Genomic DNA, 60,948 nt, shown 5'->3' on the forward strand with positions numbered 1-60,948 from the left:
CTCAGCTTATCGATATATACTTATACACATATTGTAAATGGTATCACTTTATGAATTGCACACAAGTAGCAAAACTTGCTTTCAGTTTCTAGTGAAAGGTTGTCTTCAAAAGTATTTTTTTAACCATTCACATTATTGTAGAAAAAACTAGCCTTTTTAACAGAATTGTAAAAAAGACACGCTGTGAACGACACCAGTCAAATAAAAAACTCAACATTTCTCGGACACGCCCGGATTTATCAATCCACATGAATTAATTTTTTCAATCGCTCCTTTCAATCCTTGATTTCTAATAGCAAACTGAAACGGATTTCAAAAGACACATAAATACTACTAATGTCTAAATTTCAAAGTATTTCTTAACAATGATAAGATAATGCATAATTTTAATTCTCCGATGTTCGTCCCATCAAAAATAAAGAAAAATAAAAGGAATTTTTGTGATTTTTTCCGCAGTGACCACGCAGGTTGATAAAAAGAATCGACGAGTTTGGTGCCATATTTCTTTGTTTCGCGATGAGATGTATAAATATCCAGTGAAATGGAAATCGGCACAGTTTCCCCTATCATATTTATTTCTGGTATTTTTGATTATAAAAGAATTTTGGTCATCTAATGATTCTCATGATCTATTCTTATCCATACTTATCCACGTTGAATTTGAGAGGTAGTTTTGAAGAAAATATTTCATTACCCACAGACACGTCATATATCAAAAAAGCGTTCTACCCTGAAAAATGAAAGGAGGGGGATGGTGGGGGAGATTGTATGAAATTATTAGATTCCTAATGTTGTATATTGCAGTTAAATGCTCCCACTTGGTTTCAAGTGCTGTTTTTTGGTAGTCCTGGTAAATCTCGGAGCAGAAACCTCGGATGGTACACACAACCGGGAGATGTCAGATTTCCATACAAATGTGTATAGAAACCATACCTTACGGATATATATTAATCGAGAAATATGAATGATATATCCTAGTTGTCTTTGAACGGATTAAATTGGCTATTTGAGAATCAATATAACTCGAAATGTCCGGAAATTCGAAGCAAAATTGTCCGGTATTTGAAGCATCCCTTATACTATGTCCGGATTTCGAAGCAAGCGATGTTCAATGTTTTCGATTATATTAGCTATTTCGTGCATACAAAATGAAATTTTCAGTACACTACAGCAAATTTGATAAGTTAATCTTGACAGGATGTGCTATCACTAAGTGCCAAGTACTTAATTCCGTTTGAAATATTCAACTGAAAATTCAGCAGTGCTTAGGTGTCCGGACTTCGAGTCAAAACGGTATTCGAAAATTCCAAAACAATTGTTGGCTCGGTTGTTTTCAATGCATTACAATATTCATCTCTTCCTTTAATGTATGCGAATATAAAATGGTTGAAATTTTTTCTCCAAAGTTTATTTGTTTGAAAATAATCTCAAAATACGCCCGTTACAGGTGACAAAATTGAGTGTACAGCGAATGTTTTTTATAAAAATTCCTTATTATAGAAGCAATTAATGTAATTTAATGTTATTTTTTCATGGTTATATTTATAATAATAAGTATCCGCTACTTTCAAACATTCAATGTTTTGAAATTAAACCATGTTTTAGTCAAAATGGCGTACAAGTAAGATGTATAAACAATTCTATTTAACAATTCAATGCTGCTGGGCAAAATAGATGCTTTAAGATATGGATTTCACCGGCATCGTGTCTTATATATAAATTTGGGATAACTCAGTCGGTAAATGATGAAAACAGATGTAAACGTACAGAGAAAACGACAAATGTTGGGAATGGCATAATTCAAATTTAGTATAACTTTATTTAAAAGTCGATGTGTAGGTAGCTTATAAGCTCAGAACACTCATTATTAATAATATAAATAAAAGAGCAGCACACGGATACATTTTAAGATGTCATTTTATATTTGAAGACTCAGTCACCGTAGGAACAAATTTGGTTGAATCATTTAATTTTACCAAGATATCATTAAATGAGCTGCCGAACTTTTAAAAAGGTTTATTTTTACTCGCCAAATGGAAATCATCCAATTGTATCCCTTAGGGTAACAGATTGTGGAGTTTAATCCAAATTTAATTATGAAATTACGATGTTAAGCTATCTTTTCAATATCAAATCAAAAGTGCTCTAGGAGGTTGTAAAGTTGTATTTACGTTCGGTACCTTAAGATACACCTTGTACTTTTATGATTTGACTTTGGACGATTGGATTCAATAATATTACTCTTAATGAAAGACCTGAGACAATAATCGAGCTTTAAAACAAATGTAAGTTAAAGACATACTAAATTTGAATTATACCATTCCCAACATTTGTCGTTTTCTCCATATGTTTACATCTGTTTTCATCATTTACCGACTGAGTTTTCCTAAGTTAATCGTATGTCTCGCTCGATTTCGATTATCTATCATATATAAGATACGATGCCGGTGAAACATACAAATTACAGCATCTATTTTGCTCAGCAGCATTGAATTGTTAAATAGCATTGTTCTTACCTCTCACTTGGTCGCTATTTTTACCAAAACATGGTTTAATTCAAAAACATTGAATGTTTAAGTAGCGGATGTTTATTATAATAAACATAATCATGAAAAAAGAATATTGAAATACATTAATCGTGTTTATAATAAAAAAAAATTAAAGAAAAATTCGCTGTACGCTCAATTTTGTCACATCTAATAGGCGTATTTTGAGATTATTTTCAAATAAATAAATTTTAGAGAATTTTTTTTTACAATTTTATGTACGCATACATTGAAGGAAGGGATGAATATTGAAATGCATTAAAAACAACCGAGCCAACCATTTAATTTTGTTTGAAATTTTCGAATGTAGTCAGCTAATCCATACTGTACGCTCAATTTTGAGAGTGACTGTACGTTTTTGATTCCGCTACAAAAGACACTCTCCCAGTCAACACAAGATCGTATATGATGCCGTATAAGATGCTAAAGTGGAGGCGATATAGGTACTTCCCCATATAACATGTACGTATATCGCATCTTATGTTGCATCATCTACGATTTTGTGTTGACTGGGTCTCTCACATACATTTGCGCCAATAAATCAAGTCTGTTCTATCAGATCTCTGAAGTGCAGCATCTATACCGTCGCGGCATTTCACCCGGATTTACCTATTTATATCTAATATCAAGTCATATCTAATATCAAGAAGTGCATCTCCATTTCACGTTACATACATTTCCAAGTCTGACTGACTTTGCCCTGTATTAGGGATGTAGCGCAGCGAGCGAGGTAAGCTGACCAGGTACAGAACGACTTGGTGAGCGTAAGGGGCAAGCCAGAGTAAACGCGACGAGCGATGCGACGCGACGCGACAGTGCATTTTGACAGCCTGTTGATAATGATTGTTATTCTTTTACGTGAGTCGCGACGCGTCGCATCGCTCGTCGCGTTTACTCTGGCTTGCCCCTAAAGCGCAATCGAGGATGGAGAGATGCGGCCTCGAACCGTATATTGTGGCGTCAAATCGTTGATACAGTGTTATCTGTTTATATGTAAGCTAAATAAATAAATACCATTGTATTTTAATCAATCCGTCATGAGAACATATCAAGTAAATTACCAAAGACGCCCAACGTTACAGTACGGTACTCGCACTTGATACAAGAACAAGAAAGCCAAAAGCCTAACTAGAATTAGTGGAGCATTCCGGCAAACTATTTCAATTATCTAGCGGAAGGATTATGAAAAGCGTTTCCTAGCAAATGCATATAATCATTCATGCTGCAAAGTAGGGCTAGACAATCACTATACATGTTTAAAAGTTGGAGCTTGAAGCCTTCTATAAACCACGTTGACCTCCGTGTAGAAGGAAGTGGGTCTGCATAATTCTACGTTTATCTGCTTTACATTGATGGAGAAGAGATGTTCTATACGTAGACAAGATTTTTTATTAATTGTAAAGACTAAGACTGAGCAATAACAAATTAATTTTTTTTTTTTATTTTGATTATTTCTTCGATGGCCTTAAAAATTATGATACATGTCTTCTCATGCTACACTGGGGTCGCTATTTACGTGGTTAGTATTTGGCTATTTCTGGCTTTAGGATTTATCAAAACATTAGGTTGAACTCTCGAAAAAATCCATAAAAATCGAAGAAAAATCAGGTGATATTCAGAAAAATGTGGAAATTGAGGTAAACCAAGAAAATTTTAATATCAATTCCCTTGTGTACCACAAATGAATCACAGCGGGGTTAGTATTGTGCCTTGCAACAAAATGACTGCTTTCGTGATTTTTTCCGAAGCTTCCACAGATATGTAAAATTTATCCGCAGTACAAATAGCACGTGCTATCAAAGCATTCACCACCACAATCCACCACGTGGCGGGCAATCTTTTAAAAATATCAGTTGTTTTTCGTTACGATTAAAAATGATCGGAGGAGTAGATTTTTTTTATGCGCCATACAATATGTAGAATGAGGTGCAACCTTGTCTGATGCTGTTAGTCTTTCTCTTCTTTTTCTTCTGCGTTCGTATATCATGAGGCTAACACGATGATACTTTTATGCCCATGGAAGTCGAGAAAATTTCCAATCCGAAAATTGTCTAGACTTAGGGGCGGGAATCGAACTTAGCCACCCTCAGCATGGTCTTGCTTTGTAGCCGTGCATCTTACCGCACGGCTAAGGAGGACCCCTGATACTGTTAGGATAACAAATAAATAGATCCAACTCCCAACATCCAATTCCCCAGTTGATCATTACAGTTGAGTTGATCATTACATTATCATTATTACATTATTACATGATCATTACACAATAAGATCATATGTAGCATTTACTCCAAAAAATTTCGAGTAATTTCGGCTAACGTGCTCAGACACATGGCAACCGGGTTCGGACTATCGTAGTGTAGTGCCCATTTCACCAGGACCCAGTACCCAGGACCAGGACCCAGTACCAGGCCCTACAGGAGTTGATCCGAGCAGTAGCATTTCCCGGTGACATGGATAAGGCCAGTGAGCAAGCGGGTGGCACCGCTCTCTACTAGTCAAATATGTCATTTAAGGAAGCAGATGTTCCCGATGGCTTCTGTGGCGAGCAAGTGGATAGCACCAAGCTTTGCTCCACCATTGAATGCCAATCAGAGGAAGCAGAACGGGCTCCGATAGCGAGAAACTCTCTGGTTATCGGGGCTTTGAAGGTAGGGTCGCGACAGTATCTAATAGAGCAGAGGTGTTAGACATAACCCTTTGCTCCAATAGAATCAGTCACGATTTGACGCATTGGCATGTGTCAGATGAGGAATCGGTACATCGCTACATCTACTTTGATCATTTGAATGATACTTCGCAGACCTTGCGTTTTAGAAATCCTCATTCAACAAACTGGGATCTTTATACAAAGTTGCTCTCTACCAAATTTCATGGATATCTACCTTCTATAGAAACTCCTACCTAAACTAAGGGCCCTCCTTAGCCGTGCGGTAAGACGCGCGGTTACAAAGCAAGACCATGCTGAGGGTGGCTGGGTTCGATTCCCGGTGCCGGTCTAGGCAATTTTCGGATTGGAAGTTGTCTCGACTTCCGTGGGCATAGAAGTATCATCGTGTTAGCCTCATGATATACGAATGCAAAAATGGTAACCTGGCTTAGAAACCTCGCAGTTAATAACTGTGGAAGTGCTTAATGAACACTAAGCTGCGAGGCGGCTCTGTCCCAGTGTGGGGATGCAATGCCAATAAGAAGAAGAAGAAGAAAAAACTCCTACCGACTGCAGTTGATACTACCGATGCATACTACAACGTTGCACATCATGGAAGCTTTCGAAAAAGCTTGCCCTTTGCGTTCTGTAAAAACCTCAAGAGGAACCCCGTGAAATTTTTTACGACTAACATTTTTATCAGCCATTAGCAAAGATCCAAGGTAGACGAATTCTTCGACCACCTCGAAGGTATCCCCGTTTATCGTAACACTGCTTCCCAGGCGGGCCCTGTTGCGCTCAGTTCCGCCCACAAGCATGTATTTTGTCTTTGATGCATTCACCACCAGTCCAACATTTGTTGCTTCACGTTTTAGGTGGGGGTACAGTTCATGTTCATGTCATCCACGAAACAAATAAATTGACTGGATATGTTGAAAACCATACCCCGGCTGTTACGGCTCTGCGCATGACACCTTCTAGCGCAATGTTGAACAGCAAGCACGGAAGTCCATCACCTTGTCTTAGGCCCCGGCGCAATTCGAGCGAACTGGAGTGTTTGCCCGAAATCTTCACACAGTTTTGCACACCATACACCGTTGCTTTGATCAGTCTTGTAAGCTTCCCAGAGATGCTGTTATCGTCCATAATATTCGTGGCTTTAATAAGTATTGTATAATATAGTATCAAACAGAAGAAATAGTTTCTATAGTAGAAAGATCATCAAAACATCCGCAAAACATCTTGTACTCTGACAATAATATTAGGATGATTCTTATCTTCTTTTTCGAAGTCACTCTCAAAGAAACTGCTATTAATCTAAAGCAGTTACTTCGAAAGAAGATCAACGTATGAATAATGCATCTATATATAAGTAAAAGGTGAGACCTGATGCATTATGGACCAAAAAAATAATCAAAAGGAAATAGTTTATAGATCGAAACTTCATTCATTTCACATTTCCTCCATCTTTGTGACTTCGGGCACACAATTGACATTTTTCCAATTCAAAAGTGCTTCCCTACTAGACACCAATGGCTTGTACTATGCAGCAGTCAGCGTCCATAAATATAGAGGACGGAGCAACAGAACATGTTTCGGTGCATAATATTTTGCCTTCTTCCTCCAAACTTGGTCTGTATTGACTTCTATTCAACCGGATTCCCTATACTGCTCATCCCGCCTCTCCCAATCCTTCTTATCGAATCTTTATAAAATAAATTGTTATGACAATGTGAATTCTTATCACTTCATTCCTCTATCACTTTTCTGGTGGTCTCCCAATCCCTCCGGTTAACAGTGCTCGGCACAGTATGTATACCGTTATATTGACAACACAAGCACAGATAAACAGTCATACAACGTATTTTTCAGTTTGAAAAATTCAAACAGCTGAACACTGCCCATTAAAGGATAACTGTCCCATACAAAAGAAAATCAAGCAAAGTTGCGGCAACGGCAGTATAATAGTTAATAATAACTAGTAACGAATAGAACACAATGTTTTAGAATTCGGTATGTCATCATATCTACATTACTGTCAACAGCTCGTTTTTGTAGTGATAAGTCTAGAAAATTCAAACAAGGATTCACATTCTTTAAGTTCAATTCAATATTTCAAAATAAATGTAGAAACCATATTTATGATTATCTTCTGTAAAATGTCCCAATACCCCTATTAATTGAAGATTTGAGGCTTACTGTGACTATGTTCTTGAAAAATTAATTTGAAAAAAGAACTACATCTGATTATCTATGATACTAACGTACTCTAATAGTTTGGTTGGCAATGGAGCACAAGTCAGTACGTCGTACGGGTGCACTGGAAAGCGGAAATTCAGACTAAAATTTGTATGCCAAGAAAGTGACAGTGCATGGCACTGCAGATATACGATGCTTCTACCAGAACCAGACATCATCAACAAATGAATGCATTCCACTACTGCTTGGTAGACTGTCCGTATACGCATATTTGTCTTATTTTATCTTTGATCTCGAATCAATTTGTTCCACAACAGTAAAAAAAATACTAATGTGTTTGAAATCTAACGAACGTATGCAATACTTTGCCAGAACAACTAACTCGAGTTTGAATTCATCCATCAAAGGTAACATGAGACAATTTTGCGTAGAAGGGCGAATAGTTGTGCTTTGTGCTGCACATAAGCAATCTATGAATACTCGGGGAAAGCAAACCTTTGAACTGTACAGATGGCTTCGCATGTCTTTGCAATCCATAATTTCAAATTTACCCCATGCACAAGACCGAAGACGGAGGACACGAACGGACCAAAGTAGGTACTGTCCTGCATAGTTGGTACAGGCTCTCATTTGCCTACAGTTGCGTAGCATTCCTGTACTTCTGATGTTGGTTTACATCCCATGTCTACATACGTTAGAATTACAAAATCAATTACATTGTTAACTCGGTGCCGTATTGATATGACAGATTTACAATTGCAAGAGTGAAAAAATAAGGAATCACGAAAATGGAAAATGACGACGTATGCCATGTTTTAATATCTTTTAGGGGTAGTGAGGGAAAAGTGGGCAACTGCTTGTTTGTCCCATAGCTATGGATCTCTTGATTTTTTTCCCATGATACTACATGATTCAAAAATTTCATGCCTTCCGAGCCATTTTAAATCAGAATAAATTTAAGTTCGATGTAATTTCGGCACTATGGCATTTAAGCTATTTAAACTTGGTGGTCCTTCGTGGTCCTAAACCAAAATTTCATTTGCATCTTTTATGGAGCAAACTCATATAAATTTCAGGAACGGCAAATGCTGAGTAATGCGTACCATTGGTACCGCGCGTACCCGAAGGAATAAAATAAACCCCATCTCGCGGTCCTCAGCCTGTTTCGCAACAACTCCTATCTTTACCTCCACGTGGAGCCGGCAGGGATACGAGCAACCTTAGGAAAGATCGGGTAACCATTTCAGGTGAGAACTATGGTCGTATGCAGACAGGGGTGGGGGATTTGCTCCTCTTTGGGGGTGCACATCTGATCGAGCGTCTTTTCTCCATGTTAGGAGCGGGATCATCGTCCGATTGCCAGCGAGAGACTACAAGCAAAATTGTGCACAGTTTTCCATCGGAAATTTAGATTGAATGGTCATCCGAAAATTTGGCGTCAGGCCCTGCAAGCTTGTAACGGTAATCCCATCCCGTAATCCCTAACCCAGTCCATTTCAAACTGCCCGCAAACGGACAGCGCTGCCTATCTGTGAAAACGAAAACTGCAGTACTCACGAGACGGTAGATTAAATGTGGTTCCGTTCAGAGAATATTCGTTTAATCTCCTTCTGAGTAGAGGTGTGCGCCGCCGCGCCAAGCCGCCGCCGCCGACAGTTTTTGGCACGCCGCCGCCGCCGGCATTTTTGCATCGGCGCGCCGCCGTTTAAAATTTGTCACGCCACTGGTCTATAATTTTCCACGCCGATTCAAATTTTCAGTCGAAACTTCAAAAATTCAGTGCAATTTCCGTATCATTTCCCGATAGATCTTTACAACATCACGTCCCGATAATTTTTCGTAAAGATAGGTACCAACTATTTCCATGAAAATCCCATACAATATCTTGTTAAAGTTTTGAAGAGCTCTCCGTAAATACTAAGCGTGAAAATTGTGAAGGAGTTCCCGTTGAATTCCAAAAAAATCTAATAGGGGAGGAGAAGACCATCAACTGTCATCAAGAGAAAAAGTAGAGTCATTGAAATTTCCCACGGTGTGGTATAGGAAATAAAGTATATTTTTGTTATAAAACAAAAATTAAGGACGATTCTTAAAAAAATCTTGGTTTATGGGGTTAGAATTTTAAAAGCACAAAATAGACATGATATCTCGATTTTTATATTTTTTCGAATAAGCAGTTAATGCTTAAAATTGTTGAATTTTTCTTCTTCGATTTCTTCTTATTGGCATTACATCCCCACACTGGGACAGAGCCGCCTCGCAACTTAGGGTTCATCATTAAGCACTTCCACAGTTATTAACTGCGAGGTTTCTAAGCCAAGTTTACCATTTTTGCATTCGTATATCATGAGGCTAACACGATGATACTTTTATGCCCAGGGAAGTCGAGACAATTTCCAATCCGAAAATTGCCTAGACCGGCACCGGGATTCGAACCCAGCCACCCTTAGCATGGTCTTGCTTTGTAGCCGCGCGTCTTACCCCACGGCTAAGGAGGGCCCCACAAACTAAAAACTGTTTGACAAAAAAATGTCTATAACGTTTCTAATTTCTATAACGTAAAACATTTTAATTCTCATTTTCCATATCATGCCATGTCAAATTTCCATTGTTCTACTTTTTCTCTAAACTTTTCCAGGTGGCAGCACTGATGAAGGAACCTCCCCCATTGAAATTGAATTTTTAAACAGAAAAAAGTCGTTCGGCAGAAAGTCACAAGGCTGAAAGTTGTTAGGCCGAATATGTCGTTCATCCGAAAAGATTTTTAGGTAGAAACCTACCCAAGCAAAACTTAAGAGCAAATCGGTAACTTGTTTTAATGTTGTGAAATCATCGATTATGTTTACTTAACTTGATATCTTTTTGGTCGTTTTAACGGATAAAATAACAAAACGTAATAGCATAAATATCTTACTGTGGCATCCAGTCAAAAACTATTCCAGCTATCGATGAGAGCAAATTGAAAACTAATTTTGCTATTGCTTTCCGATAACAAAATAAGTACACAGTTTGATGTCATATCATTTAATTTAGTAATCTACAGCAAAATGAGATCAAAATATGTAATCAATCATGATGATTTATACAAATTTAAAAGCAAATAATGAATCAATTTGATGTCAAAATCAAAACATGTTTTCTATATGATCTTATTATGTTTTCAGACTTTGCTACGATAGCTAGCCTAAAGTTATTTGGCCGAGAATGTCATTTGGTCGAACAGTTCCTTTGACTGAAAAAATCATGAATATGTCCTTCGGCCGAAATAGTCGTTTGGTCGAAAGGGCCATTTGGCCGAAATGGACATTCGGTCGAAAGTGTCGTTCGGCTGAATTGATTATCTCTTTATATAAAAATAAGTTTACATTTTCTTTGAGGCAATATAACACATGAACGATTTTCGCAGGATTTCCTTACAAATCGATTTGACTTGTGATCAGCTGTGTTTATATAAATGCTGGTGAAGTTAAACAAATGTAAAAATACTACGTTTTCATGAGTTCTGAAGAAAACCATCAAGCTCAAACTGAAATCGATCTAGAGGGCTACGCCATCCACTAAACGATTGACGATTTACCAAGGAAAATTGTTTGGGATTTACATGAGAATCTCTTCAGGGTTTTCACAGGAAGTTGTACCAATTTTCTACAGGAAAATATTCGGAATATCCACGGAAAGTTCCTTTTGAGTTTCTGTTGAGTATTCTTTGAAATTCACACAGAAAATTGTGACTGGTAAAAGAGGTTACTTCAACGTTGACTTACCCAATCTAGATTAATTTAGACGGTTAAGAAGTAGGAGCTTGAGGGTTTGAGTCCCCCTAAGACACGTGGATTCTTTTTCGCAAATTTCATATCAATTTGTCCATTTCGAAACATGTTATAGTCGCACGAACAGAGCTTTTCGTGACCGGACATTAATTCCTGATATAATGCGCTACTGTGGACTGGTAAAATTGTTCTTATAAAAAAAACAGGAAGCATTGTCTATCGGCTCGGCTTGCTTCGCTTAGCACAGCGTGGGAATGGTTATTGTTCGCCGGCGTGGGAAGAACGCGACGATGAATTCACCTACCAGAGCGGGTGAGCCTTTCTCGATAACCGATTTCCGTTTTCTCGAGCGATGGACGGTGAATTCCACCGACGATGAACTGTTAATAGGACGATGCTCCAACGTCCGTTGGGCCCGACAGACACGTGGTGGCGGTACACCAGAAGGAGATTTGCCAGTCGGGTGCGTACTCACGAGGACCTCGATGTAGAACGGGCTGGGGCGCGATGTTGACGACGCGTCCCTTCCGGTTCCGGATGGATATGGACCGGCGGGTTGCCCGTCGACAGTTGTTGGCGGATGCGGTCCGAGTTCTCTAAATCCGAGAGGAAAAGCCGTCGAACGGCTGTGCGACAAATAAAAGGGTTACGAGAGCAACGCCGACTATGAATGCACGACTTTACTACCTTTCTTGCTACCACTTAACACTTAGATAGCACAATATTCTACTCGGGGAAACTGATTGGAATTTCTGCAATGATCAAGAACTATTTAACACTGAACTACTTCCTTTAGATTAACTTTCTCACTCTCAAGATTAAATGGAACGCGGGAAAACTTCCTAATCGTTTCAACTGTCCAGGCAAAGTGAAAAAGAATCTTTGGGCCCTCAGATTAAATAGCCTTGGGAATTGTCTACTTTTGGCAAAGAGTTTAAAGTCGATTTTCATGTTCTTGTTCTGGTTTCTGACTTCTCGCTCCCACCAGTAATCACAAAGCGAACTTCCTTGCCCTTATCCCCAATCCCCCAAGGTCTTCCTCCGAACTTGATCTTCGGCTCATCTCTGATCGCGAGCAACCAATTAATTCTCGCGAGAGGGTTAACAATTATTATGTACCACCTCAGGTGTTGTCAAGCGATTCTGCCCATGATTTCATAGTTGACGTAACAACCATTACACTGTCTGTTTCGAATAATTTAGGGATAAACATCGCAAATTTAAAACATTTCAACTCGTAAGCACTTAAATTAGGCTTAGAACAAACAACGTATCGATGTTGCAGCGGTTGATTTACCCTAGTAAACGCGCAATAAGTTAAATTCGCTGAAATTTCGAATGGTTGATACGTCAACTATGAAATCATGGGCAGGATAGCCTATGCGTAGGCGAATCGTAAAATATGAATCAAGCGCGCAATTCTTAAGACTATTTATGCTTCTCTTCGGTCGTTCCATGTGTATTGATGCAAACAATTATATGTACAAGATATTTATTTAAATAATTTATACAAATTCTCTTCGTGTGACGGGCTACCGTTACAATGTGCTGTGCAAGATATTTAACAAAAAAATGATTTTCGTACGGCCGAGTTCCCGAATAATATGCAATTAATTGTAAGATGGTTAGTTTTCATCCTTTATTAGAGTTTTTTTTTCGCAGGGAGATGTTGCATAGCACAATCGGAAAAATGCTCCGAAATTTTGAGGATTTTTTTTTGATTTTTTCAGAAAATTCTTTCTATTTTCGATTAGAAATTCTTGGTAAGTTCAATTGACCGAAAGCGACAGACGGCAGAGCTGGTAATTTGGCCGAAAAAGCCGTTTGCCCTAACAGGTTGTCCGGCCGAAACGATCGTTGGCCAAAAATGCCATTTAGCAGAAATAGTTTTTTGACAAAATGGCCCATTTGGCCGAAAATGTTATTTGGTCATACGGCCAAATTTCTATGACTGATCCTCGTACTTAACGGGTAATATGGTCAGAAATGGCATTTTGGCGGAAAGAGCCATTGTACTGTACTTTTTGCAACCTTCTTTGAAAAGTGTCGTTCGGCTGAATTGATTATTTTGCAAAAAAAGACGTTTATCCGAATAATTTTGGATAAACATTCAATTCATTCAAGTGAAATCAGCAGTGATTCAAATTGTACGGGGCTGTCAGTTTGAATATGAATCTGAAACATTAATTTTCCCAGCAGCTGTTCTAGATTCAGTTTTTATACCAGTCAACTGTCAAAAAAATAAAACTGGTATAACGCTCCGTTCTATTTTCTGCAGATTTGAACCACGATTGAATCACGAGATTCAAATATTTTTCAATTGTTTTGGTGTATGGATGCGTCATTTTATCTACGGATCAATCCACTTTGCAATTCCGGCGCCTTTCTTGGCAGTAACATGATTTCAATTAATTAAAAAATTGAAAAACATGAATAGAACACTGCTGGGGAAACCAGCGAGTTTGTTCTATTTTGCTCCAGATTCAAACTAGAATAGTGGTCGAAAATTTAGAATGAAACTGAATCACTCCTGATTTCACCCTAATGGGATTTGGTTAGATATTTTTTGGCTTGAAGGCCAGTATCGACTTCAAAAGTAGAGAGGTTACGAAATTTCATTCAACGGTCGTTTCAACGTAAATGTCAACCCAACTAACATTTTATGTCAATGTAAATGTTATTTCAACTCGTCTATGCGGCTTCAAGCTGAATATGTGTGCTATACAAATGATCAAGAACTTCTATTCAATGCTTTTACCAGCAAATCTGGCGAATCTATTCAGCTGTTTTTGACGTGTCTGCACAACTACTTTACAGCATGTTACACAATTTTTTTCTCAATCTTTACTAAACCATTTAGTAATATAATTCGCTGCAATGGCGCTTATTCAGATTTTTTGAATTTGTTAAATAAGTTTTATACAGCCACTGAATTCAATTTGATTAAATATTATTTGAGAAGAGAGTAAATTTCTTCTGTTTATTCAATGTTTTTTTTTTTGTGAAAACTCAAATATCAATTTTGTTGCTACCTAGATTCGAACTCCTGATCTCCTGATGCAATGGCCGCTGCTCTGTCATCACCGTCACTTTGACATATGTAAATAACAAAGAAAATTATGGATGTGCTTCTTCGCGTACCCTATAGGTTGTTTTACTAACGCTATTTTCAGATTCATGCTGTATAAACGTTAGAAAAAGGCCTACATGCTGCTTTTAGCACATAAGCTTAAAAAATATTCTTTCAGCATTATTTCAACCATTATTCAAACATCTATCAGCACGTTCTGTTGGTTAATTTTTATGCATCATCAATCGCTGAAATTGTTTTTAGGCAACATTTTCTCGATCTGTATAGATGCTACTCTACTGCTAATCGTTTAACAGTAGCCGTCAACAGAAATATCGCTTCTAAATAGCTTGTTTTCTTACGCTATCTGCTAGCATTAATGACAGTGCTTTGTCAGTTGCTATAAGAGCAGGTGAATACCTTTGTAGCTGCATTAAGGTACACTGGGGGAAGTGGAAAAAGGGGGTAAGTGTAAAAAGCGACTCGAAAAATTGGAATTGTACATACTTTACTGTTTTTACCACATCATAACATTATGCAAGAGTATACTTTGATGCTCACACTAACACTATGTTGAAATTTGTATAATACATACACTAACACGGTTAACGCTTGAACTGTAATTTTAGGTTTCGCGAAAAGTTGATTTTTGCATTCATAAAATCAATTCTTATTTCAACCAATTGTCCTTTTTTCAAGTGAATTTATATCACAGGTGACCGTTACAACACACTTAAACTAATCCCATTCAATTGGTAGTGGTTTGTACCAAGAAAGCAAATAATTCAAAGATTTTACACTTACCCCAGGTATCAAACACTGTGGGGAAAGTGGATAATGTTCTTCTAACGCAATTTTTTTCTTCCCTCTAGGGTTTATTTCGATAGCTGTGAATCTTAATATGTTCCTTCTTTGTTATCATTGTGACTCCAGTGGTGATTGGACTCATATAAATGAGAAAATGCCTGATTAATCCACTCATCGGTATTGATGCCTTTCACATGTTTTACATATGAAAAAAATGTATAAGAAAGTTAAAAATAGCACTGATAGGTAAATATATTGTATAATTCACATTAATTTTTATTCATAACAAGTTTTGCCGTTGAATGCATTTTTTTTGCGAACAAATTGGTTAAGGACAAGAGCTTAAGAATAGCTGATAATGTTGTACGTGCTTTGCGCACACACATACATACAAATACACACATACAGACATCATCTCAATTCGTTAAAATAAGTTGATTAGTTTATAACCCTGTAAGTCCCATTTTCCCTTTAAAAAGTTCATCTTTGGGGCGAACATATAGATTTTACCTACACTTAGTGTTCGAGAAGGTAAAAGCCCTCCCCTAGCTATTACGAGATTTCCTTGAGGATCTATTCCGTTAAGATGATGAAATTATTCCACAATAGATACTCAGAGCAATTATTGTATTGATTTTAGTTACATGTAACTACTCATCACTATGGAAGGTCAAGGTAACATGGGATTTCCACTTACCCCATCCCACTAGGGTAAGTGGAAAAATAACTCCTAATTTTAAAATCTATTTCCATAAATTTCAAGCGACCAAAATGGTGTGAATTACCGCACAGTTGGTGCAAAATTGACTGTTTTTGATAGCCCATTTTGATGGAATGCATTTAGATCATTTAAACTGGTTTTACACTAATTCAAACATGCACTATCGATTTTTCCTTTTCCACTTCCCCCAGTGTACCTTATAGAAATCAATAGCTCCAGCAACAAAAATCAAATGTAAACATTGCGGTTTTGACGTTCCATACTGATAAGCTATTAAAAAAGCAGTATAAGGTTTACTTAAACGTTGTGTAATCTTCAAAGATACAGAAGTTATCTAAAAGCTTCGTTAGTTCATTTATAGCGCCATTACGCTATATTGTTAGTGCTATAACAACAGCGAAAACGTTTTCATTGTGAATGTTGCTCACCGTAATATGGGAAGTTGCTAACAAGCAACTTAGTTACATACATGAGCTCTTAACCGATAAGCTTTGTTGCTAATTCAGACAGAGCTGTTTTATGACTATATGAAAGCTGCATAAACGATAAAAGATGAAATATATTCGGCACACTGACTAGCTGATAGATATTTGGGTAATAGTCGAGTTGAAGTTTAAGGGATTATTTGCGGAGGCTTTTCTTTTATTCAGCATTAGCTGCTTTTATTCAAATATTATACAGCCAAAGACTAGGAGTTGAAGCTTTTAGCACCAAAATTGTTAGTTGGGAAGCCCAAACGGATGGTTATTTTGAATTAAATTACCCGTTCAGTTATTGACATTTGGCCGTATAACCTGTTGGCCTAAACGATATTTTCCGACAAATTTTCCATTCTATCCAACGACCATTTCGGCAAAACAGCATTTTTGGGTCGATGACCTATTCGGCCAAACGACCTGTTAGGGAAACGACTCTTTCGGCCAAATTACCAGTTCGGCCAATGGAATTTCTCAAGAATTTCTTATGGACAATACACTAGTCGTTCATTAACTACAACATGTTTTCGTTTCAGTTAGCGAATGGCGTTCGATAACTGCGACGCATTCTAGACGGCAAACAATTGTCAGACGACGTCAGAATAGAAGTGCACCTGATTGTTCAGCACTAGGCAGCTATCATCGACTTTGACATCGTTTTGAAGCTCAGCTGTTCGATAACTGAAAAACTTATGTAACTATCGAAATGCAGTTAAATTCTAATAAAGTTTCCGTTAAACTTACGGAGAATTTCTCGTTAAAATTCCAGAGAGTTTTTCTTAACAAAACACATTAGAGTCTCCCGCGAAAATCCTTAAGAATTTACTGCTTTATCGTTGGTTATGCCAATCTAGCCGTCCTTATTATTCTTGACTGAGAAAGCCAACGGTAAAACACTCATTCTACCAGCGGCACTCTCCTACAATTACCAAGGATATTCTGTACAAATTTCGAAGTATACTCAACAGAAACTCAACAGGAACTTTTCGTAAATTTCCGAAGTTTTTCCTGTAGAAGTTAAGAACATTTTTTGTGAAAATTCTGAAGTTTCTCATGTAAATTGTGACGAATTATCTGCTAAAATTCCAAACAATTTTATTTGGGAATTCCAAAACGCTTCTCCTGGTAATTCCAAAGATTTCTCGAAAATATTTCAAATTTTTGGAAAAACATATAGATTTTTCTGGAGAAGTTCATTAGATTTTCATGTGAAATTCAAAAGATTTTTCTTTTAATGTTTTGAAAATATCCCGAAAAAATGCAAAAAAAAATCTTAGAAAAACGTAATCAAAAAATCGCCACGCCGATTCACGCCGCCGGCTAAAATGACTTTCGGCGTGACACCGAAAACGCCGCCGCCGCCGACCAAAATTCTGACGAACGCCGCCGCCGACGAATATCGGACCGGCGCACACCTCTACTTCTGAGCATCCCAGTAGTGGTGATAGATTTCCACGATGGGGATTGGGGAGATAGTTAAAACACACTTACAAGAAAATGCAACTTTTGTACCTAGTTTATCACGCGATAGAATAGATCACAATGCGATCGGAAAGGTATTTGAGTTCTGACTATTGAACCCGACAGATCGTTTTTCAAGGCCCTACATAAGCAGGCATAGTGTATTTTAGTGAATTGAGCCTTTGAAAATAAGTGGATTGAACATTATTATAATAGTTCTCCAGAGTTTCGTGCGACCCCATTTGGCGGTTTTTGGATGAAATCCGGGATTAGAAAACTTAGCTGCAAAGGTGAACTACACGTGGTGTAAATGATTAAGCGGCCATTGTTAAACCTCCATATCTCCATTCTAGAGCATTTTTATTTCCCCGTGCGCAATCCCTGTGTCTACATAATAAAGCGACAACGTGAACGCTATTAGTTGCTTGCACAGCTGTCTTCTATCCGGCCAACCGAGCAGCCACCCTAGCACGTGTTGGGAGGAAAATTGCGCAATAGTGGACAAATCCTGTTCGTACCACCCCCAGCTCAGGGAGAGACTGAGAGATAGTATCGGTCGAACGCGTGGTCAGGACCGGCTAGTTCCACTCATCGAGTTTGGCGAGAGAACGAGAGATCATTCGATTCCGCTAACAAGAGATCATTCGAGGTCACGATCGTTCGAACAAAGTCTCTACGGAGCGCGCGCTGGTTCACGCTAAAAATGAACTACTCAAAATTGAGTCGAATCCGACTCATTTTCATTAAAAACGGGACAACTCAAAATTTGAGTAAAAGATACTACTTCAATAAAATGATGATTTCGTGAAAGTTAAGCTTGGCATTCCATCAATTTTTAATACCACAGATGCGAATCAAGTCTATCTAAGTGCAAGTCTATCTATCTAAGTGCATTTTACGACAAACAGACTCCTAGTTTAGGTGCAATCAGGTGGTTTCGACTCAATTTTGAGTAGTTCATTTTTAGCGTGTAGCGCAACGGCGTCAATCACGCACGGAATCGCGAAACAACTTACTTTACGGTTCCTTTCACTCAAAACCGCCCTTGCGTGGAAGAAGCCAAAAATAAGTAAAATGCGAAAAAATCCGGTGAGTACTTTGCCTTTACTCCCGTGTTGAATTTTCACCCACTATGAAGTTCCACCAACTCAAATTTATGTTATTTTCACTCACCCGGGACTATGGTGAAAACAACTCAAATTTGGCTTCTTCCACGGAACAGCACACGTTGGGTCGATGCAGCTCTCTTTGTTTATAATAACATTCAAAAGAGAGAATGAGAAAACTACCTACTATTGAGTTAAAAATTCGAACTTCGTACTTAAAGTTGAGTTCTTTAAACTTGTTTTTTAGGTTCTTTATTTTTTCTGTGCGGGTTGAAAACGGTGAGGCGTCTAAGAGGAGTGACAGTCGTTATTGGTGTTACTGCCCGGCGTCGACTGAGTCCAAACCGACCACCATTCGTGACACTCAACTATATACAAGAATCCCGAGCGCAGATCGGCCAACTCGCCGGCTGCAGCAGCATCGAGCAATCAACTTCATCCTTTGAATGGTACCAGGTCAGCGTTAGTCTTAAGCCAACAATTGTAAACGAAGGGTATAGGGAAACCCAGTTTATCGTCCCGGGACTAGGAAGCTAGGAAGATGAGGCGAAGTAAAACAGGCATCGCTAGAAAATGTACATAAGCCTTGTTTTTGCGTTTTGTTCGAAGAAGTGATCTTTACTCAAATAACCCAGGTGTGTTTAGTTTTTTTATAGCCATTTTTTTTTAATTTTTAGATCGTTTCATTGTCTTAGTTTGTTTAAACTTGCTATAATTTTTTGGGTTTCTTTGGAAGGCGATACCGAGTGTTTTCGAGCGTTTGAGCCAAGCCTTACACCCGCCCTTAGGTGAGAGTCTCTGGCCGGAGTCGGAACGTGCGTCTGCAACCTTCCCTTCTGGAAGTGGCGCTTAAGTTGCAGGCGTTGTGAAAACAAACCGTCCGTTACAAGATTTTAAAAACAAGGAAATATGGACCGGAATAATCGGCAAAGACCACAGCGACGAAAAGGGACTAGCGATTGAAAACTTGGTTCTTGGAACTGCAAATCTCTCAATTTCATCGGGAGCACAAGGATACTCGCGGTTGTGCTCAAAGATCGTGGATTCGGCATTGTAGCGCTGCATGAGGTTTCTTGGAAGGAATCAATGTTGCGAACGTTTAGAGGTAATCATACCATCTACCAGAGCAGCGTCACGTTGCCGTCTTCTTTGCTCGCGTCTGGAAGTCGGGTGGATAGGTGCTCTCTGTGCAGTCGGTCCACAACGACTACCGTCCTTGTATCGACCGGATTCCGATCGAGAGAAGAAGCTGTGCCGTTCTCAAGAAACACGCAAGTATGAGAAATTATTAAGGGATATGATGACATGTGTTATGCACATGCCACAACGGCATTTGAGATACGGGTGCTTAAGATCATCTTTGGCGGTGTACAAGAGGACGGCGTGTGGCGGCGAAGGATAAACCGCGAGCACGCCAAACTCTTTCGACGTGTCAAACTTCATGATTTTGCAAAACATGTTCATAGGAATGTATTCTGAGGGTATTTGGCTCATCTGGTCATATTCTGGAACACCCTGGAATGCTACTTCCCTGGGGGAGTGGTCACTTTTTGATCATTACTGAAACCTGGCTTGCGACGTATCAAACTTCATGATTTTGCAAAACAACCCTATAGGAATGAGTTCTGAGGGTATTCGCTCCATATGGTCACATTCCGGGATGCCCTGGAATGCTGGTTCCCTGGAGAGAGTGGCCACTTTTTGATCAATATTGAAACCTGGCTTGCGGCGTATCAAACTTCATGTTTTCAAAACACGCCCATAGCACAAACGGAAGAGTACACATGCTTTAAATCCGAGTAAGTATTGGTCATAAATGAACCAATCGGTAAATTTATATCCTCTCATCCTTTTGCGTTCATCATAGAGAATGTTTTTAAAGGTTATGTTTTCATTTGAACAGCAGTCAAGTTTCACGCGCCATTATGTCCAGTATAACTAATTTAAATCAAATTGTTAAATAACGCTTGAAGAATTCATATGTAATAACGAATGTAGTGTAGTAATTAATAGCATTTAGTGGCATGAATGATAACAAGAAAAGCAGGGGCATCACGTTATGGATAAATAAGAGTTTTTCACTTCCCCATTTCACCCACTTCAATGGCACCGCGATTGAAAATGAGAATTCATTTTTTCGGTCTGACTGAAGCGGAACAGTATAATTCGCCATTACGTACATAAAACATTGAAGTTCAGTGGAAACGCTGGGCAATGGTCAAATTAAATAAATGAATTGATTGCACGGGTGCCATAAATATCAATTCGTTAAATGTGAAGTGTCGCGGTGGCATATAGATGTGCTATACGTACTATGGATTATTGCGCTCTGGTTTATTCAGAATTTCTACGATTTCGAATCAGTGCTAGAAATCCAAATGATTGATAAAGAACCTTGGATAAATAACGAAGGACGATAGTTTCACTGTTGACTATAACGGCAACCAGAACCTTTCGCGGAAACGCAACAATGAACTCTTTAATTTGTTTTAATTATTGTATTTCAGCTGCCTCTTGCAGTTAGGATGTATTTACCGGTTGAATTGAAGACTGTAGGAATAACAGTTAACCTAAATAATACTGAGCGTACGAGGAGCTAGCCATAACAAAGATTGTAACGATTAATGCCCAAAATTTAATATTTTTTATTAGACATTTGTTTCAGTTTCTGTAACCGTGATTACGCCGGACCGCCTTCGCCGGAAACAGCGAAAAAAATTGTATTTGATCAGTTTGCAGTATACCATAAAAATCGTTATTTTCAGATCAATCGACATTTGCGCCGTCAAAAAGACGATAAGTCGTGATTGTCCTTAACACGTACGTCCCCAACCCCCATTTTACGACTAAACTCAAAATTCAAAACCATGCAGCTCAGCCAATTTCTAACGGATTTTCAAGCAATCTTCTGGAATCGATCACAAAATTCCTATAGTTTTAGGAACCGATGTCAATTTTTGTGCAATGGCCATGGTTCCGGAGATATTCCGGGGAGTACTGGGGTTACCTCCCTCCCGGAAAAAATGGTCACTGGCAAATCGGCTTCGAAATCCATCGTGCGACATGTCAAACTTCATGATTTTGCAAAACAAGTACACTGGAGTACACTTCGGCGACTTTCGATCGAATTGGCCATCCTCCGGATGCTTCCAGGGCCTGGTTCCCTTGGGGAAGTGGCCAATATCCGTTCAATCTTGGAACCCATCTTGCGGCATGTCAAACTTCATGATTTTGCAAAACAAGTACAATGGAGTAAATTTCAGCGATTTTCGATCGAATTGGCCACCCTCCGGGTACTTCCAGGGCCTGGTTCTCTCGGGGAAGTGGCCAATTTTCGTTCAATCTTGGAATCCATCTTGCGACATGTCAAACTTCATGATTTTGCAAAACAAGTACAATGGAGTAAATTTCGGCGATTTTCGATCGAATTGGCCACCCTCCGGGTACTTCCAGGGCCTGGTTCCCTTGAGGAAGTGGCCAATATCCGTTCAATCTTGGAACCCATCTTGCGGCATATCAAACTTCATGATTTTGCAAAACAAGCACACTGGAGTACATTTCGGCGATTTTCGATCGAATTGGCCACCCTCCGGGTACTTCCAGGGCCTGGTTCCCTTGAGGAAGTGGCCAATATCCGTTCAATCTTGGAACCCATCTTGCGGCATGTCAAACTTCATGATTTTGCAAAACAAGTACAATGGAGTAAATTTCAGCGATTTTCGATCGAATTGGCCACCCTCCGGGTACTTCCAGGGCCTGGTTCCCTCGGGGAAGTGGCCAATTTTCGTTCAATCTTGGAATCCATCTTGCGACATGTCAAACTTCATGATTTTGCAAAACAAGTACAATGGAGTAGATTTCGGCGATTTTCGATCGAATTGGCCACCCTCCGGGTACTCCCAGGGCCTGGTTCCCTTGAGGAAGTGGCCAATATCCGTTCAATCTTGGAACCCATCTTGCGGCATATCAAACTTCATGATTTTGCAAAACAAGCACACTGGAGTACATTTCGGCGATTTTCGATCGAATTGGCCACCCTCCGGGTACTTCCAGGGCCTGGTTCCCTTGAGGAAGTGGCCAATATCCGTTCAATCTTGGAACCCATCTTGCGGCATATCAAACTTCATGATTTTGCAAAACAAGCACACTGGAGTACATTTCGGCGATTTTCGATCGAATTAGCTACCCTCCGGGTGCTTCCAGGGCCTGGTTCCCTTGGGGAAGTGGCCAATTTTCGTTCAATCTTGGAATCCATTCTGCGACATGTCAAACTTCATGATTTTGCAAAACAAGTACAATGGAGTAAATTTCGGCGATTTTCGATCGAATTGGCCACCCTCCAGGGAGTTCCAGGGCCTGGTTCCCTTGGGGAAGTGGCCAATATTCGTCCAATCTTGGAACCCATCTTGCGACATGTCAAACTTCGTGATTTTGCAAAACAAGTACACTGGAGTACATTTCGGCGATTTTCGATTGAATTGGCCACTCTTTGGGTACTTCCAGGGCCTGGTTCTCTTGGGGAAGTGGCCAATATTTGTCCAAGCTTGGAACCCACATCTTGCGACATGTCAAACTTCATGATTTTGCAAAACAAGTAAACTGGAATCCATTTCGGTAGTTTTCGATCGGATTGGCCACCTTCCGGGTACTTCCATGCGCTGATTGATATTTTACCGGCGGTGGCCAGATAGATCATTTGCAGCCAGTGGCGGCGGCATGGCGGCATCACGCCTTTGGTGATTGGCGGCGGCTTGGTTCGGCGTGAACCAGTTTTAAGCGCCAAAATTTCTTCAGAAGTATCTCCAGTAATTCTTCCAGAAGTTCCTCTACGAGTTTTTTCAAAAGATCGTCAAGAAATTCCTTTGGACATTCCTCCAGATATTTCTCCATAAGTGCCTCTGGGAAATTCTTCCAGATACTCCTCCTGGATTTCGTCTGGAATTTCATTTAGGAAGCTTTTCCAAGAATTCCTCCAGGAATTCCTCCGGAAGTTCCTCCAGGAATTCCTCCGGAAGTTCCTCCAGGAATTCATCCGAAAGTTTGTCCATGAGTTCCTCCGGAAGTTCCTCCAGGAATTACTCCGGAAGTTTCACCAGGAATTCCTCCGGAATTTTCTCCAGGAATTCCTCCGGAATTTCCTCCAGGAATTCCTCCCGAAGTTCCTCCAGGAATTCCTCCGGAAGTTCTTTCAGAAATTCCCCCAGAAGTTCTTCAAGGAATTCCTCCCGAAGTTCCTCCAGGAGTTCCTCCGGAAGTTCCTCCAAGAAGTTCCTCCAGTTATTCCTCCGGAAGTTTCTCCAGGAATTCCTCCAGGAATTCCTCCGGAAGTTCCTCCAGTAATTCCTCCGGAAGTTCCTACATTTATTCCTCCGGAAGTTCCCCTAGTACTTCCTCCGGAAGTTTTTCTAGTAATTCCTCCGAAAGTTCCTTCAGTAATTCCTCCGGAAATTCGTACCGGAATTCTTCCGGAAGTTCCTTCAGGAATTCCTGCCGAAGTTGCTCCGGGATTTCTTTCGGACGTTCCTTCAGGATTTATCCAATATGCTCCACCAGGAATTCCCCCGGAAATTACTCCAGGAATTCATCCGGAAAATCCTCCAGAAATTCCTGGAATTCTAGGTGGTCAATTCCAGTTTCCAGAGGAATTCCTGGAGGAACTTCCGGAGCAATTCCTGGAGGAACTTCTGGAAGAATTCATGGAGAAACCTTCGGAGGAATTCCTGGAGAAACTACCGGAGGTACCTCCGGAGGAACTCCTGGAGAAACTTCCAGATGAATTCCTAGAAGAGCTTCCGGAGGAATTCCTGAAGGAACTTCCAGACGAAATCCAAGAGGAGTTTCTGGAGTAACTTCCCAGAGGCACTTACGGAGGAATGTCCAAAGAAATTTCTTGACGATCTTTTAAAAAATACTAGTGGAGGAACTTCTGGAAGAACTCCTTGATGAATTTTTGAAGAAATTTTGGCGCTTGAACTGGTTTACGCCGATCCACTCCACCGCTGATCACTAACGGCGTGACGCCGCCGCCGCTGCCTGAAAATGATCTATCACGCCACCGCCGGTGAAATATCAATCAGCACACAGGTCTACCTGGAAGTACCCGGAAGGTGGCCAATTCGATCGTAAATCACCGAAATGGACTTCAGTATACTTGTTTTGCAAAATCATGAAGTTTGACATACCGCAAGATGGGTTCCAAGATTGAACGGATATTGGCCACTTCCCCAAGGGAACCAGGCCCTGGAATTAGCCGGAGGGTGGCCAAATCGATCGAATGTCGCCGAAATGTACTCCAGTGTTCTTGTTTTGCAAAATCATGAAGTTTGATATGTCGCAAGATGGGTTCCAAGATTGGACGGATATTGGCCACTTCCCCAAGGGAACCAGGCCCTGGAAGCACCCGGAGGTTGGCCAATTCGATCGAAAGTCGCCGAAATGTACTCCAGTATGCTTGTTTTGCAAAATCATGAAGTTTGACATGTCGCAAGATGGGTTCCAAGATTGATCGGATATTGGCCACTTCCCCAAGGGAACCAGGCCCTGGAAGCACCCGGAGGTTGGCCAATTCGATCGAAAGTCGTTGAAATGTACTCCAGTGTACTTGTTTTGCAAAATCATGAAGTTTGACATGTCGCACGATGGATTTCGAAGTCGATTTGCCAGTGACCATTTTTTCCGGGAGGGAGGTAACCCCAGTACTCCCCGGAATATCTCCGGAACCATGGCCATAGCAAAACAATTGACCTCGGTTCCTAAAACTATAGGAATTTTGTGATCGATTCCAGAAAATTGCTTGAAAATCCGTTAGAAATTGGCTGAGCAGCGTGGTTTTGAATTTTGAGTTTTGTCGTAAAATGGAGGTTGGGGACGTACGTGTTAAGTACGATGACTTATGCGCCACTCCCGCAGGAGACCTTTTTTTCAATTCTGTACGGAAAGACACGTGGCTCGCTTAACTTAGTCACAACTGCGCCTGTGAAGGAGCCTACTAGTAACGACTTTAAAAAATGAGTGTCAGTCACGTGATTTCAACCGCCGCACAGAAGAGTAACTAGAACAAATTCGTGGACAAAACCCAATTTTTTTTTCAACTTTTGTACATTCTTATATTTTTTTTTAGATACTTAAAAACATTCTGCATACTATGGCTATTTTAGAAATAACCCAAAATTTTGTGAAAAAATATAATTAGGGCTCAAAAATGAGGTATTGGATTGGATTTTTTCTACTTTATTTGCGGAGTATTTGGAAAATCTGATTTTTACACAACATAAATGTTATCAACAAGCTATTATTAGTACACAATGAGTAGATTATAGTTGTATGTATCCATTTTGTTCATGTTTATTGTCAAATTATAAATTTTATGTTTCAGATGATGACCACTTAAAAATCACTATTTTTTCTATTTTTCATGTTTTTCTCTAGAGGAAAAGGTAATCTATACGGCAAGATCCGGCAAAGATAAATCACTTGGGTGTAACTTCAAGATATGAACTAAGCATTCCACGTGAAAACTCGTCCGCAAACGTCCGCAAATTAGATTCTGAGCTATTTGAATAAAATGCGATTTTTCATCATTTTAAAAAAATTTTAACATTTGTTCGTAAATTACCACATATAACGAATACAGAAAAAAAGTAAAAAGCAAGCTATTTAGCATGAATTTTGTCAAGACACAAATAGAATAACATGAGTTGCGTTGATATCTTTTTGAAAACCTTATATTATAATAATCTAATTATCTATAAATTCTGCATTGTAGAGAAATCTGTTACTGCCTAGATTTAGGATGAACCCGTTTTCATTGAAGTGATCATAATTTAGGAACGGTGCCTTATTATGATAGTTTCGTCAAGGCTAGCTATGATATTTTGTGGGCTTCGACATGGACATGGTAATCGTTGTTGTTTCAAGCCACGGTATATAGAATACAGGTGATTTATATTTTTTACTACAGGCTTCACCTTTTCAGACCCTAATTTTTAAGATTAAGGTTTAAGTTAAGTAGATTGCATTTTCCTGCATAATTGGCAATTATTACTTCGTCCTAGGAATATCAGGCGCAAATAACCGCAAAAAATAGTTTTGGCCAAGAATTGGCTAATTTACTCCTATGTGCGCCGGCTAGTAACGAAACAGTGTGTTGCGACCAAATTTTCCCTCGACCCAATAGCGTTCGATTTTGCCCGGTTGGTTTCGGAGCCAACGTTTACCTACTATACAAACTCCTCGACTATTGTGCTTAGTCTCAGTTTATTCCAGCATATTTCTAACGGCGGTGCCGCATATTTGCCTAGCAACGGAATACGGGCGACGTTGCGGCGGGAAAAGCACATACGCACATACCAGCAATAACAGCCAGCACAAATTCGATTCCAGTCCTTTCATTCCCTGTGATTGCCTCAGATAATTCAACCTCGATTGCAGTGCCCCCCGCATCGGAACCGAATCAACCCGCTTCTTTTCCACTGAAAGTGTACTATCAGAACGTTCGTGGTCTGAGAACTAAAAAGAATACTCTGCTTCTGCCGTTACTCGATTGTGATCTTGACATTGTTGTACTGACAGAAACATGGCTTCACTGTGAAATTGCTTCCTCTGAATTTGCCAGTAACTATGTTATTTACCGTTGCGATCGTAACGCTTCTACTAGTAATCTCTGTAGAGGTGGCGGCGTACTAATCGCTGTCAAATCGGAACTGCAGTGTATTTCGGTGAACCTCGTCGATTGTGATTGCCTAGAACAAGCCACTGTTCGCATTATTCTGCCTCAGTTTTCGCTTTACGTTAGCTGCATCTACATTCGCCCAAACAGCTGCCCTGATATCTACACGAAACACGCAGATTCTATTAGCCAGATACTGAATCGTGCCGATCCCTGCGACGTCATTGTTTGTCTTGGAGATTACAATCTGCCGAATCTAGTCTGGTATTTCGATGATGAAATTAACGGATACTTGCCTATCAACGCGTCAACTGAGCAGGAGCTTGCCCTACCAGAGTCCTTGTTATCCTCCGGTCTGCATCAGATCAATGATCTTATGAACGCGAACGGCAAACTTCTTGACTTGGTGTTCGTAAGCGATCCATGCATCATAGATCTCTTCGAGTCGCCATCTGCTCTTTTAAAAATTGACCCTCATCACAAGCCATTAGTTTTAACAGTTGACGTCCGTTCTCGCGATGAAACATCAGTGCCAATATCTACCGTTGACCACAACTTCAACAGGTGTGATTATCAAATTGTCAATGCACGGATTGCTGCCCTGGACTGGAATCATGTTATGAATTATGCCTTAATCGACGACTCTGTTACCGCGTTCTATCGCACAATCAAACATATCATCCAAGAAAACGTGCCGGTCAAAATTTGCCGACCATCTAAGAAGTACAATCAACTCTGGTGGACGGCACAGCTCCGGAATTTTCGCAATCGTCTGCGGAAATGCAGGAAGAAGTTCTTCCGAAACAGGATTGAAGCGAACGCGGCGAATCTGCGGTTAGCTGAAGAAGAATATACTCGTATGCAGCATTGTCGGTTCCGTGAGTACATGGAAAGCCTTCAAGCAAACTTGAAAAATGATGCTTCATCGTTCTGGGCCTACATTAAAAAAAAGGAAGGGGTCGAATAATATCCCTGTTGACGTCACTTATCGTACGCTTTCCTCCCGATCACCTGACGCAACAGCAAATTTGTTTGCCAGCTTCTTCCGCTCAGTACATGACGACAATCCTCCTCCATTGGATCAAAGCTACATCGAAAGTCTTCCGTCGTATTCCGTCCGGCTTCCTCAAGTCACTTTTAGCAATGCAGATATTTTTGAAGCTCTTAGCTCGCTTTACACATCAAAAGGATCGGGACCCGATCACTTACCGCCCACCTTCATCAAACAATGCGCTTCATCACTGGCAATGCCCATTGCTTCAATTTTCAATCGATCTATAAGCGATAGTGTTTTCCTGGAAGCTTGGAAGCTTGCTTCGATCGTTCCCGTGTACAAATCCGGTAACATACATAGTGTAGAGCAGAGCTTCCCAAACATTTGGGTATGCGCCCCACCTAGCAAAATTCTATATGTCTCGCGACCCACCTATGAGAAAATGCATTTTACCAAGTAGTATTAAGCATTAAGTGAATCAGAATGTCATCTGTTTCGGCTTCTTTCACTTAAAAAATATTCACGTTACCTTACATGTACGAATGAAAAAAATGACGAACATGGTATTGTTTGTCCAAATTTTATCGTTTTTATTTTACTTCATTAAGGGGACAGCTTTTAGACATGTTTGAATAAAATAGCGTGGTGATGGATATTTAAAATAAAATGCGGTTTGAACTTGAAATAATGCTCCTGAAAAAAATGATCAAAAGGTTCGGCATTCGAGCTGCAATTAATATTTGTTCTGCACGACCCACCAACAATCCGCTCGCGACCCCCCTGGGGATCGGGACTCACAGTTTGGGAAACCATGGTGTAGACAACTACCGTCCGATATCAATCTTGAACTGTTTCGCCAAAGTTTTTGAGAGTCTTTTGCACGAAGTATTATACCCAGCAGTACAGTCTATTATCTCCGAGTATCAACATGGGTTCATGAAAAAGCGCTTCATCAACTACGCCTTGCGCCGCTTACCATGGAACGATCCATCAAACCTGCCTCCATACCGTTGTGCTTTGATTGACTTACAACCAATGGCAAACCGTCGAGTGATGCTTCAGAGGATGTTTATTTTCGACGTCATAACGTGCAACATCGACTGCCGTTACATCCTGGAGAATGTTCAATTTCATGCACCGTCTCGTCAACTCAGGAATCGTCAACTGTTATGGATCCGTGGCCACCGCACACACTACGGTCAAAATAATCCATTGGACTTATGCTGCAGACTATTCAACGAAGTGTGTTGTTTTTTCGACTTTAATGTTACCAAATTAGTTTTTAAAAATAGGATTAAGTCAAACAATCAGTTTGCGCAATTTACAAGTTGAAGACCATGTACAATAAATAAAAAATATGAACGGGCGGACGATGGCGATAAACTTACACGCGGTTCGCCGGCAGATCGGCGACTTGCCTATTTGATGATTTCAGCATTTTGCTGAATGATGGATATGATACTGGGGACATTGGCAATCCTGGGGTCAGCTCCGAGGTTCTAGAGGAAGCCTACGGAAACTTCAAAATCGGCCATTTTCAACTTGTTACAAACTATGGCAATATGGGTATCAAACTTTAGCATTTTGCGATACAAGTAGAGTTATGACATCCGGATATTCTTCTTCATTGGCATTACGTGCCCCCACTGGGACATTGCCGCCTCGCACCTAAGTGCTCATTAAGCACTTCCACAGTTATTAACTGCGAGGTTTTTAAGCCAAGTCACTATTTTTGAATCCGTATATCATGAGGCTGACCACGGTGCCCCGGTAGAACGTTATTTTAAAATAAAAATGTCCATCAAAGCCAAGTACAGGGCTCGATTCCTGTGGTATTTCTGCACATCTGGACCAATTTTTTAAAAAATCCCTAGGAGGAATCTCAAGAATTCTTGATTTGAAGTTTTTAATTAAGAAACTTCAAAAGAATCTATATTTTAATTCAATAATATCCCCAAAATACCTTCAAAGCCGTCGAAAAAGTGGTTCAAGTTGTTTTTAACCAGTTTGCATTTGTTGCTTTTATAACAATTATAAATTTTTAAAACTGATTAAGCTTAGATATGTTTTTTGTATGGCTTGAAGCCGTATATCTCCAAGAATGCTACCTCTCATTCAGAATCATTCATGAATTCACGTGCAGGCAGCAGATTCTTTTTATTCACAAATGTATTAGAGCATCAGAAGTAAATATTGGAGTACGGAAAAAATTGATGAAAATAACCAACAACTCAAAGATATGTTTAAAGTAGTGTAGTTGTTTAGCATTATATAACAGGTTAGATCTTCGTCAGATGCTGTAACAATTGAATTGACGGAGCTTTATCATATTCTGAGATTTACCCGCAAAAGGAACATCGGACTGGTAATGATTCCAAAGATAGCGGTAAGGAAAAGCTGCGATTTTCAAGAGTGAGCTCGGCATATAGAATGAGAGAGAACCAAGGAAACCATCAGGAAAAATGCACAAGAGAAAGAAAAACTTGTTTTATTGTGTGGCTTTCACAGTCTAATTTAGTCAAAACGATTCGTTTTGTTTTGCCCGACGTTTCGGCCTGTATTTTTGGCCTTTTTCAAGGGTGTTTCAGGCCGAAACATCGGGCAAAACAAAACGAATCGTTTTGACTAAATTAGACTGAGAAAGCCACACAATAAAACACCAAATCTTCCAGTCGTATTTCTTTCGTAGAAAGAAAAACATTTACAAGCTTTGTGCATATTCTTTTGGGTTCTCGGCTACGACGAAGATAAAATATTCAATTTTTGAACTTTTAAAAACACTTTAATAAAGAAACAAAATGAACCTTTGCTTATCTCCGTCGCTACACATCTAGTTCGGAATTGTTAATACGATTTTAAAGTTGCTCGAGAAGCGCCATGTTGAGTAAATTTATGGGTGAACCAAGTACAGATGAGGCATCAACAAATTGCATAGAGTTCACTAGAATCCCGATCTTTCGTATTATGTCATTACTCTGCTTAAACATTAACAATTTTCTAATTAATATTTCAATCAGCAGGTTTGAAACTCGAGCATGGTTTTGAGGAAGCAATTGATGGTTTTGCTAGCAGCTGGAAAAAGCCGCAGCTTGCATTCACAACAAAGTACCATATCTTGAATTATCATGTTTCAGAGCTCTGTAGAGGTACCGGAATAGGTTTTGGCTTACATATCAAACATGCTTTTTCTAGTCCGTTGATTAGAACTTTGACGTGATTTGGCAGCAAAGATCGGTTAATAAGTGCTGTGATCGAGTATAACAGCTTCTAACTACTATTATTCTACACGAACTCTGGTCTTACTTCTTTCCATTATGAACATAAACACAAAATTAAAATTGATTTTTACCTTTCATTCTATTAAAAATTGAAAGCAACATTTATACTAAACCCGAGCAAGTTAGCCATACAAAAACATACTTAGTTCAGTTTGGTAAGATAAGTCAGTTGTAAATATTTATAGTTCTAATAAAGGCAACGCATGCTTAGGGCCATCTTTGGCGTTGTGCAAGAAAATGGTGTGTGGCGGCGAAGGATAAAATAAGAGCTCGCCTAGCTCTACGGCGAACCCAGTACCCAGAAGGTAGCTAAAGCTGGAGGGACGATGGGCAGGGCATATTTCAAGAATGCCGGACAGTAACCGCAAAGCGGGTGGTTACTTCCGACCGGCAGGTACAATACGAATTGAAGGATATCTATCTAGGTGGATTAATCAGGGTTTTTGGTGATATTTTTGGATTCTTATATGGATTCTTTTGAAATTTCTCAACTTTAAACTTCAAATCAAGATTTCTCGAGATTCCTCCTAGGGATTTTTTTAAAAATTGGTCCAGAGGTGCAGAGATACCATAGGAATTAAGCCCTGTACTTGGTTTTGATGGACATTTTTATTTTATAATAACGGTCTACCGGGGCACCGTGGCTGACACGATGATACTTTTATGCCCAGGAAAGACGAGACAATTTCCAAACCAAAAATTGCCTAGACCGGCACCGGGAATCGAACCCAACAGCATGGCCGTGCTTTATAGCCGCGTGTCTTACCACATGGCCAAGGAGGGCTCCAATCCATCAATTTTGGACATAATGACCACCCTGGGGTCAGTTCCGAGGCTCTTAGAGGAGCTTCCGGAAACATGAAAATCGGCCATTTTCAAAATGACAAGAACTATGGCATTATGGATATCAAACTTCAGCATTTTGCAAGGCAAGTGGAATTATGACATCCGGATATGATTCTGGTGACATTGGCCATCCTAGGGTCAGTTCCGAGACCCTAGAAGAAGCACCCGCAATAGAGACCATCGTGCAGCTGTATCAATGACAAGCGTTCTGTTTACATTCTATTCGTATTTTCTGGAGAATTTTTCATATACATACTGAAGTGCTTAGGTGTACGAATTTCGATGCACCACGGTACTGCTTTTAACAAGTGTGCGGCAGTGAAATTGTATAGGGGAACGGTTCGGCACTTCATCGCATAGCTCCCATTTCCATCCCATCAAAAACAAAGCAATGAAAATGTATTTGATTTGTTATTTATTTTTGTGATTTTTTCAGCAGTGAGCACGGATGTTAGCAAAAAGAAGTGACAAGATTGGTGCTGTATTTCTGTGTTTTGCGATGAGATGAATATATGTTCAGTGAGATGGAAAACGGAACAGTTCCCCTACTTGGTGTGAATTATGAAAAGGCAATATAGCGGGGGTCTGATGTTTTGGTTGTGTTTTTGTAGTGTAGATGCAGTCTCGTTTCTGCTGCTTGTCGTTTATGGAACTGTCAGTGTGGAACGCACCTATCTCTTTCTTTCCCATGATTCTTCTTATGGCTGTCAGTGCGGAATTTTCTATGTTGGCTACGAAATGAACTGTGGTGGAGGTATACAAGTGTCAGTCCCGTGCAATATAGGTATTTGAGTTTTAAAGCATCAAAGTAGGCTTAAAATGAAGAACAACAGAGAGCCACAAAAACATCAATCAAAGCAATCGTGCTACTTTGCAGCCAGTCAAAAGGCATGTGGTCGAACATCGCAGACTGGAGAGTCAGTTGTCCAGCAGACTTCCGCTTGCCTACACGTAAAAAAAATCAATTATTTTATTTATTAAATTCAATTTATGTTATAAATTATGCATCAGATATATTTTTCATTTTTGGTCTATATCGTTCTCATAATAAAACTGAATCCTTCTCATTTAGAGTGTGAATATCGATTATTGTCGTACTGAATGAAAAGTATAAGTCTCGCTTAATGGCAAAAATGTATTAAGCGAAACTTATACTTTTGATTAGGTAGTAATATGGAAAAGCAGGAAGCAGGAAAAGTCATTTATCTTCATCCTGTAGCCAAACTGCTTCAGAAAAATGTTAAGTTTTTGTTGTTTAAATATACGCACGCTTTGCCGTTTTCATATGTGTATTCACAAAAAAAAGCTCCATCGGAAAACTGGTAAGATTATATCAAGGCCCATCATTATATCTATTCAATCCAACGATGTTATTTTTCAGTATTCCAGAGCTAATCCCCTGATCTTTCGCCTGGCGGTGATTGCAAGGCCATGTTGATTCGGTTCAATATGTTAAATTCAACGGAGACTCGTCGGTGGCGATGTCGCCGGTGCATCGAAAAAATGACCATGCGTTGGAAAATGTGAGTGTAATATGCAAACTGAACTCGAAAACAACCGACGGAGCGTTTTTCGCTGGACAGGTAACTCGGGAAATCGATCCTACACGAAAAAAAATATTCACAATGAATGTATTTGGCAAAACACATATATTTTTGCCATTGTGGTTTCGTAATGGAATATATATCTAATTGCAATAAAACCTATGCGGTGGTGCACAAGATAATCATAACAAAAAACTTATACATTTTATGTCGAATTCTCATATGTATAATTAGGGATGTCAAATAATCTGTATAAGGTTATAATGTATGATTTTCATTAGGGATATAATATATATATTTTATTCCTGTAATGAATTTGTTTTCTTCAATTTGAAATTAGAAAAATCATTTTAAAATTTGAAACTCATATATTTATGTATTCCATACTTTTCTGACATTATTTTCAAAGAAAGCTTCAACTAAAATAGCATCCGCTAGAAGAAGGATGGTACAGCTTTATCTTCAGGGGTGAACACATGCTGTTTTGCGCGGTCGGCCTTCTAAAGACTGGGATAAACTTCCGTGCGAAAACCTCACCGCTCCGAAATTAATTCGCTGGTGGCGACATCCATCAGCCGAATCATATTGTCCAGATGCCGTCGCGTCGGAGGGTTTTTCGCTGGACAGGTAACTCGGGAAATCGATCCTAGAAACCAGTGAGTGGGAAATATAGCCTCAAAGCCAGTGAGAAAAAAATTGCGACACGGATGGAGTTCCCATGACACGTGGTTCAAATTACCGACGGCATCTGGACAATATGATTCGGCTGATGGATGTCGCCACCAGCGAATTAATTTCGGAGCGGTGAGGTTTTCGCACGGAAGTTTATCCCAGTCTTTAGAAGGCCGACCGCGCAAAACAGCATGTGTTCACCCCTGAAGATAAAGCTGTATCATCCTTCTTCTAGCGGATGCTATTTTAGTTGAAGCTTTCTTTGAAAATAATGTCAGAAAAGTATGGAATACATAAATATATGAGTTTCAAATTTTAAAATGATTTTTCTAATTTCAAATTGAAGAAAACAAATTCATTACAGGAATAAAATATATATATTATATCCCTAATGAAAATCATACATTATAACCTTATACAGATTATTTGACATCCCTAATTGGGTTGTTTAGCAAAGAAAAATATGAGGTTTTTTATAGTTTAACATAAAGAGCATGCTTTGCTGATCTTCAACATATTTTTATTTTGTTTGTAAACCTTTTATTTACATTTTTATACAGCACACAATAAGCCGTTTCAATCGATAGAATGACACTAAAATTCATACAATGACAGTTGGCCCATGCAGCATAAGAACAAATTTTTAGTCCCATATAAATTTAAAATGAAAATTAAAAACAGTTCCGGGGCTCCAAAAATTCTGAAAAATTGGGGTTAGGCTCAGTTTTTTATGCAGATTCAGAATATGTAAAAACATATATACCCCTAAACAACCCAATTATACATATGAGAATTCGACATAAAATGTATAAGTTTTTTGTTATGATTATCTTGTGCACCACCGCATAGGTTTTATTGCAATTAGATATATATTCCATTACGAAACCACAATGGCAAAAATATATGTGTTTTGCCAAATACATTCATTGTGAATATTTTTTTTCGTGTAGCAGCATGATAATCTCTACATCCATGGGCCTAATATTTTCAAAATAATGTTTTGTTAGCAAATGTTTCTAGCCGTTTATGCCAGGGTAATGATACACTAGACGTTCCTTCAAGTAATGAAGCTCATAAAGTGGACGCGTTATTTAGCCACAAAAGCGTGATTTCACACATTTTCATGAAGTAATGAATTGTGTGTGGAAATAACAATAAATGTATGAAAATCGCTAAAGTACATATTATATGAAAACGGAGTTTCTTGAAATATCTTCTTGTTATTCTTGTTATACTCAACGTATCCCCGGGCCGTGGCCAATCTACGTTGTATGACATTAGGCAATACGTTTACACTGCTGGCTTAAATTTTCAACGTGACGATTAATATATAGAACTCATGAAATCAATGTGAACTCGACTCGTGGAAAACTTATTCCAGGTTATCCGAGGCTTGTGATAGACCCTTTATCACAACGGACCTTTCCATCCACTGACTGGTAGGCTCGAGCGTCCCGTCCTCTGCTTCAGACCCATAAGGGGTCCGAAACAGTTCAGTTTCAGGGTAGTAAGCTTGTGAGAGAATAGAAGATAGAGAAGGAGAGTATAGAGCGGCTTGTAGATCGCTTCCGGCTCTAGCGACTGCTATGGAACCTATTTAGGGGAACTGTTCCGATCTCAATCTCACTGTACATATATGAATCTCATCGCTAAACAAAGAAATACGGCACCAAATTCGTCACTTCTTTTTGTCAACATGCGTGCTCACTGCTGAAAAAAAGCACAAAAATAATAAACAAACCAAATTCCTTTCCATTTCTTTGTTTTTGATGGGATGGAAATAGGAGCTATGAGATGAAGTGGCGAACCGTTCCCCTATTAGAGAAATGTTTGTAGAGATAGAAACGGTTGTGTTTATGTTCATGATAGATGTTTAGACAGTTCGGGATGGTAGAAGGGAAATGATTGAAATCCGTTTTCTGGTGATTGTCGAAGAAGCTATGTAGATTGATATGATAGAGGTACGTGCAGTTTGTGATTAGTGTGATCAAGTTGGCTTAAGTTTGGAAACATAAAATAGAAAAGGAGGAAGCAGGAGGGGTGGGGGAACAAATACCTAACCATTTGACGCAGAAAGATTAAAACAATTAAACTGAATTAAAATAGGGGAACAGACGGCCTTGGCAGGCTCTGCTCTATCATTGGCATGGGGGTCTCTGTCGACCGAATTTTATGAAATTCGGCCACAATATTCTTTGATATGCAAAGAATGTTTGGCCAAATTTGAGCATAATCAGTCATAAAAACCCCCCTGACAATAATAGAACAAAACCCGCCAAAGCCGTCAACACCCCTAAATCAATTAAATATTACAATTTAGGCCGAACTTGAGTAAAAAATGTATTCCAAGCGTGCCCACCGAATTAAGTATATTAGGAGTACTGATAATCTATGCTACTAATAAAGCTCGTGATTAGAAAATGGAGGTTGGTATTGTTATTGCTCATCAAAATATAATATTATTCTAGATATTCTCTTAAGTATGAAAACTGAACCCTAACTGTCCAGAAACTGCTTTTACCATACTGCCGCTCCGAGCACAGCCGCCTCTGCCACTCATAGGCAATGTCCCTCCCACCGCCTTAACAGCCTCCAGAAGTATCTACCACAAGATTTGAGAACTAGAATGAATTATTTACATGTTTAGCCATTATATAAAATGATTTGTTCAAGCAAAGGCGTCATAGATGCGGGAACGACATGGCCATAAACGACACGGGACAACCATGCTCCACACGACAGTGCAACAATGCACCGAATCGGGAACCTCCTAAACTGTTCTATGCAACGCAGAGTTTTACCCTCTCTTGCGTTATGAGATGCTGAAAATGAGCTCCTAATCATTCGATGGCAAAAATAAAAACTATCAAACAAAATTAAAATATTCTAGCTAAATTTTACTATTTTGGTCGAGCATGGGTCAGCCTGACACCCGCGTTTACAAATATGTTCCATGCGTGCCCCCCACATAAAATAATAACGTGTGCTAATCACTAATGACACTAAACGATTTAAATGGAATCAGGTATTGTTCCCGCTTATCATTTTAGCACCTCCAGGGGGAACTTGGCCGGTACCCACTGCACTTTTCTTTCCCTTTCCACAAGCAATTACCATCATTGTGATATTTCAACGGAATCTTATTGGGAATTCTGAAAAGGCAGACAATCAATGCAGTTAGATTGCCAGGTAATACGTGCACATCGTAGCACTGGTGATGTATCGTATATATACAGGAGTATATGCACTATATGATGACATTGACCGGAAGATTAGATAAGCATCTCCCCCAAAAAAAAAAAAAAAAAAAAACGGAGTTTCTTGAAATATCTTGATAATAAAACACGTCCAGGTACTAAGGTTAACGTTTATTGTTTATTATTTGTATACATCAAAAGACTTGTTACTGCCCCAATGATGTTATGGATGGAGAGATACTAGATAGTCTCAAAAAACAAGAAAATTGTCAAGTCAAGATAAAACAAATGAAAGTTGCTAAATAGCTTGGTCATTAAAAACCATAAATTGGCGCCGGAGAACCTCTCGGGATAAATGAACATCGAACACTGAGGAGACTCAGTTAAATATTCATTGAAAACCGCCTATAGCTCCTTCTTGGCTGCACGATGGTGTCATGGCCTTAACGTTATGTCGTTGCGAAAGCGCTCTCGGACGGGCGTTCAGGTTGATAATTTCAGAAAAAAAACCTTTCAATCAACCCTGCCTTGAACGACATCAGCGATAGTCAATGCTTTGTAACGCCCCTTCTAACCCTCAGTGTCAAGGTTGATCAGGCGACTGTGCCTCTCGTAGCTTGGTAACCGGCAAGGGTCACTCCAGGGCAGCCTCTGAAGTGGAAAACGAAGAAAACGACGCTGAACGGATTCCAATCGTTTCACACGGGTTCAAGGTACAAGAGAACAACTTCAGAGAGCGTTTATTGAACATCGATTTTATAGTTTTCACTCTCACGCTTCTCAATTATCATTTCTATGAATATTTTCTCTGACAAGGTTTAAACCCGATTGCAACTGTATCGTATTTTAAAATGTTGTGACTAACTTGTATACTGTGTAGTTATAAAAAATGTCTAAGCCGTTTTCACTGTGCAAAATACTAATTATGTTGTTGGTATCCAATTATATGTAATGATTGGACGAGAACGAAGGTGTCGCCACTAACATATGTAATGCCAATGAAGGTTCTGCTACTCGTCAACAGGTGTCCAAATTTAAAGAAAATGTTCAAAACGTGGTGCTTAATATTATAGGTGTGGAACAAACCCACAAGCTGTATTTGTTAGGGATCCTATAATGAGAGATATGCAAATACTTTTGCAGACGATTTAGCAACACTGTTACTTTAGATAGCAAACGCTTCCAGCACTTGCCGCAGCGTAAAATGTTGAAGCGTGTATATGACTTTGCATATGATAACAATTTGGAATATGTTTGGCTGTCCACTAACAGTGTTTAAATAAGCATTGTCACTAAAATAAAAGTGCAATACAAATGATCGACACACGATACATAAACTAGATTACTTCTTCTCGCGAAAGTAAAACAGATTGTTTATTCGATGAATCTTTTCTTATAATCTATTGAATAACAATCTCAATACCTCCCAGTTTACAACAATAACAACGTTCATTTGGCTCACGCTTTGACAGTTCTCGATGCTCGATTGGCTCACAATGGCCGCTTTCGCATATCTCTCATTATAGGATCCCTAGTATTTGTTCAATGAACATTCTCTATTTTGTGAAAGAAACTCTCAGCTGGAATGCCGAAGGTGATCGCATGGACCGTCATGTCTGGCATTTTCCTCAATTCAATTTTTATAACAGACGTGAAGTTGCAGTCGACCCTCCCGATTTAGGTCGCAATGTTTAAATTTATTATGCCGACTAATACAAGCTTAGCATACGTTGACTCACACCTTTACTGATGCATATGGGGATAGAGCAGGTGTTGCTCGACGACAAATGCATAAAGCCTTCGCTTATGTGAAGCATACTGTAGAGGGATAAAAGATGATTTTCTCACTGAATGTGAATTTGGATTGTATTTAAAATAGCAACATATTTGAATTATTTAGGATTATACAACATATATTGTCAGCAACCTCAATTTCAAACGATTTACTTTCTATTGCCATCCTCCTATTAGACATTAGAAATTAGACATTAGACAAAATAAAAGAAAATCCGAACACATCTTGACCTTTATAATATTCATTACGAATAATGTACACCACGGCAGCCATTATTATATGTAGCTTTATGCAAGTAGAGTGGCTTGCTATATGCCAACATACAACATAAGTTTAAAAAAATAAAAATTCTTGTGTTTCATGAATGAGAAACTAGATAGTTTGAATATGGTAATAAATGATTCATTATGATTGACGAGACAATTCCAAAAGATAAATACAAAGCTGAAAACAAAACAAAAAAAAATATTAAAAAAGAATCAGATAAATCATTGTAATGAAAACCTGATGTTAGATGCTAGTCATACGAATGCAGCGACATTACCAATCATTACGTATAAAATATCAAGTTTGATGCTGATTTATACTTAAGACCCCAGGACAGACCTGTGGTATTCGTATACCATTTTAGATACAAGGAGACAAGAAAAAAAAATGTCAAAGGTACATTTGATAAGTATAATAATTTATATAGCACTCTATTCGAGATTTTTGTACTGTGGTGCAAATCAAATAGCACCAGTGTGTCATGTCATGAGTGTTACTATCACTTCTGCTTGTCTGCAAAATACAGTCTCTATAACAATAATACTAACACCATCTCGCACAGCGATCTGTCTATATTTACATTTTTTATATCAATTGACAATCCATAGCCGTATAGAGAAGTTGTCATCTAGTTAGTTTCCCTTCGTAGTTGCAGATGCCCTTTTCAAGGTAACGATCTAGGAGTAATATCTTCAACTGATACATTTTTGATACAATTAATCTATTACGAAACGTTTCACTTTTCAGTCCGTTTCCCGTTTGAGTAGCACCTGCACATCTATCCTGCTGCCCTTTGTTTCCTGACATCACCCTGTCTTAATATAAATGTCGAACAACCCATCTGTGCCGCCACCACCTCCTTTTTCAGCACGAACAACGAAAATACCTGATTCGACAACGACGACAATCAACCACCATCCTCTGAGTGAATTAAATTGTGACTTAACTAAGAATGTTATCGCAAGCCCGAATCTGCACCAACATCGACAACAACGTTTAACATTCAACACATCCGGTGAGTGTGCTTGGGCCACCCAATATCCTGAAATCCAGAAAGCATGCTACCTTCGTCAAGTGTGTCAATTTGCGCCCCCGAACGAGCTACGCCTCCAAAATGTTACTCCAATTTTGCAGGTAGGACCAACCTGCGGCTTAACAGCCCTAAGTATGCTCTTCGAAGGGGCGCCTTCGACGAAAACGTTCCTCGAGTTGGCTATTGCCCGTGGGTACTCCAACAATGGGGAAATGTTTAGCACGAACCAGCTGAACGACCTGTTTGCTATCGGACTGGAAGAGAATCGACATCTGGTGGAGTATAAACCGGTGCAGCATAACGTCATTGCAGGTTGGATGGACGAACCAAGCATACAGGTGCAGCTGAGATGTGGCTCAATTTTCTTGGTGCCGTATCCTTTCAAAAGTCTAATACGAAATCATTATTCTCCTTGTCTCATAGCTATTATGTTGGTTGTACAGAAGAATCATTCGATTAAGTCTAAGAGACGAATTCATAAAATTGGTATGAATCAAATCGATCAGTATAGGCCAGCAGATATAGAAAATGAAGAAGGGAAACGTATTAATCCTCGTTGTCGGTAATGCATTTCAACGAAATGATGTTTTTTAGTAATGTGTGCTTTAGAAAAAAAAGTGTAAAATAACATATTAGCAAATGTTGAAAATTAATTTATTTAGATAATTTCAAACAAGAATAATTTTAGAGCATAACGTAGAATATGAAGCTATAATTCTAGCAAAGCCGTAAAGCTTCATGACCTGATGTGGGGAAGAGTGGATAAATAATTCATCCGGAGAAATTAATTATGTGTGTTCAGTCTGTACGACCTTTGGTCGAAGACGGTGTTCCTGTCTTTTTTCAATTAGTACACGCATAAGTGCTTCTGCTTTTACTGCCTTCTAATTTATAATTGATATTTTGATAATCATTCTACCAATGCATACGAAAGTGTTAAATTACACCTAATTATTGATCTGATAGTATGTTCCTAATTTAGCACACTGTAGTATCATATCAGAATCACATTTCTTTATGCTTTCATTTTACCTTCATTTGCCTGTTTTCATTATAAACTGCTACTCGCATAAGAATGATCCTTAACATAGTCAATATAAGATACGATCCCGATCGAGATCATACCCCGTGTCTTAATCGCGGTCATAAAGCCCACTGGGCTCTGATAATTGGCTATTTAATAGATGACTTTAACGATGTGAGTAAATTAAAATGGTTGCAAAACCAAGCAAATTAATTGTCACCTTTGTCTCTTTTAGTTCTACGTATTTGCTAGACATGGGAAAACGAAAAACCTCGCATTATGGCTACTTCGCGATCTCGCTCGAAGTAATGCAAATCTAGAAGAATTTTGTCAGCCGATAGGACATCCAGACGAAAAGTTCATACTACCAGAAGGTGGAATTGGAGGCCGCAATGGACTGAGATGTAAATTCATCATGATCGAACATTATAGGGCAAAGGAAGAAGTTATATTTTAGTTGCATGCAATCTGGCAGCTTTACCACGATGCTGTAAAGGGCCTGGGCTGTAGACTAATATCTTTATTTATCTAATACTTTACTGTATTTGATGAATTAGAATTGCATAGAGCTATCAATTATTTATGGGTATTTTTTTCAATTATACTGTTCAAATTGATATTTACTCGAAATCAGATAAACAATTATATTTTCATGTTATCGTCAATATTTTAACCAAAGAAACAGTATTCAGAACTAAGTCACAAAACTATGCAAAATATAGCAACTTATCTCTTATAATCGAGCTGTTTCTATTACTCGTTTATTAATAGTTTCGGATCTAAAGTGAATTTGACAGATGAATAAATTTGTAACGGGTTATTTTAGTTTAATTTCAACTGTTGTTTAATTCATAACTGTCGTCCAAAAATTGTCCACGTTCTCACCATCTATAACCAGAAACAAAAATCGTCAGGAAATATGTTCCACTGTTCCGACTCTTTATCATATAGTAATAGTTCTATCTTCTTTTTCAATGGCTCTAAAATCCAACTGAAACATGACATAATTCCCAATTTAAGTTTCATTAACATATCCACAATCATTAATTAAATGCTTCTCTACACTTACCATTGCGTGAATATATAGGTTTCTTGTCCACACAAGCACACAATATTCAGGGAGTTAGGAAGATTTCATACCCGAAAACATCCTGAACTGGGACCGAGGGTCATCTCCGGATTGGCAATCCTACACCATTTCTGGCAAGGCTAATTGGAGACCCATTTACCGGCTGTTATAAAGGAATCCTTCATCGATCTGCATGAGCATCTGCATGGTGGACGAGTTTCAGCGTTATATGAAGGCCCTCGCCAAGATAAATGAACCGATCGATTATTGGGACCCCTTGCACTATGGGGAAAAGGGTGGCCATTAATCGAAAAATTTACTATCTCCTATTTATCTAATTTATATATCATATGAAAGTATATACCCTAGATAAGAGAATCGGAAAATATTGAAGCGCTATGTTAATTAAGTCAAAATATATGGGCTGGTGAAGTGAAAAGCTGATAAAAATAAAAAATCGTTCCTTACTTTGATTTGTATGTTATGAAATCAATTTTTCTCCAAATATAAAGTTTTATATACCATTTCAAAGCTGATAGTCTTAGCTTTTCGATAGTTTGGTTTATTTGGCACGCAAAGATTGATATCAAAAGTTGTAGAAGAAAGACTTCAAGTATCATAATACTTCGCTATGAAATGGTCCCGCAAAACTAATGTCCCCAAATGTCCCCTCATCTGTAAATTGGGGATTGAAATATAACCATAATACTACTTTTTAGTGAGTGATTTGCTTGCGCAGATTTGCGCTTTTACGAGAACGCTGCAATTAAACTTTTCTTGAAAATTGTGGTTTTTATTCTCTATACCTCGTAATGATTAGAAAATGAACAACATTATTACTAGAAATATGGTTGTTAACTATTTTATGCAAGCTGTATTGGAAACAAACAAAAAAAATGCCCAAAAAAAAATTGAAAAAAAAAACATTTTTTTTCGCCGGTGATATTTTTTGAAGGGTTGACGATGGTTTTTAAAGTGTTAAAAAAAAGTTCTTAAATATTCATCACATGATATATGTTGCATAGAAACAGTTTTCATTGAAAAAATATTTTTGGCCGCCCATTTGTATGAGAATTTCCCATAGTGCCTTGGTGAACATTATTCGATCTAGCTTCTTTCCGCGCGTGGGAGAAGACTAGCTAAGAAGATGACGTCAAATACAACGATTTTGTTGAGTTTTTATTCCAGCGTGTGCGCATCCTAAAGTCCGTAGCATCCGATATGTCCCATAGTTCCCAGCCGAGCCAAGCAAAGCAATAGTTTGCGTTTAATCAGCTTTCGTCGAAGTTCCCCACCAGTGCGGTATCATCCGATAGCAAATCAAACGTTCCGTGTTGATTCGCTTGCTTCGAATGGCACTTTCTATTTCAGTGCCAAATATTCGCCAAGATGCCCGGCTGCCAAAGAAGATAGCTGATATCCCAAAGAAAGTTTCGTTGGAATTGTTTCCGAAGCTGCTCGTCTAAGTTTTTCTGTCGAATGTTCCGCGATCGCCACCATACGTTGCTGCACGATCCCACCCAGCCTGTTAAGTCTTCTGCTGCTCCTGAGCTGTGATGTCGCCCTTGACGTGATGTCCAATTCAGCCCAGAAGGCCAATCCGGGACCATCTTCCTCCACCCAACAAGTTAGCAGGGGAAGTCTTTCGAAGCAAGAGCATTGTTAGGTTCCGATTCAATTTCGAACCCAATGTCGATGTATGCGTTGAATGAATTGGTCAATTCCATCGCAAGTTGAATCGTGCCACAGTCCGTTTCAGAGAAGGAACTTTCTCCACGAAACTTCATTTCTTCGTCATCCGCCACCGCCATTTGCATATAATCGAACTCAAGCTTTCCTCCTGCAAACTGCCCAAGGTCGAATTAGCCGATCCGTTATTCTTTGTCCCGAATAAAATCGATCTCGGCATTGGCGAAGTATGTTGGGATTTTTACCAGGGCAAAAAACTTTCCCTGGGTCCTGGCTTGCCCTACCTCATCGAAACCCATTTCGATTGGACCTTATATGACTCGACATCACCAGCTATCCAGTTCTGAGGCCCAACTTGATGTTTTGGGAGATCGAGAAAATCCCTAAATAATCCGTACACTCCACTTCCGGAAAGATTCGTGAGGCATTCTACGCAACAACCACGTTCAGAGATCCAAGTGGGCAATACATTGTTCGCCTGCCTAGAACAGAAAATCTCCAAATCGAATTGGGAGAGTCAGAGCCAATCGCAAAGCTACGATTCATCGCATTCACGGTAGAGCGAGAACCTAACATTAAGTTTGCTTACCATCAGTTTATGGATGACCACGAGCGTCTTCGGCACTGAGCGTCTTGGGCATGAGACCAGTCCATGAACCGGTTGGCAATAGCAAGTTGCACTATTAACTTCCCCACTATCCGGTATTTAGGCTCTCAAGTATTATCACGAAGACTAGCCCAAGCAACCGGAAGTTCGAATAAGAGGGGATGTTTGGCTTAATAAGCTCGCATTTTAAGTAATATTTTGTATGGTGGAAGAGCAAAAGTGAATTTTGAAGCTCCGTTAAGGTGCTTGGAACTGAATGTGAACCAGAAGTGAACCAATTGGTTCGTGTCAAGCAATGACATTCTCGTTGTCGGGCCGATAGTTCAAGATGATCTTTTGTCACTCGTCCTTCGATTCTGCTTCCGGCAAGTACTCATTTATGACAAAGGCCAACCTTTGCAGCGCATCAAATGGCGTAGAAATGCATCCGATCCAGCTACAGACCGTAACCTACGGCACAGCCTCCGCCTCATACCTTGAAAACTTTCCAGCAACGATCAATCGATTCCGGCAACCAATTTCCATTCGCCGCTGAGCCTGTCGCTAAAGATTTTCCGACGATGTCGCCGGATCCTCGATGTAATAGAGGGCTTCTAACTCAATTGAAGTTCTTGAAGACATTCCCCCAGAAGACCGTTCTGTCCAGCCATGGCATGACCTCAAAGATCCGCTGTTCGTTAGCACACTTGGACTCATCTGGGAACCGGGAACAGACACTTTTTACTTCAAGGTATAGCTACCTTTGTCAGCCCCCCTTCTCACCGAGCGAAGAATCATGTCCTACGTAGCTTAAATCTTTGACCTACTAGGGCTATTAGGACCCACTGTTGCAAAAGCGAAGCTTTTCATGCAATGTTTGTAGGCATTTAAGACGCCGAACAACGAACATTATGAATGGGATCAACCTTTGCCTCCGAAGCTGCAGCAACAGTGGAAAAAATTCCACACAACTGTCGATCCCCTCCGCAAAGTTCGAGTTCCCCGATTCAACTCTATCGTGGACGCTGTCAGCATTGAGCTTCACTTCTTCACTGATGCCTCTGATAAGGCCTATGGAACATGCTTTATGCCCGCCCCCAATCGACCCGCGAGGTGGGTATGAAGCTCCTGGCGTCGAAATCGATACATTCATCCCTTGCTGCTCGACATTCTATAGCCAGACTGGGGCTGTGTGCAGCTCATCTTTCGACGCAGCTTTATAAAAGGTTTCTACATCTCTAAAGGCCCTGCAGTGGGCCGGGAACGTAGCCAGAATGCCGGTGAAAATGGTCTTCGACAACGATCCGACGGGAACAAGAAGGCAAATAAATAAATAATCTCTCAAGACCGATCCACCAGCCTTTTCTGGTCCTACTCTACCACAGTGATCCAGTGACTCCGTTCATCCCCAGTGCGTTGGAAAACGTTCGTGACAAATCGCGTAAGCCAAATCCAAGCAACGACTACTATTGAAAGGTGGAATCAAATAGATTGACATACGCTGACAACATTTCCAAGGGACTGGATTCAGACGATCTTCTCAACAAAACACGGTGGTGGAATGGCCCGTTGTGGCTAAAGCTATCTCCAGACCAGTGGCCTGGACTAATTTCCACAACTGAATCATCGGAAGTCACCCACGAAACTCGCAAAACCCCCATTGTTACCATGATCTCCGTTCAACTATCGTTTAACAATGAGCTGTTCTCCAAATACTCAAGATTGTTGGCACTCCGCCGTACTGTTGCTTGATCACTCGCTGTTATCTACAAGCCCTACGTGACCGTACAATCGCTCGTCGCCGCCGTCCTATAAACATAAACAAACCTGTACTGTCTATGTCTGCTTGTACACCACCCAAATCTGAAGGACTCCAATCCGCCGATCGAAAAGTGTGTCGATTGGAACAACACGAAAACATTCCTGAAGAGCATAGCGATCTTTCCGCTGGTGTGCTTGTTTAAAATCCAGTCCATTGAATTGGTTGAAGGCGTACATGAGTTCGGGTTGATTCGCATCGGTGGACGTCTCCATAATGCCGATTTATCGGAACAAATGAAACACGCTATTGTCATTGTCAACATCCGTTCTCACGCCTCCCTGCTGTTCAGTACCATACTGTTCAGTACCAGTCTACGTAAAAAAAATCTGGGTATTGTGCGCAAGAAATCTACCATCAGTATACTACTTGCTTTCGCAGCAAACCAAATTTGATCCAGCCATCCGTAGCCGATCTTACAGTTTCACGCGTTACTCCGACGACGCTTTTCTCTGTTTGTGGCGTAGATTATTGCGGTCTATTCTACGTCAAGTCTCCGATGCGGAAACGTGGTCCAACGAAATTATATATCGCTATTTTTATCTACTTCTCAACACGAGTCATCCACATAGGCCGAAACAAAAATTTCTGGTGTTCCAACAAATACATCCGCTGGAAATTCATCTCTCCACAACCGCCCCATTTTGGAAAATGGTTGGAGGCTGCGGTGAAATCCGCAAAGACCCACCTCCTGAAGGCAATCGGCAACACCAGTTTGTCATACGAGGACTTGCTCACCCTTTTGGAACAGGTGGAAATGTGCCTCTATTCCCGTCCGGTGACACCCTTGTCGTCGGAACCACCTGAAATCCTTGATACCTGGACATTTCTTGGTGAGTTCCAATTTCTAAGGCTGCCACATTTCAAATCTTGTAAAAACTGGCAGCTCGTGGTCAAAGATGACTGCCTTCCGCCCGCCCAGTGGCTCTCGGCAGAATTGTCAAGGTCCACCCAGAGAAGGACGACATCATCAGAGTGGTCACGTTGAATACTGCTTCCTCAGACAACGTCGTACGGCCCGTCACTCGAATTGCCCTGCTGCCAATGCCAATCGAATCTCATAAGCCGTCAGGTGCATCTAGAGTATTTAACTGACTCGAGTCGCATACCTTTCTTACCATGTTATTAGTGTTTCATTAACCCTTTCAGGCCATTAACCCATGTATGACCCCAACAGAAAAATGGATGTATAAAATCACACGATGAATAAAAGTGAACACTATCTTCAGCAAAATTGCTTGAAATTAACTCCCCTATCAGGGAAAAATATTAGGCATGGGTGATCATGGGTATGGTAAGATGTTTTCAGATATTCTTGACAATCCAAACTGTCTTTGAAATTGGGATTTGATATCTACAGATGCAAGAAATTTTTTTTTCATTACTGAAAGCTTCAACATGCATTCAATTGTATCCTTTACCTCTCTTGGGTGGTCAACAGATATCGTAAGATGGTTATGAGATATTCTGGGAAATCCAAACTGTCCTTGCTTAGAAACTATTTTCGGTATTCAAAGCTTCAATATGCATTCAATTATATCAATTACACGTTCTGGGAGACCTACGGATATGGTAAGATATTTTTTAAATCATATGAGTCTTACCTTAATTTCGAGACTTAACATATACAGCTGCGAAAGTAGCTCTTTCGTCACTCAAAGTTTCTAAATGAATAATTTGTTTGAGAAACTGCAAATACCCATTATACACAATTTCTAGAAAATAACAATAAACTGAATATTTCGAATTCTTCGAAACAGAACAATAGTTTAATCATACATAGTAAAAATAGTAAAATAGTAAAAATCATACATTTCTGGATAATTTTTTTTATTACTTTTTTGCCATTTTGTAACGTGTGCAGTTTCTCAAACAAACGGTTCAAATGTGTTTAACCATGTGCAGTACAGTTCCTGGATGGCCAATATACATCGTAAGATAGTTTTTATATTTCCTGCATCATCTGAACTTTTAAGGGCTATAGCTGCTTTAAAGGCATCTTCTGTTGCTCGAAGTTTGGATATGTATCTAACAATGTGCATTACATCTCCTGTAAGACCAAAAGACATTGTAGGATAGTTTTTTAATTTTCTAGATTGTCCTAACTTTTCTTGACTTCGGGACTTGCAATCAACATTTGAGATTGTAGCGTTTTGAGGTACTCATATTTCCGATAAGTGTTAAACCATTTTCATTACATCTCTTCGAAGTTATTATCCTTGTACATATCGGCTGATTGCTGGCATATACTTTATGCCACCAAAACTGTCCTGTTTGGGACTTCAGATCTACTGCAACTAAAAAGCATTTTTCGTCACATATATTTTTTGTATGTATTCAACCATGAGTATAACATTTCCTGGAAGGTTAACAGACACAGTTTTGGAATATTCTAGGTCATTCGAACTGCCTTTTAGCATAAAATCTACGATCTTAAGCCTTCAAAGTAGCATTTCTTGTTACTCAATGTCTCGAAATAAGGTCAAACTTGTTCATCACATCTACTGCGAAACTGTAAACAAAAGCTTCTTATCCAGCGCAATTTAATGAAATAAGAGAGTTCGCTCTTTCTATCAGTGGTGTTGGATTGCGTGTATGGGCTCAAATTAGCCCACCAGCGACGTGAGCAGATCGTGTTAACAAAAGCAGTTTCGCCCTTTTAAAATATTGGTGCCGATAAATTGGAGCTTTGAGTGAGAGGAACCCAAAGTAACGATTAGCACTATTGTGTCGCCAGCACTAAATTGTATTCAGACTTCCGACGTTTTACTTCCGACATCATAAACGTCAGAACAAAATTTGAAATTGCTACCAACACATTGTCGGAAGAGCGCTCGGAAGTGTGGAAATAGACTTCCGAACTTCAATTTGGTGCCAGCGACGTTGTCAGCGACAAAACAAGCTCGATTTTGTGACAGATAACACCGTGCAGTGCTGCATATTTATTTTATTTTTCCGTGTGAATCTCGTCGGAAGTGGGCCTTGCTGCCAGCTCATCAGCGTCATATAAACAGTTTTGGTCTAAATGCACAATATATTTTGTCTTTTCTGCATTATAAAGCTAGGCAGGCTATATAAGCCAGTATTAAGCATGTTTGCACTGTGACAGCGTTATAGTCACACGTACGGATTTTTTTAAATGCTTACGATTACCTGGAAATTCTACTGCTGTGCCTGTAGATCGCAAGTTCTGAGCTCAAAGACGGTTTTGATGACCCATGATATCCCAAAACCATATAAACATGTCTCTTGATCTTCAAGAATGTATTATGGATATGGTTGGACACATAAGAGTTTGGTAACATGTAACCGTAAGGCTCTCGAGCAGGCACATCAGATCATGAGAAAAAATCTATTTAATCTAAGCCTACTTGATGCTCTGCCGTGGGGCAAGTTATGAGCTTCCTAAGATCTTTGAAATTGAATGTTCGATGATTCATCGTTTATTGATCTTCAATGCTCACCAATGAAGCGAATCACTTGGTAACACAACAATGAGCGTCGTTCCGTCGAGCGCTGATAGAAGTCAAATGGAGACCTCCATGAGTTTGGAACTCGAGTACACTGAATTCTGAACTTTTTCTTGACTATCTTATCACCTTGAAAGAAGGGCGAATAAAGGAGAACACATGATGTGGTTTGATTGTTTGGTTTCATTGTACTAGAGCAAGCGGGGTACGAATGCAAAAATCGTTGCTTACATGGATACCTCACCACGGCTTGGCTTGTTAGACGGTGTTGCTCATTGTTTATCACAGCAACCATCGCTCCTACTCATTGTTTGACATCCATCTGAGTGAGGCAGTTCACTCATTGGCTATGGATGTAGCATTGTAGCATAGATTGCAATAGATCAATACTCACAATGCCTGCTCTCGTGTGTTCTGTTTGTGATGGCGGGGGTCTGTAAATCGTCTCCCACCTGATCGATCCACCTTGATCGCTGCACACCTCGCCTTCTTGTGCCTGTCGGATCGTTGTAGAGAACCATTTTTACTCCAAGTGCTCGTTGGTACTCCACAAGCATTGTCCAGATCTCGTACGTACGCTTTCCTGCCACGTTGCGTCTTCGAATTTATCTGCTGATATCGTTATCGGAGGTCAAGTGAGCCCAAGTATACGAATTCTTCAACCACTTTGATTTTGTCGAATAGCCGTTGTCTCTCGTGAGCCTACTTCGTCTTCAACGTCACTGGAATGCGATAAACTGCAGCGAGCACCAGTAGGCTGACTGCTATCGAGTGTTTGAGGCGGCATGCCGCAAATGGTCTTCCAGCTTCCACTTGGCCACACTATCACTCGTAGTGCAAGGTGCACATAGTGCGCATGAATCAATCATTGCCGCCTGAAATATTCCTGGGTTGAGTGCTAGGAGACCGACTAGTGCAAAGGGATTTGGTTTTAGTGAGTCGAGTGTAGTTAACCCATACTCACAATACATTGGATACGCTTAACCAATGTGCAGAATGGAGATTTCCGTTACCATTTTCTAAAACAATGGAACGTCTTATGCCTTGCGTTTGTTTTTTCCATAATGTCAGCAAAAATTGTGCACAGAACTTTACTCTTAATCGCACCGATCACAAGAAAGTTTGCCTCCATAAAAATCCATTATATAAGAATCCGAAATTTGTGCCACATTTAGTCATCTTGTATCCGTCGGATCGCCATTTGATTTATATAGAGAATTATGATAAAAACAAGCATTTTCGGTGGATTAAAATTTATATGAGATGTCAGATTGAAGTCATCACTTCAATGGACTACTAAAGAAACATTTTTTTATTACTACAATTTTTCGGTAAGGACATGGCCGACGCTATTGTTAATTTTAAATATTATTTATTATTAAATTTGTATTATGAAATTGACTAATTAGTAGAGTGGGCGCAGTTGTATGGAAAAACGCAAACTTCGTCCAATCAAGTGAGATCAAGGTTTTTCAGAATCGTTTTGGTACCCCAATCAACTGTGCAAAATATGGGCTCGATTGGTTGCGACCTCGCATGCCGCATCGCGTTTTGAATTTACATGGAGATTAGTATGGGAAAACGTACTTTTTTACATTTTTGCTATTAGCGGCTTCAATTTATCATCAATCACGTGACTCAATACGTTAGCATATAGTCTGGAAGATGCCGAAAGAATTTGACGAAGAAGGTACGTAGCTGGAAGGTCTACAAAAAATGTTATTACGTTTCGAAAATTGATTGTTCAAACCATATGCAAGAAATCAATGTTTCTGACAGCACTACCGGACGACCTATGGATATCGAATGGCCAAACCTATCTTCCTTCTTGTCGGATTTTTTGCTTTGTGAAATGATTCCGGATAGCTCCCATTAGCTCTAAAGCCCTATAAGATCAATTATTTTGAAATAACACTCAGTTAAATTATTGGTCTACGTAGTTCCTTTGGGTTATATTTTAACGCAATGTACCACTTGGTTTACGATGAACTGAAACCTCCAGCAGTAAAAATGCAAAAGTATACGTTCTCCCATACTAATTTCCATACAAACTTCAAACGCGATGCGGAAAGCGAGGAAGCAACCAATCGGTCCCAAATTCCGCACAGTTGTTCAGGACCCAGAATGGCTTTGAAAAACCATTGATTTGAAAAAATGACCATGACGCTCCACTCTACTAATTAGCTACATTATGTTTTGATTACCATTCTGAAGTATGTTTCAATTTTGATTGAGCTACAATCTCTACAATCTACAATCTGAATAATATCGCAAAAATGTCAATTATTATGCACGTGCATCACTTAAACACACTACACATACTTTGTAGTATATATTCTAAGTATTTAGCTTCAATCGTACAAAAAAAATGAAATTTTGTATGAAATTTTTTTTCCCGTTTTGGCAACATCCCCAGTTTGGCAACATTAAAATCCGGTCGTGATGCCAAAATTGGGAAGAGACTGTATTTGTTTTTCCAATTTTGTCACATACCCTGTTTTATAACCCCAAAATTCACCAGGGGGTGATAAAATCGGGATATTACTGTAGTTGAATACATATCTAAGCTTTAAGCGACGACAAAGGCTTGAGTGGTGGCTGTAGATCGCAAGTTCTGAACTCAAGGACAGTTTGGATGATCTAGTACATCCCGAAAAAGTATGTTTCAACTTGTTTTATCAGTTCTCCATTATTAATCACGAAAACAAATGGAACATACCAAATTTACTGGGTAATACACCGCCTAGAAAAATTTGGGCCTGAAAGGATTAAAATAAATTCCGAATGATCTACCTGGTCTTCTTTTGTTTTCGGACGACATCACTGAGGTCACCGCATCACGGCTTCTAATAGCACCACCCCACCATCGGTATCTTGTGCTTCAGATATGTCCGCGCCTTGTGATGAGGTTGTGATTCTGGGCGACTTCAACCTTACGAGCATTACATGGACTCCTTTTCACAGCGGCTTCTTCCGTCCGGATCTTGAAAGCTTCACGTTCCACGCAGGTGCCGTTAAACTTCTGGATAACTACAGTATCGCAACGCTATCTTAAATCAATGGCGAGATTAACGAGAATAATCACTCTCTGGACTTCTGATTCGTGAGTGGTCATACCACGGCACCTTCCATCTGTTCGGCTCCTGCACCCTTAGTTAAGGATGTTGCTCATCAGCGCCCTCTAGTGATTGCCGTCGAAGATAATGTTAATTATTTCTTGATTACCGTGATTACTGAAGTGCTATCAAATATGGATTGGGAACACATTCTCGATCCAGTGGACATTAATTCTGCTGCAGAAACTTTTTCTCACATCATGGTGCACATCATCGACATGCATGTCCCAAAAAAGTCCGTTCGAACAGGCTCTCGGATCCCGCATTCGTCATCCTCTCTCCGGTCGCTGAAAAGGTGCAAGAAAGCTGCACTCAAAAGTTACACGAAACACCGCACATTGCCACTCAAATTTCACTATGTCAGACTCAACAACGAGTATAAGCGGATCAGTCGTTATCATTCCCTACGCTACCAAAGAGGGATACAGCGACGACTAAGATCTCACCCAAAGTCCTTTTGGAGCTACGTAAATGAACAGCGCAAAGAGACTGGATTTCCATCGTCCATGGTATGCAATAGTGATTTGTGGTCTTGTGGACTTGTGGACTTGTGGTCAATCCGGCGAAATGTTCGATAATTACTTTTTCACGAAAGAAGGAGCCGATCCGGTTTAGTTACTCTCTTCTTGACACGACCATCAACCGAGTGCATTGCGTGAAAGATTTGGGAGTTCTTCTTGATTCGACACTTACATTTACCCAGCACATATCCTTTGTCGTCGATAAAGCGGCCAGAACGCTTGGTTTTGTGTTCAGGGTGGCGAAAAATTTCACCGACGTACATTGCTTAAAGGCACTCTACTGCTCTCTCGTCCGGTCGACGTTGAAATACTGCTCGGCGGTCTGGTGTCCTTACTACAACAACGGATCGGAGCGTATCGAATCAATACAACGCCGCTTTGTTCGTTTTGCATTGCGCAAACTACCAGAGATCCATTTCGCCTCCCTAGTTACGAGGACCGCTTCCAGTTGATCGACCTTCATCCGTTGCGTATCCGTAGGGACTTAGGCAGAGCACTGACCGTCGCTGATATTATACAAGGGAGGATCGATTGTCCAGACATTTTACAACAAATTAACATTAAAGTGCATCATCGACCATTGCGGAATAGCATAATCACAGACAAACAGACATAACACATTGAACATTCACTCATCAAATTCATCGTCGTACAAACACTAACGACATCTGTTGCTTTCACTTAGTTGGGCAAATCACGAACCAGATGGTGTTAGTGAGCAAACGTCAAACTCGAGCAAATGCGATACGCACGCCACTTGTGACCGATTGGCCAACTAATGATTATTTAAAATGACCGGTAAATCAGTGAACGATGAGAATTTCATGAGTGTTATGTCTGTTTGTCTGTGGCATAATGTTGAGACTTCCCCTTCGCCGCATCAGCTATGGTTTGGGGAACGCACTGAACGGGCTACAGAGAGTTTTTAATTAGGGTGGCATCAAAATTTGACTACCACTTGACAAGAGATGCGCTTCGCCGTAGTTTTGTAAATGTTTTTCCTCGTAGTAGCTGACGCGCATATGCTAGTGTGTATTTAAGTCCCATAACAATTTTATTTTTCGTTGTGATTTTACTGTTTTGTTAATTAGTTAGTAGTAGTAGTGACCATACTAGTTTTAAAAATAGAGGTAATAAACTATACAGGAAGATTGTCGCTGTCGTCACTGGCGAAACATCTTTTGCTGGCGAGGATAGGGCACTAAATGTCAACGAAGGAAAAATCAGTACGTTTTGACAGATAGGTACCGTCGTGCGGGGCTTCTTTTGATTCCGGGGGCTACTTTGGATTTTTGATTTTTTGAAAAAAATAAACGTAAAAAATACCAAATTTGAAACAGAAAGTTGCCATCCAACTATCAACAAGACACCCGATTGGTGATAATGACAATTCTATAGTAATTTTCGTTATAATTCTTGTTTTAAAATGTCCAAAGTAGCCCCTGATTTTTCAAAAGAAGCCCCGCACGACGGTACCCAACATGTTTGGGGGCGAAAACAAAGGGAACCGCAGCGACAATCTTCCTCTATAGTTTATTACCTCTATTTTTTAAATCATAATTAGGATTACAATCTCTTGATGTACACCATAAATAAACAAATAAACGGTTCTATACTATTCCCCAGAAAACCGTTCCCCAGAAAACCATACCCCGGAAATCCATTTCCCAGAATGTACCATTCCTCAGAAAACCAATCGCCAGAATGTACCATTCCCCAGAATGTACCGTTCCCCAGAAAAAGGAAAATATAAATAAACATGATTTCATTTTCTTGTTTTCTTACAAACATCATTGCAAGACCATAATTAAAATCATTTGTCTTGATGAGTTGGATGTGCAATGGCCATTGTGGTAATTAGAGGTAATTATTAGCATTAGCATTAGCTAATTATTAGTTTCAAATACAATGTGCCTTTTGGCATAATGACCAAAAGGTGCCCGCCAGAGTAGACGCGCCTGCGCGACGCCGCGCGAAAATTACACACAAAGGAATAACAATCAATAATAAGGAGCTGTCAAATCGTATGGACGCTTCGCTTCACATTGCATTTCGCGTCTACAATGGCCGCACTTTAACCGCGATGTACGATGCAACACGACTCACGCAAAGGAATAACAATTATTATCAATGAACTGTTAAACTGCACTGTCACGTCGCATAGCATGGTCACATCAATTCTGGCTTAGCATAGCATATGGTCATGTCTATTCTGACTTCACCCCAGTACAGAAAAAAATTTCTTCTTATTTTGAAGCATGCCTTGATTGAGGAATCAAATAGAGATCCACGCATTTGCCCAGAATAAGGCAATTAAGTCAATGATTCCTTCTTTTAAAATGCGCATTTTCTCTGTATTGGGTGTCTTTAATATGTTTGTGCTACGCACGCGTTTGTCCAACAAGAATATAAGAATGAGTGAATAATTCTTCTTGAAAGGCACGAATTTGCCCGAAATGAGGTTAACGAATGATTCCTTCTTTTAAAATGCGCAATTGCTCGGCAAAAAGCAAATGAGTGATACATTCTTTTGACTCACACATTTGCCTGAATCACGCGTTTGCACGGAGTAGTGGATGATGCCTTCTTTTAAAATATGAATTTACCCGCACTAATAAAAATCTACAGTTTCATTGAACAAAATTTAAAAAAAATACAAATACTGCCGTTACACGCATAACTGTCCCATGTACATAGGAATGCCCGTTTACTATAAGCATTTGCCGGAAATAAGGTGAATCATAATTGAACGCTTCTAGAAAAGCACGCATTTGAATAACTTCTTCTTCTTATTGTCATTATATCCCCACACTGGGACAGAGCCGCCTCGCAGCCTAGTGTTCATTAAGCACTTCCACAGTTATTAACTGCGAGGTTTCTAAGCCAGGTTACCATTTTTGCAATCGTATATCATGAGGCTAGCACGATGATACTTTTATGCCCAAGGAAGTCGAGACAATTTCCAATCCGAAAATTGCCTAGACCGGCACACTGTGGTCGGATATCGTGAAATCATGGCATTTATTAATAACTCCTCAGGGTTGCCTCATAGAAGTATGGTGTCTTCCACAAAGTTGCTGCATGCTAAGTATGCCTTCATATGGTGATAAAAAAATAGTTCGGAACTCTGCCGCTAGGGCGGCGCTACAGCTAACTTTTTATATGAGCATGATAGAATGATGGTATCTTCAGCAAAGTTAAAGAATTCAGTATTCTGAGCAACTCTTGTGAAGGAACCACCTTCGAAAAGTCTTTTGCTTCTGAGATACAATGTATTTTTTATGAAAAATGTGTTTTTTACCCAAAATTTCATTATTTTTCGGTTTATTGTGTATTTATGTACAATATTTATATTCACTTCATATTTCTGTATCCCGGAGAATAATATATGAAACTTTCTGAGTCGATTAAACCAAAAAACAACTAATAAAACGCATCAACTGTTAATAAATATTCATTAACATACAGAAAAATCGATTTATTTTCCCACTCCCTCCTCATCCCACTTAGATTTTATCTGGAATAGAATCTTTAGACTACAAGTAATGTAACAGATGCGAATTTGGATGCAGAAACTTGCCGTAATTCTCAAACGACATACTTTCATTCGTTTAGTTCAATGATTTTGTACTCAATTTAACATATGCTACCATTTTTTCGGACTGCGAATATATATATATATATATATATATATATATATATATATATATATATATATATATATATATATATATATATATATATTTCATCTTGGTGTTATATTTTTTCTTAACAATAATAGAAAACATCTTAATATTTATTTCTCGTTGAATTACAACCTGTTTAAATTTAACATGAATTTGACACAATGTTTCTCGACTATTTCTCAGAGAACTTATTCATCTTCTTCAAGAACTAGGAGCTGCTTCACGGTTTCTGGTAACGCTTCATGAGAACCCATTTTTAAAGTTTTTAGTCTTGATGACGAAAACAGAATATCGCCAGATAGCATCAGCCTATATAAACAAAGTAAAAATTTCAAAACAGTTCCGAAAATGTGCAGAATCATACCTGTTGAAAAGATCTGTCATGGCAGCTTCTCTTGAAAACTTTCGGGTTCTATGCTCTCTAAATGATCTTATGTCCTTATTTCTAGCTTCTAACGCTTCTTCAGAGTACACTCCCATTGGTAATTCAAGCGTTTCCATGACGTCAGCCCCGTGTATTAGTATAAAATGAATGGATGCTGGCATATAATACCATGGGTATAGTTTTTCAAATAGCTTAGCTGTCGCCAGTGAAAAAATACGAAATTTTTCGATATTTATTTTGAGGCCACATGCGAGGACAATCTGGATCGTGTTGAATCTCTCGAGTAATTCTAGATTGAATCCTGTTATAGATGCAACTTCAGCTTGATTACTAAAAAATTTTCTTGCGGTGTTCCCATCATTTGTTGTACCCGATCCTTGTTTTACTACATCAACAAGAATGCCCAACTCCTGCCTCAATGAGTCCTGAATTTTTACTTTTCTTTCCTTATAGAGATCTTCTTTGCAGTTCCATTTTTTGATATCCATTTTATACGAAACATGCAGCACACACTCAAGCATGCGAATACGAGTGTGAAGTACAGATATTCCATACTTAAAACTTTCAATATTCACAGGATTTCGTGTGGATATGTTTGTATACATTTTGGCCGGAGTGGCCCCACATGCGCAGCAAGTGGCCATCGATGAGGTATTTGTCAGAATATTTCGTGTTTTTCCATCTATCATAGTCATAGTGAGATTATGTCGAACCTTGATGGTTTGTCCACTTTGTAGAAGTACACTTGATGGTTTCAGATTCGCGATCTGTTCCAAAAAATACGATTCTTCGGTTTTCAAAGATTCTTTGGTTTCCTTAACCATTTGTATCCTCAACGGTTTACAGAATCTTGTAGATGATGGAGTAGAATTTGTCCAAATATCTTTGACTTTTCCACTGCCATGAACACTTTTTAGCTGTAATGGTACTAAAGCTGTGAACAAAATGTTTGCGTCGCTGCTTGACTTATCATTGAAATTTTGCTTGTACATCGAGTGTCCACTGCTTCCATCACATCCCCATTTGTGCGAAAAAATTATATCTGAATGAACAAATTGTGTGAATAATATTCCAGATTTTTCCAAATATTCAACGATTCTAGTACTTTCGTGGTCGAGTATACTTTGAAGCTTTACTTCAGCACATTTATCAGTGACTTTAATGGAATCTATAGGTGGATAAGCTTTTTTCTTGGCCACTAAAATATTATCATATGAGGGGAATATGTCAGCTTTGTGATGTTTTGCAACATGTCGTAAAATATTGTATTGACCTTTGCCCAAATCAGTTTCAAGAATCAAAGAGACTCCCTCTTCGGCAGTGAGCTTTTCCGGTGGAAAGAAATTTTGCATTTGATTGAACTTGGCAATAATTTCATCAACCTCTGCTGCATTGTCACTGATATTTTGAACAAAATCTGCACATTTGTTGAAGCCTTCTACTCTCAACTTCATAGCCGCTGCAAAAAGTAGTTCCGAGGTCGTATTTTTGGCTCGCAAACTTTCTGTCTTGAGTCTTAAAAAAAACATAAAACAGTCCATATCGATTAAGTATTATATATATCGATTAGTATTATAATAGGGAAACTGTTCCGGTTCTTCATCTTATGTTTATGCTATCAAAAATATAATCCTTATTTCTGTAATTGCTAGCATTGAGCACGCATCTAGCATGCGAACCGATTAAATTGATTGATTGGGTCAGTGGCGTAGCCAGAAAATTGGTTTGGGGGGGGTTTTCAGAACATCTTTTTTATCGAAAAAAAAATTTCTTCTAAAAATTTTGTCTCTGGGGGGGGGTTTTATACCCAAAAATATAAATAATTTCACAGAACCACTACCTTTTTGTCCGAGTTGCAGAATTCTCAAATGAAACTGCTGGTCTTCCGGTTTTTTCTCATGTTATCAATTTCATCAGCGAAAATGAATGTCATCGCTCCATCCAACCATTTACCCTCTCTTGATAAAAATGTGCTGAGTTTACGACCGCTTCGCTCCCATTTTTGGAAAAGTTTATAACAAAATTTTGATGCATCTGAACAGACTCTATTATAAGCTTGGCTAGAATCTGTTAACTGCCATTTCTGACGAATCTTTTCAATTAAATATTTCCTAATTCTCATCTTTTGCACATCTCTCGAATGTGAAATAGATTTACGGACAACATTGAATAACTCACGTCTTTGGATATTCAATGACATCTTCTTCAGCTATGAAAATAAGGCGTATTATACACTTTTGGAATTTGATATGATAAATATTACCTTTGTACTCCTCGGAAACGCAAAATGATTAAAATAAGTTTGACCGCTTAAAATTAAAATAAATTTTAAATTAGAACGTTTGCCATTTTATTGTTTGTACGTATTTAAGAGATGTAGCTTTCATGAAAAAATACTCACAGTATGTAAAAAATGCGTTTTTTTCAATTCAGTTTTCAACTTACTAAATATTAAACTATATCAAGAGAATTAAATCTTATCTAAA

At 39.3% G+C, this 60,948-nt stretch overlaps 2 protein-coding genes across 2 annotated transcripts; both read left to right on the top strand.

Annotated features, from left to right (window-relative positions):
• The first annotated feature begins 20,271 nt into the window (after window positions 1–20,271).
• Window positions 20,272–28,438, top strand: LOC134206619 (uncharacterized). The gene is made up of 2 exons (XM_062682349.1): window positions 20,272–20,284; window positions 27,234–28,438. Exons 1-2 carry the CDS (start codon window positions 20,272–20,274, stop codon window positions 28,436–28,438), a joined length of 1,218 nt encoding a protein of 405 aa, XP_062538333.1.
• Window positions 28,439–40,578: 12,140 nt separating this feature from the next.
• Window positions 40,579–42,958, top strand: LOC134205213 (actin maturation protease). Its single transcript, XM_062680260.1, has 4 exons — window positions 40,579–40,733; window positions 40,812–41,470; window positions 42,199–42,295; window positions 42,357–42,958. Exons 2-4 carry the CDS (start codon window positions 40,890–40,892, stop codon window positions 42,576–42,578), a joined length of 900 nt encoding a protein of 299 aa, XP_062536244.1. The 5' UTR covers window positions 40,579–40,733; window positions 40,812–40,889; the 3' UTR covers window positions 42,579–42,958.
• The last annotated feature ends 17,990 nt before the right edge of the window (window positions 42,959–60,948 follow it).

This window comes from Armigeres subalbatus, chromosome 1, assembly GCF_024139115.2.
Source record: "Armigeres subalbatus isolate Guangzhou_Male chromosome 1, GZ_Asu_2, whole genome shotgun sequence".
In the NCBI taxonomy this organism is placed as follows: domain Eukaryota; kingdom Metazoa; phylum Arthropoda; class Insecta; order Diptera; family Culicidae; genus Armigeres; species Armigeres subalbatus.

Coding starts and splice junctions, on each gene's coding strand:
- LOC134205213 (XM_062680260.1), top strand. CDS start 40,890: ATGTCGAACAACCCATCTGTGCCGCCACCACCTCCTTTTTCAGCACGA. Junction 41,471..42,198: donor GGCTCAATTTTCTTGGTGCC/GTATCCTTTCAA, acceptor AGTCAATATAAG/ATACGATCCCGATCGAGATC. Junction 42,296..42,356: donor TAATAGATGACTTTAACGAT/GTGAGTAAATTA, acceptor TGTCTCTTTTAG/TTCTACGTATTTGCTAGACA.